Consider the following 72089-nt stretch of genomic DNA (forward strand, 5'->3'; position numbering starts at 1 on the left):
ACTATGTAGCATCCTTGTGCTTACACTTTCCCGCATTCATTGTTCATCAACAATTTCTTATTTATAAACAATTTGCTAACCGCTGAATCTCCTTGATCACATTTCCCATGATCAATCTTAGCCATCAAATCTTCAATCTTGACTAGGTTCAATGCATCCTTCAATCTGAAAATGTTTTACCTCACCTTGGGACTTGCATTCCTTTCTTGGAACTTGCACAAGGTTATTGTGGTTCCATCTAAGTTGTAGATCTTCCTACCGATCTTCCATTTCCATAGATCCTTAACAAACTTCATGCATGGCATACCAATCATTTATACATCTCTAGCTCATCAACATCCTTCATTAAATAATGCTTTTATCCATCCAATGCGATCTATCATAACTCGGTTGCAACTCAGTAAATACTAAACTTTACTCTGTAGGCATTCCGCCTTCATTAATCGATATCGATAACCTTAGGGTTTACCGACTAGGTTCCTTAAGGTTTACCAACTAGGTTCTTTACTCGGTGACATAGTATAGTATTAACCTTACAATCAACAACATATGTAGGATATCAAAACAATCTAAACATCATGATCTCATCATTATCTATCTTGGTAATAGCTGCCCATTGAATAACTTATTTCTCCCCTTTCTTATCACATTCTTTCTGTGTCTTTTATCGACATCTTAATTTTCTTCAAATCAATCTTCTCAAGATATGGCAACATCAAACTGAATCAGAAAATCAATTTCTTGACATCAATGACAAAATAATGTTATAAAGATAGTTATTATCCTTTTTCAATTATATCAATAATCTTCAACAAACTTCTCAATATCCTTAATGAATATCAACAATCTCCTTCTATTGAAATGCCAACAATCTCTCTTTCTACTGAAATGCCAACAATCTCCCCCTTTGGCATTGATGGAAAAACCAACTTTTAAATGGTAATACCAACAAGATATTCAAATTGATTCGGATTCAGATTGCTATTAGACTTCTCTTGTTATCCTTGAGCTATTAAAATCTCCTGAAGTCTTCTCCCTTTTTCATTAGGCTTCTGAGCTGTTGTCTTGCATTTAGTCTGCTCCCCTTTGTAGTCTTCCCCCCTATCATTAGTCCTCTGTTATCTTCTTCATTTAGGATTTTACCATTTAGTCTTCTCCCCCTTTGACAACAATGCCAAAAAGTAAAAGAACTAAATCATGATTTCTTCCTCTGTGAAGTGATTTGCCTTGCTGTGTATCATCTCAGTCTCGGTCAGAGCAACTTATCTCTATTCACTATTTCCTACACACCTTTAGAAAACCTTCTAAAGTGCATAAATCAGCATCAATCCACACATAATATTTTGTAGATTCATCAAATTGATGCTTTCACCGAGCTCTGTCAGTGAGTAGAAGATAGGGGTAGGACCCTAACTTGCTTCTGAGATACTCAAAAGTGTCCCTTGGTAGTGGATTTGTGAAGATGTCTGCTATTTACTCCTTTGAACTGATATATTCCAGCACAACTTTCTTCTCTTGAACTTCTTCTCTGAGATAATGATACTTTATAGAGATATGCTTTGTCTTAGAGTGCATTACCAGATTCTTTGAAATGTTAATGGCACTAGTATTATCACAGAATATAGTTACTGGCTTGGTAACTTTCTCATTTATACCTTCCAACAGTTGCTTGATCCATGCTATATTGGTACAATTCAATGTTGCAGCAACATATTCAGCTTCTGTTGTTGACTGTGAGATACATCCTTGTTTCTTACTAAGCCAACTCACTAGTCTTTCTCCTAAAAAGAAAGCTCCACCACTTGTGCTTTTCCTGTCATCTATGTTGCCTGCCCAATCAGCATCAGTATAAACTTTTAAATCAAAATCATTTCTCTTTTCATATACTAAGCCATAATCTTCAGTGCCTCTCAAGTAACTGAAAATTCTCTTGATTGTTGTCATATGGGTTTCCTTGGGATCTGCAGAGAATCTTGCAACAATACCTACTGCATGTGCTATATCTAGTCTACTATGCACAACATATTGCAAATTCCCAATCATAGATCGGTAAAGTGTCTCATCAATAGATGCAGATTCATCATTCTTTGATAGTTTATAGTTAGCAATCATAGGAGTACTTACTGGTTTAGAATCCTCCATTCCAAATTTCTTCAAGATTTCCTTTATGTACTTGGATTGAGTAATGAAAATCTCATCTTTCATTTGTAGTATATGTAAACCTATAAATTATTTTATCTCACCGATTAATGACATCTCAAATTCTTTGCACATTTCATTTCCAAAATTCTTACATAAGGAGTCATTACCACAAAAAATAATATCATCAACAAATATGGCTGAGATCAGTATTTCATTGTCCTCATAACTCTTCATGTACATGTTGTTTTCACTTGTCCTTATAAAACCAGTTTTGATCAAATAAGAGTGGAGTCTCTCATACCATGCTCTAGGTGCTTGTTTCAGACCATATAAAGCTTTGTTTAATTTGCATACCTGATCTTTACTCTTGTCTTCAATAAATCCTTCAGGTTGTTCAATATAAACTTCTTCTTCTAGTATACCATTCAAAATTACAGATTTAACATCCATTTGATATACCTTGAAATTTTTGAAAGCAGCATATGCCAACAATGTTCTTACTCCCTCAAGTCTAGCCACAAGTGCAAAAGTCTCACCATAATCTATTCCTTCTTCTTGAGCATAACCTTTGCAAACTAGTCTTGCTTTGTTCCGAATGACCTCACCTTAATCATTTAGCTTGTTTCTGAAAATCCACTTTGTACCAATTACATTTTTGTCCTTCAGTCTTGGGATCAGTGTCCATGTGTCATTCTTCTTGATTTGATCAATCTCTTCTGTCATAGCATTTACCCAATCTTCACTGTTAAATGCCTCTTTTACTATTCTCGGTTCAAATTCAGATATCAAACATGTGTTATGTCTCAGTTTGTTCCTTGTCATCACTGGATCATCCTTATCTCCTATAATCTGACTTGATGCATGATGTCTTCTGACATATTTGGCTAATATAGGCTTGGTAGGTTCTGTATGATCTTCTTCATCACTCGGTAACTGGACATTATCTACATTTTCTTCAGCAGCTTTCTCGGTAGGACTTCTCGGTTGAACATAAACAAATTCTTCATAATCTTCTGGTTCTTTGGAATTTCCTTCATCATTTCTTTTTGCAAATTCATCAATTTTCACATTTGCACTTTCTACTATTTTGTTAGATGATTTGATCAAACATTTAAATGCTTTACTTCTAGAAGAATAACCAAGAAATGTTCCTTCTTCACTTTTCTGATCAAACTTTCCATTTTTGTCATCTTTGTGAACATAACATCTACTTCCAAAGATTTTAAAATAACTTACATTAGGTTTCTTGTCATACCAGATCTCATATAATGTCTTCATAGTTCCTTTCTTCAGTTGAACTCGATTCAGGGTGTAAACTACAGTGTTGATTGCTTCTCTCCAAAATGTTTGAGGTACCCTCTTTTCTATCATTAGGTTTCTTGCACAATCTATAATTGATCCATTTCTTCTCTCGGTTATCCCATTTTGTTGAGGTGCTCTCAGTGTAGACACTTGCCTTTTTATACCATGATCATTGCAGAATAAGTTAAATTCATCAGAAGTGAACTCTCCTCCTCTATCAGATCTAAGACATTTCAGTTGTCTTCCTGTTTCATTTTCAACTCTTGCCTTGTACCATTTAAACATTTGAAAAGCTTCTGATTTTTCTTTAAAAAACATAACTGACATCATCCTTGAGTAATCATCCACAAATAATATGAAATATTTATCACCAGAATAACTTTGAACTTTAATGGGACCACAAACATCAGTGTGTACTAGATCTAAAATTCCTTTAGAAGTGTAGGACTTACTTGTAAAGCTTGATCTTGTCATCTTACCCATCTGGCATCCTCGACATATAGCATTCTCAGGTTTTTCCAAGCTCGGTAGACCTCTTACTCGATGCTTCTTGCTTATTTTGATCAGATTATCAAAATTTACATGACAAAACCTTTTATGCCATAACCAGGTATCATCTATCTTAGCATAAAGACACTGTGGCATAGAAATTAGGATTCATCACAAGACAAGTAGATCAATCAAAACATTAAACATGATAGCTCAATCAAAGAAATACTCATTGCAATGAACCTAATCACAATGCACATTCAATAGAGGTATGAAAATGAAGCATTCAAAAGAAAACATTATGCAAACCAGATTCAAGATTGAATACTCCTTCCATGCGGCTCCATTGTTGTTCTTTCCTCTTCAATAGTTTTGTGGATCTCACCTACAAGTGCTCTCACAATTGAAAGCAAAAAGCTCAAGAGTACTAGAACTAAAATTTGATAGTTTGACAGCAATTCGGATTTCAAGAAGTAATTGAAGGGGTCAAGGGATTCGAAGGGTTATTAGCTTTGATTCAAGAAAATCATCCAATTTATAGAAGAATTGGATAAGTGACAAGATTGGCATGATGCAATTCAAATAGAAATTGCAAATCAATATGACAAATTATGACAAATTATGCATTTCCATGCACAATTTGATTGATTGATTATGACACATTTCATGTCAAAATTGATTGATTAATCAATTATGACAATTTCATGACAAATTGAAATGCCACTCCCATAGAATTAGGAGATGAATTAGGAGGGAAAAGGAATTAGAAATTTGAAAAATAGGAAATTGAAATTGATGACAAATAGGATTTAGGAATTGATAGAAAAATAGGATTTAGGAATTAGTGAATTAATTAATAATTTTTCATTTATTAATCAATTCACAAAGAGGAATAATTAGCCAATTAAATAAAGATTTAATTGTAATAAGAAGACTTAGGATTAATAAATAATTTAGTAATCCTAGAGGAAGAAATGACAAATTAGGTTAAATGAATAAATCATAAAACCCTAAAGAGATGAATTAGGTCTTGATCAAAGATAATTGACTTGATCATGATTTGATTTTGGATTGATAAATGACCAATGCGACAAAATGATTTGATTGATAAATGCGCCAATTGACGAGGAACAATGACAAATTGATCCAAATTGACATAATTGAGACAGACAATGATCGATAGCAAATCGGTCGCCAAATGACAAGATTGACAAAGGGACAAGGATCGATAACAAAATAGATTGCAAGATGACAAGATTGAAAATGACCATGATCGATGACAAATCGATCACAAAATGACAAGATCGAACATGACAACGATCGATGACAAATCGATCGTTAAAATGACAAGATTGAAGGATTGATGATACGATTGATAAGATTGATAGAAGGACAAAACCCTAATTAGGATTGACGATGTCCAAAATGATGACAAATGAATACGCACATTGATGCGATAGGGTAAAATCGATCAAAATCATGATTGGATAATGTTGTCGACAAGACCAAATTCGAAGGCGAGATGAATGAAGAATGTAGAAGAATGACTTGATGTTCGCAAATGATAAAGACCAAGTGCGTGACATAGGAGAAATATTAATGCGATGCAAAAACCTAAAATGAGGCAATGCGCAATTGTTAAAGTATGACTTCGCAAGCATTGACCATTTTTGGGTGTCTACAGACACTTGTTTCGAGTTGAGTCAAGATGAAATGTATTACCTTTTGTTTGTGTCCCAGTAGCAGCTAACTTTCCATGCTTGTCATGAACTTTGACAATTCCTTTCTGAAATTCTATTCGGTATCCTGTATTGTTTAGTTGTGCTACACTCAACAAATTGTATTTCAATCCTTCAACCCAGTATACATCATCATATTTAGTGTTGTCAAGAAGTGTTATAGATCCTTTACCTTTCACTGGACATGGTGCATCATTACCAAATCTTATATAGCTCCATCATAGTCTTCTAATTTAACAAACTTGTGTTTATCACCTGTCATGTGATGTGAGCATCCACTATCTATGATCCAAGAATCATTGTTATTTATGTGAGATATTAGGGATTTTTCTTCATACCTTTCTTCATCTGATTCATCTTTAATAGCCACATAAACAACTTCCTCAGTATCAGTTTCATTAGATTTATCATCATTGGATTCCTCATCAGCTACTAGGCATGTCTTTCTATCTCTCCTTCTGAAGTCTCGGTGTCCTCTATATTGGTTGTCTTTCTACCTATTATCTTGGTATTCTCTCTTTTCACTAGATTCTTTGTCAAGACAGTTAGAAGCCATATGTCCTATTTTATCACAATTGAAACATTTTAAAGGTAGCTTTCCTTTATACTTACCTTTTCCTCTCGGTAACCTTCTGGCTAATAATGCTTCAAACTCTTCTTGCTTCTTGATTTCCTCATACAGTTTGTGCACTTCTTCCATGATCTTACGAAACCTTTCACTTGCTCCACTGTGATTCCCTTTAGAGTACTTACTCATTCTATCATTGTAATCATCAGATTCACCAATATGAAAAGAACTGAATGCAAATTCTACTTTATTTACCAAAGACCCACTGTTATCAAAATTACTTAACTCAAATGCATGTAACTTACCAATAGTAGCATCCAAAGAAACTAGCATGTTAGGTACAGACCTCAATTCATTGATTGCAGAGACTCGAATGGCATAAGCAGGTAGAAGGGTTCTCAACAACTTACTTGTTACATCCTTTTCTTCAATAGTTCCTCCTGCTCGTTTAATTTGATTGACAGCCTCCCTTAACCTTGTACTGTATTGGGTTATGTTCTCACCTTCATTCATTCTCATGGATTCAATTTGTCCTCTTAGACTATCTACTTTTTCTCTTTGGACATGTTCATCACCACCATATACAGATATGCGCTTGGTCCACATTGCTTTTGCATCATTACAGCCTTCTAGGTCATTAAACTCTGAGTCGGTCAATGCTGATGTTATTTCAATCATAGCTTGAATATGTTCTTGCTTTGCCTTTATCTCTTCCAAGGTCATCGGGTTGGTGCTTGGTGGTATGTAATCATTCTCCAAGTAATATGTTGCATATTCTCCAATTCTTGATAAATGCGGCTTCATCCTTTTCTGCCATGTGGAGAAACTTGACTTGTTTAGCTTTGGTGCATCCCTTTTATACATCTTTGGATCTTTGCCTCAAGTACCATTAAACTTTTCTTTCGGAGTCCAAATCTCTGATACCAATTGTAAAGTTTTGATGCCAATAGCTAACAAGATAAGAGGGGGGGGTGAATCGTACAACCTTAATCTTCCATCAACCTCGGTAACTTATACTTCAGCAATATAACCAAAACCTGCTAAACATGCAAACTCATAAACACATAATCATCATAACACATATAACACTAGATTTAATGTGGAAACCCAAATAGGGAAAAACCACTGTGGGATTTCAGACCCACTAAGAAATATGCTCTTCTAGAGTATGCTCAGTTAAAAGAAAATCATGTTAAAGATTACAAACACATTGCTAGATGTGACCCGGTTAAGGGATTTCCCTTAAATCTGTTAGGATCTTCACTTTGTTAGAAGTGACCTTGTTAAAGGATTTCAAACACTCATTTAGAATGTTACCTTGCTAGAGGGTTTATAAATAAGACTGTTAAGTCCACTCGATTAAGAGATTTTTTGTCACTTAAAAAATAACAGTAATAAAAATATATCTGCAACTTCACATCTAAAATGCTAAAGCAGATTCTTATTTGCTCAAAACAATCTTGTCATAGGACTTATCTTGTCCCTCCGCTGGGCTCCCTACTCTATTATTCAAATAGGTCTTTAAGCTTCTGTGCTCGGTAATCACTATGTAGCATCCCTATGCTTACACTTGCCCGCATTCATTGTTCATCAACAATTTCTTATTTATAAACAATTTGCTAACCGCTGAATCTCCTTGATCACATCTCCCATGATCAATCTTAGCCATCAGATCTTCAATCTTGACTAGGTTCAATGCATCCTTCAATCTGAAAAATGTTTTACCTCGCCTTGGGACTTGCATTCCTTTCTTGGAACTTACACAAGGTTATTGCGGTTCAATCTGAGCTGTAGATCTTCCTGTCGATCTTCCATTGTCATAGATCCTTAACAAACTTCATGTGCGACATACCAATCATTTATACATCTCTAGTTCATCAGCATCCTTCATTAAATAATGCTTTTATCCATCCAGTACGATCTGTCATAACTCAGTTGCAACTCAGTAAATACTAAACTTGACTCGATAGACATTCCGCCTTCATTAACCGATATTGATAACCTTAGGGTTTATCGACTAGGTTCCTTAGGGTTTACCGACTAGGTTCTTTACTCGGTGACATAGTATAGTATTAACCTTACAATCAACAACATATGTAGGATATCAAAACAATCTAAACATCATGATCTCATCATTTTCTAACTCGGTAATAGTTGCCCATTGAATAACTTATTTCTCCCCTTTCTTATCACATTCTTTCTGTGTCTTTTATCGACATCTTAATTCTCATCAAATCAATCTTCTCAAGATATGGCAACATCATACTGAATCAGAAAATCAATTTCTTGACATCAATGACAAAATAATGTTATAAAGATACTTATCATCCTTTTTTAGTTATATCAATAATCTTCAACAACCTTCTCAATACCCTTAATGAATATCAACAATCTCCTTCTATTGAAATGCCAACAATCTCTCTTTCTACTGAAATGCCAACAGAAGAACAATGAGTATCTAGATTGCAAGAGTTAGAATTGATCCATGAACAAAGACAAAATGTCTTTGATCATTTAAAGGTATATCAGCAAAGAATGTGTCGGAGTTATAATCACAAGGTCAAACTGACAACATTTCAAGTTGGAGAATTAGTACTAAAGGAAAATCCATGAAACCAATCAGATCGAGAAAAGAAACAAAACTTTGAACCATACTGGTTAGGTCCATTTGTGATCACAACAGTATTTGGATTAGGAGCATATCATCTATCAACATAGGACGAAGATCAGCTCAAAGAACCTATCAATAGCATGCATCTAAAGAAGTTTTATATCTGAAAAAGCAAAAAAAAAAGTGAAAAAAAATAGTAATCCAAAAATAGTGAAAAAGCAGAAAAATCCCAAAAAAGTGAAAAATAAGAAAATCAAAAACAAAAACAAAAAAATCAAATATGAGAAAAAGTGCAATAAAAATAGATAGTGAAAACCTGACAAATAGGCGCTATCTTTTAGCTAGCTCTTCCATCTATTAGTTCATGCATCCTTTCACTTGCATTCATTCAGCGTTGATCATATTCATCATAAAGCCTTGTACATATGCAGACATCCCGGGTGGCTTCTTTCCATGGTTTGGATCATTGGGTATATCATACTGAATTTGTTTCTAGGCTTGGGGCAAAATCCTGCACCTAGCTGGGGGCAAATTTTTTTATCATTTTGAGCTTAATCAAATAGGTAGAACAACAATTAGACAACTCTTATCAAGCGAAAACTAAGACATATCCAACATTGAACACGAGATCAAATTATCAACCATCAAACTATCACAAAGTCAGTCTAAGCACATTCATGCACATTTCAATAGATGATATCTTTTGGATAGTGATTTTAACATGATCATTCAATTTTTCTATCTTATTTTCGCTATCATGATTTCTGAGTGACTCCGGGATGTCTCTGACTAGAGGAACAAGGAAGAAACATTATATTTTTCTTGTCTGTTATTTGTAAATTAATCATTAATATGTGCAAATTTGTCTCGGGACATGATCATTGGAGTATCATCGAAGACATTTCTGATTTGTGGATTGAAATGGTTAATACTGCCTGTTTTACGCAAGCAACACTCAGGTCATCTTGGTTCAATTATACCTCGATGCTTGTGCTAACTTGCCATATCAAAATCCAGGAAAGCAGTGCTCAGGTCATCATGGTTCAATTATACCATTGATGTTTTCACTCACCACATTTTAAAAAGCTCAATGATGACAAAATGCAATAACCCAGTGACTGGTCTAGTCGTAGCTTTGCATTTAGCTTGCATTTCATTCTTGCATGGGATCCCGCATGCTCATTTTATCCAAGGTTAAATCTATAGTAGGAATCATCACAAGTGTATATGCAATCAGGCTGATGACTCATCTCTCTCCAAATATTGCTGACCCAGCGAAAATCTTATGCTGCCCTCTCAACAAAACTAACATCAGCATATCTGAATCTTCCTGCAGCTTGATATCAACAAATTGTTAGTTCTTTATCTAATCAACCTTATCAATTATATCAATTGATCACATCTAAATCAATCTTATCATATCTTATATAGGATGTATCTTTCCTAAAACCAGACGTTCTGATCATGTCTTATACAAGATATATCATTCCTAAAACCAGATGCTTTGATCATCTTTGTCTTATACAAGAGATGTCATTCCTGAAACCAGACCGAATCTCGATCTTATTGTTGGTATTTTGGATGTGTTGCATTGGTTTTGTCATTGATGTCAACACTTGTTAACACTTGTCAACATTTATCAGCACTTGGAGATCTTTGATTATGTTCACCAGCAAGTCAGTGACTTATGCACAGACACCAATATTTGGTTCACCGACAAGTTATATTGTTCACTGACACTTGGAATGACTTGAAGACTACTTGATTATGTCGAAGACATTATTTGATCACTTGGTTTTATCGATTTGGTTATTGATTTATTTAGGTTTGCATATTTGTTGTTATTGGCAAATAGGTCCAGGTTATGCACTGACAAGAATATCTATTCCAGATCAGCATGACATGTTATGAAGATGATTTGTTATTATTGTAAATGAATTGAGCCGACATGATACCTCAGATATTGATCTATTTGTAAATGATTTTATTGTAATATCTTTAGTGAGCCGACCTATTCAATTGGTCTTAGGTTATAGTATAAATGTAAGAGCTCATTGGAGAGATTGATATGGGAATGTAAGTAAGTGTGAATAAGGTATATGCGAAAATAAGCAGAGCTATACACGCAGACATCATTTGAAGATTGAAGGAAGGTATTAAGAAGGCATATCAGAGCTAAACCAGTACAGAATCTAGCATATGAAGATACTATTTTGTGCAATACCTTATCATTGGATTTAACCATCCAATTGTAGTCAGTGTGACTCCCATTTTGTGATTGAGCAGTGAGCTCTAGGCAGTTGGCCTTTTTGCATGTGCAGACTCCATATTGTACACACATACTATCTGCAGTAGTATCATCTGATTATGGGTAAGGCTTCCCACTATGGTTTTTCCCCTCATAGGGTTTCCACATACAAATATATGTGTTATGTATTGTGGATGTTATTGTATTTCTATTTCATGCATTAATCTTTACTGGTACTACAATTAACTGATAAAACTGTCTACCAGCATAAAGTTTGGTTTACCAACATTAAGCATTAAGTTTTGGTTAAGTTGATTTTGGTTTGAAGTTATTGGACAACTGATTCACACCCCCCCCTTCTCACTTTTCTTCGGGACCTAACAATTGGTATCAGAGCGTAGTCCTCTTTTTGCAGAAGTTTAACAGCTTGAGGAGATCCAATGTCTTCTAACTATTTCAGGAAGGACAGTTCGAAACTTGATGGAACCAACTATGGCATATGGAAGATCAAGATGGAGACACATTTAAATTTCATTAGAAAGGAAATATGGGATGTTACAAAGAATGGTTATACTGCTCCTACTCAAGGTCAACCTAATCCACCAACCTTGGCTAAAGATGAAGAAAATGATTGCAAAGCAAGAGAAGCACATTTGAGCGCATTGTCAGATCAGCAAATCATGGGATTATCAGATAGATCTACTGCTAAAACTATTTGGGACAAATTGGAAACATTGAATGAAGGAGATTCCATAGTCAAAATTGCAAAACTTGAATGCTTCCAGGTCAGGTATGAAAATCTGAAAAATGGAAGAAGATGAAAGGATTTCAACTTTTATGGAAAGAGTAAATGAAATTGTTTTTGGTATACAATGTTGTGGAGGAACCTTAAGTGATGATGAAATTATTTCTAAAGTTTTAAGAGCATTGCCACCAGCATATAAAATGAAATTTACTGCTATAAATGAATTAAGAACAATACCTAATGCATCAGTATCTAGAGACACTTTGGTTGGAAAACTTTCAGCTTTTGAACTTGAGGAATTTGGTCCTGTTGCTACAATAAAGACAAATCTAGCTTTTAAAGCATCAACATCATTTGAAGCATCATCATCATCTGAGAAATCTGATTGGAAAGCCTTTTATACAAGAGAACTTGAAGAAATTGGAAAGGAGAATGAAGAACTGGAAGAGCTTGAAGCACTTTTTGTAAGGAAAATGCCTAAAGGTCCAGTTGGAAGTAAGTATGAGGGTAAAGCACCATTTAAATGTTTTAACTGCAATAAAATTGGTCACAGAGCTTCTAGGTGTCCTGATAGATATGCAAGATTGAAAGAAGAAGATAAAAGAACATATAAGCCTAACCCTGATTATCAGATATACAAATTCAAGAAGAATAGAGACAAATCTTGTTATTATGCTGATGAAGGAGTTACTGATGATTCTGATGAGGAACCAGCAGATAATGGATGGGCTTTTGTTTCTATAATAGAAGATCAACCAACACCTACTGTTCAACCGATAGAGTAGGCCCTAGAAGCTAAAATTAAAGATAAGGATGAATGGATCATTGATTCAGGATGTTCACATCATATGACTAGGGATAAGAGTAAAATCTTAACCTTTCAGGAATACAATGGAGGTCTAGTGAGATTTGGAGATGATAAAGCCTGTATGATCAAAGGAAAAGGCACTATATCTTTTGATGGTAAGCACAATATTGATAATGTTTACTATGCTGAAGGTTTGAAGCATAATCTTTTGAGTGTTGGTCAATTAGTTGAAAAAGGATTTCAGTTACAATTCAATAATGGTAAATGCAAAATCTTAAACAAAACTGGTTTGGAAATTGCAACCAGTAATCAGACTATAGGTAATATCTTTCATTTGAATAATAATAAGAAAGCATGTTTGATTGCACATATTGATGAAAGTTGGTTATGGCATAAGAGACTTTGTCATGTAAATTTTGATTGCATTGTGAAAATCATTACAACTAAGGCAGTAAGAGATTTACCTAAGATTGTTAAACCTCACAATCTGGTATGTAAGGAATGTCAATTTGGAAAGAAAGTTAGAGAATCTTGTAAGAGTATACCAGATAAATCTAGTAATGCTCTTGATTTAATTCATACTGACTTATGTGGTTCAGCAAGAACTAGAAGTATACAAGGAGATATATACTTTATGCTAATCATGATGACTATTCTAGAATGTGTTGGGTTACTTTTCTCAGGGAGAAATCTGAAGCTTTTGGGAAATTCAAATTATTCAAGATAATGGTAGAGAATGAAACCGATAAGAAAATCAAATGCTTGAGATTTGATCAAGGAGGTGAATTCACATCTAAGGAATTTAATACATTTTGTGAAGTGAATGGGATTAGAAGACAGTTATCAGCACCTCAGACACCCCAACAGAATGGAGTTGTGGAAAGGAAAAACAGAACTATCTTGGATGCAGCTAGAAGCATGATATCAAAAGAAAATCTACCTCATACATATTGGAGAGAAGTAGTGAATACAACAGTTTACACATTCAACAAAGTTCACATCAAAGGTGAAACCGGTAAGACCCCTCATGAACTATGGTTTGGTAATACTCCTACTCTTAAATATTTTAGAATATTTGGAAGTAAATTCTATATTAGAAGAAATGAGTATATTGGAAAATTTGATCCTAGAAGTGATGAAGGAATATTTCTTGGTTATTCATCTAAGAGAAAGGCATATAGATGTTTTAACAAAAGATTGCAGAAAATTGTTGAGAGTGCAAATCTGAAGATTGATGAACAGTTTAGAGGAAATTCAAGGTCAATGGACTCTAAACTGGCAATAGAGATAATCACAAATGAACCTACAATGAGTACACCGGTATAGAATGTTGATCCAGTCATACCGGCATCATCTGAAAATTCAATAGTCACTGGAGAATAGCAGCAAGTAAAAACACCCCGGTATGTAAGATTGAACCACTCTAAAAGTCAAATAATTGGAAATAAATATCAAGGAGTTATGACTAGAGAAAGATTGGCAAATGAAGAGGTATGTCATATTTCTCAAATTGAACCTACATCAATTAATCAGGCATGTGAAGATAAATATTGGATTAAAGCTATGGAAGATGAATTAGAACAAATTGAAAGGAATTACACTTGGTCATTAGTTCCCCAACCTAAAGACAAAAATGTAATTGGAACTAAATGGGTATTCAAAAATAAACTTAATGAAGATGGCAAGGTAATCAGAAACAAAGCAAGATTAGTGTGTAAGGGATATTCACATAAAGAAGGAATTGATTACAATGAAACCTTTGCACTGATAGCTAGAATTGAGGCAGTTAGACTATTATTGGCTTTTGCAGCTCACAAGAACTATAAAGTATATCAAATGGATGTTAAATGTGCATTTCTGAATGGAGATCTTGAAGAAGAAGTTTATATTGAATAACTTGATGAATTTTCTTTGATAGATGACAAAGATATGGTTTGTAGGTTAAGGAAAGCTCTGTATGGACTAAAGCAAGCTCCTAGAGCTTGGTATGCTAGATTGGACAAATATCTTTTGAAGCTTGGTTACACTAAAGGTAATGTTGATAGCAATCTATATTACAAAGTGACTAATGATGACATCTTGGTTATTGAAGTTTTTGTTGATGATATAATCTTTGGAGGAGAAGATGGATTGTGTAAAGACTTTTCTAATAAGATGCAGCAAGAATTTGAAATGTCTATGATTGGAGAGATAAAAAGTTTTTGAGGATTGCATATTTCACAGGCTGATACAGGTATATTCTTATGTCAATCTAAGTACTTGAAGGAATTACTAAAGAAATTTGGCATGGAAAACTCTAAACCGATAAGTACACCTATGACTACAACTGATAAATTATCATTGAAGGATGAATCAGCACCTGTTAATCCGACAAGATACAAATCTATGATAGGAGGTTTACTGTATTTAACACAAACAAGAACTGATATTATGAATGTAGTATGTATTGTCTCAAGATTTCAGAGTAATCCTAAAGAAAATCATGAATCAGCAGTGAAAAGGATTTTCTGGTATCTACAAGGCACTACAAATCTTGTCTTATGGTATCCTAGAGATGAAAACTTTGATTTATGTGCATACATAGATGCAAATTGGGCAAGAGATGTAGATGACAGAAAAAGCACCATCGGCGGAGCATTATTTCTTGGTAGTAGATTAATTTCATGGTTGAGCAAGAAACAAAGTTGTACATCACTATCAACAGCTGAATCAGAATATGTTGCAGTAGCAACTAATTGCACACAGGTATTATGGATCAAGCAAATGTTGAAGGACATAAAAGTAAATTGCAAAGAACCTATAACTATTTACTGTGATATTATGGTAGAAATTGATATATCTAAGAATCCGGTATTTCACTCTAAGACTAAACATGTTTCTATCAAATTCAATTTTCTAAAAGAGAATGTTGAAGCAAAAGAAGTGAAATTGGTTTATGTGAATACTAAAGAGCAGATTGCAGATATTTTTACTAAGCCTTTGCCTAAGGAGACTTTTGAATATCTCAGAGAGCAGCTTGAAGTTCTACCCCCACCAGTAGAGACTTAGACAGTTGATGTTTGTCATCAACCAGTAGAATTAACAGAGAAATCTTTTATTTCGGCTTTGATGAGGAGAGCTACTTCTCAGGGGGAGTAGTTGGATAAATTGGTTAGTTGGTATTCTGTAATAAGTTCTATGAACTATTTTGTATTTGGTTTTTATATTGCTTTGGCATTTGATGTCAAAGGGGGAGAGATATTATGGAAAAATAGATTATCTTTTGGGAGAGATTATTCCTAGGGGAGAGATATTATGTATTTTTTATTTCTGGTTAATGATCTCTTTGGGAGATTGTTGGTTTTTGGTTTTTGGCATTTCTATTTTGGCACTTTGATGGTTTTTCCATCTTGTGTTGTCATCAATGCCAAAGGGGGAGATTGTTGGTATTTTGGATGTGTTGCATTGTCAACATTTATCAGCACTTGGAGATCTTTGGTTATGTTCACCGGCAAGTTAGTGACTTATGTACAGTCACCGATATTTGGTTCATTGACACTTGGAATGACTTGAAGACTACTTGGTTATGTCGAAGACATTATTTGATCACTTGGTTTTGGCAATTTGGTTATTGATTTATTCAGGTTTGCATATTTGTTGTTACTAGCAAATAGGTCTAGGTTATGCACCGGCAAGAATATCTATTTCAGATCAGCACGACACGTTATGAAGATGATTTGTTATTATTGTAAATGCATTGAGGTGACATGATGCATCGAATATTGATCTATTTGTAAATGATTTTATTGTAATATATTTAGTGAGCCGACCTATTCAATTGGTCTTAGGTTATGGTATAAATGTAAGATCTCATTTGTGAGATCGATATGGGAATGTAAGTAAGTGCAAATAAGGTATATGTGAAAATAAGCAGAGCTATATGTTAGTTAATAGATTGGATTTCCCAAAATTTATTAACAAATACTCATGTTCGCCCTGTAGGAAACCAATGAAAACCAACAACTGGGTAAATAATGTTAATTTACCCTCTACATAAGGGTACAGCTCCCCATATGATATTCAATGAATTTTGACCAAATTTTATCATATAATTCACTTTTAACCAGAAAGCAAAGAAAGGCTTTAACATTCACTTGTCAACACAAAATGAATGCCTCACAAAGATTATCGAAATGCATAACAAAACATTAAACTTCAAATAATGATTAACCTATATGAAGCGATCAAAATATTTGAACTCTGATTGATACTCGCTCATGCCTCATAGGACAAAGGGAATCAGAATATTCAAATGCTTTCAGCTAATTTCATTCATCAGATTGATTCACAGACTTGATATTAGATAAAAATCAGAGAAAGGAATCCAATACATGAACATATAAATATCCCAACATAAATCTTTTATATATTCAAACTCACAGGTTTCAAAAGTTGTATTAGACATTCCATTCCATTCAAAGATGGAGTATTTCACTGAATTTAACAAGTAAAACGGTCTGCTATCTTAATTTTTACAAAATTTTATGGATCCGCGCCAAAACATCCATTCCTAATATTTATAGCCACCAGGCTAACCTAATAGCTAAACACAAAGCTTCAAGAAACAACCGTTTGTAACTAAAATTAACTAAAATGGCCAAGAGCCGTAAACAGAGCTATAATTGCAGAACATGGAATGGTTCTTGATTTGTCTTATTGGTGCATTGTGCCATGTATATTTCGCCACTCCATATGAGCTGCTGAAAAGTTGTGAACAACCTGATAATGTGGGAGCCCAATGTGCAAGATGTGTTGCTTCCAAACCTCTTTGTCCATACTCACTTCCATAACTTTAGTTTTGTCTGTTTCCAAGTGATTAGAACAGACAACCAACATAGATTCAATTCTGGCAACTCTGGAGAAGTCATCTTTGGTTAAAGATTTTGATTCTTTAACCAGGTTCATCTTTCCTTTGAAATTCTCCACCATATCCACTGTCTGCTCGATGGTTTGTCCATCTTCCTTGAGAAGTTGTACATCAATGCACTTCAAATCTTTCTGCATTATAGCAATAAGTTCTTTCAATTCTTTCAACAACTTAATGGATTCTTCGTGGCCTTTCTTAATGATTGAATTTCTCCATTCAATATTTTCTTTTGCCACATACAATATCTTGTCATCCAAATCTTTAACCGCCTTTTCAGCGAGAAATTTCATGACACCATATTTTTGCACATCTTTCATCTGAATCAACACTGCTGCCCATTTGTTCCTTTCTTTTTCCCACACTATCACCTTTGTTTCAAGCTCATGAGTTACAATTACAGCATCCTCGTATACCCTGATCAGATTAGCAATATATCCTGCTCCCTGTTGAATTATGGATTCAAGCCACTCATCGAAGGTTTCTGCCATCATACGATTCCTCTGAACCTTATCTAACAAATTTTGGTTCATTGGCGATTTAGGATCAAAACACAGAGAAATTTACAATAGGGGTTGCAGGCTGGGATGATGTATGGCATTGATGCATTCTGCCATCTATTTAACAACTTGTTTCAGTTCCTGCTTGTCCTTCTCATCCTTCCATGTTCTAGATAACATCCTTTTAGTGGAAGACTCTAAATGTTTTGCGTCAACAGCCCTGGAAGCAGTTCCTAAATCAATCTTTTCAATGGAAAAGTCCTTCTCAGTAGCATTTTCTAGATCTTTTTCCGAAATTGGTTTGGCCATTTCAGCTACCCAATGCCCTGTATTCTCATCCACCTCTAGCATGGCCTCTGCTTTTAGCCTCTTAGACTTAGACATTTTTCTAAGGCATCTACTCACCATATCTTCTATTGGAACGCTGATAGGAACCACATTTCATTTCTTGTTGATTGAGGCTCCCAACCATCTGGAAACATTTGGAGATTCCTTCGCTGGTGGCGTCTGATACTCTGATGAATCCATGATAGCCAAAGTGGTCGCCTGATTAGGGTTATCCTCAGGTTGTTCTTTTTGTTTATCTGCATCTTGAGTTGCAGGGATATTTGCTACTGGTTCACCCATAATTACTTGTGCTTCTTCACTATCAAGAATTATGATAGCTTCTTCTCTTGTAGGTTCTACTTTTCTTCTTATTTCTGGAATGGGTGACTCGAACTGATGAGGAGCCAAATAGTGATTCCTTGAACCTCTTAGTTTGAACCTTCTCACTCTTTGTATCAGTAGCACCTACAATATCAACAACTATGTCAAAGGAAGAAATGAGTGTTTGTGCAGCAGTATGGGGTTGCTCAACTAATTTCTCAACTGAGGTAGTGGTTAGTCTCATTCCAGATTTACGGTTTCTTAACCACTTTTCGGTTCTCCTTATAACATTAAAGGTTTTGGATTGGATATTTTCTTCTTCTCTCCTATCCCAGTCAATTTCAGGAATAGGTTGCTTATGAATTCTTTTATTGAACTCCGGGTCCAATACATCTTTACCTTCCTCTTCATGTACTCCTGCTATGTTCATTGATAATTTCATAGTAATGATTTGCCATAAAGTGAACCTTGACCACAATCTTCTTCGGACTTCAAATTCATCACAGCAATCTTCCCAGTAGTCTTCTAACTGGGGTATATGTGAAAAGTTCACATCAACATTCAGATGTTCTATTGCATATCCTTTACTGTCAAACCCCTGCCAAGCAACATAAGGCTGCAGATTCATTTTCTTGAGTTCCACTTCTAAATTCAATGCATCAGAGGTAGTTTTGCAGCTATAATATCCAAGTTCAATCGGGAAAATTGCTCCAGACTCACTTTTCATCCCTAATTTCTTGTCAACGTGAGCTAACTGTCGGTAGACTTCTAGGAGTACATAACTATCAAGAGTATATCAGGGCAATTTGAAAGGTTCATCTTCAAAGCCTCCAATTCTAATATAAGTGAACCTAGGAAATTGAATAAAACAACTCCCATAAGTACTAATCAATTTTAATGCTTCAGATGACATTCTCTTATTCACATTTCCCTGCAGTTCAAAAGTTAATCTTCCTACAAAGACATCATTCCATCTCAAGAAGTTTTCTGTATACCTCTGTCTCTGCAAGTGTGGATAGAACTCATAGACTTTCATTCCATCAACCCAAGGTTCTTGATATAATCCTAGCCATTCTCTGATGTAGGCTAAAATATAAAATAGGTAGGAAGACATATGAAAATTGGCTATTCCAACAGAATTACTCAAACCCTCATGCAATCTCTCTGCAATTACTTGTGCCCAATCAAGTTATTTCTCGCCAGATAATAATACCTGAATGTAAAAATACATCCAGTCTTCCCAATAGAAGGCATGTGAATTCCCCTTAAGCCTGTTCAAAAGAATTACAATATCCCTCACTTCTATAATAAAATGCTCCCTCGTCAAGGGTTTAGGTAACCTAGAACCTCCCTTCTACATTTTAAGGAGCCAATTTCTAGCAATGACACTCCGATAAACACTTTTCTTCTCAAAGAAAAATGCATATGAGGTTCCTATGGACCAATCTTCATACGACTCTTTGTGAGGGATCCCAATTGCATCCATTATTGTTTCTCTATCAATCCGCACTAAAATTTCTCCATCACTACCCCTAATACACCTGTTACTAGCATCATATTTGCTCATGCATGCATACACTAATTCTAGGCAAGGAGCAGTGATTGGGAAAGCAACGGCTTCAACCAGACCACTGTGAACTATCTTTTCCATCATGGAATTGGCCTCTGGATTCTTAGCCCTTCCTAGAAAATTCTCTAACTCATCCTGAACTAAAGATATATCATCTAATTCTGGAAGGGTACTAATTAAGCATGATGTTCGACCCAAGTTCGGAAGAATTGGTCTCATGTTTGCTTAAAATTGCATCAATCAGACAACATTCAACCCCGAGGAAAAGAATTGCACTAACCAATTTCAAAGCTAAAATAGAGCAGGGGAGGTTAGTGATTAAACTCACCTGTCTTCACCATCAAACTGTGTAACCCTCGGAAAAACTGAGCTAAATTACCTTCCGTGTCCTTACTCTTCACCAGTAGCAACAATAATTTTCTTACCTAAGAAGCATCATATTTAAGGACGGAAAACACTGAAAAAGTACGAAAGCATGCTTTGCCCCAGCTCATTTATCCATGTAAAACTTCCCATGATTTGATATAGTTCTGACATGCTCATTAATTAAAAATTAATTCCACACAGTCGACATGCTTTCTCATGATTGCTTTCCATAATTATAGTTTGAAAACACAGAAAACAAGGAATATTTTGTTCCCATCATGCCACCTTTATCTCCTAAACACCATCCGGCTGATTTGAAACAACACTTTGAACCTTGAACTATTTCAAAAGAAGTTCATTGGTTCAAAGTTCAAAGACAACAGATCAACACTTGTGGCAAAGAAGAAGGAAACAAAAGAAAATTTCAATGATACGAAAATGAACCTTGAACCTTGAACAATTCCAAGAGTGGTTCAATGGTTCAAGTTCAAGATGACCACAAGGGCTGGTGTTAAAGGGACAACCGCAATACATAAGACAAAAGACCAATTGAACCTTGAACCTTGAACTGGAAAGGTTCAAAGTTCAAGTTCAACGACTATGCTAGTGAAGACTTAGAACTTAATAGACCACATTTCCTTTGAACCAGAATTTTGAACTTTATAAAGGGTTCAACAGATGAGTACAAAACTCAAATTGATGAAGACTTAAGCTTTGCAATACTTAATAAAATAATGACCCCTAATTAATAAGCTATAAGCGGATAAATAAGGGGTAACACTATACACGCAGACATCATTTGAAGATTGAAGGAAGGTATTTAGAAGGCATATCAGAGCTAAACTGGTATTGAATCTAGCATATGAAGATGTTATTTTATGCAGTACATTATCATTGGATTTAACCATCCAATTGTAGTTAGTGTGACTCTCATTTTGTGATTGAGCAATGAGCTTTGGGCAATTGGCCTTTCTGCATGTGCAGACTCCATATTGTACACACATACTATCTGCAGTAGTATCATCTGATTGTGGGTAAGGCCTCCCACCATGGTTTTTCCCCTTATAGGGTTTCCACCTACAAATATATGTGTTATGTATTGATGTTATTGTCTTTCTGTTTCATGCATTAATCTTTACTGGTACTGCAATTAACTGATAAAACTATCTACTTGTAAAGCGAAAAACCGCGATCGAACCCTAGTTGCTCTCCCCTCTTCCAACTCCAAGGAGAGAGAAGGGAGGTTCACTAGGGTTGATGGTTTTCACTTAAGGGAGAGACTTTACATTCAAAAGAGGGGTTGAAACCCACAAGATCCAATCCCACACAATGCAAGATTGGATGCTAAATGTGTTTCAAGGGTTAAGAAAGCAAGGCTACCCTCTTTTGTAAAGAATGTTGATAGAAGAATTAAGCTAGGAATGCATAGAAAGTGACAAAGATTCGCTTATAAACTGAGATAGGGATATAGGATGAAGCTGCAGACCTGGAATTAGCAGTAAAATGTCAATACGGCGCTGTCCTGCAAATTTGAGCAAAAGTTGACGGGACGATGGCGCCCGGCGTGCACACGGTCCTCCGAAAAATCTGCGAAACGAAGGAGGATCTGTTCGTCTCTGCACAAGGATTCCAGATCTTCAATTTCAGCCGCGTACCTGCAACCTACACACAGAAAAGCGAAGATGATTGGGGGGTTAGGGATTAGGGGTTTGCCTTTAGGTCAAACCCCGGTTTTGGAATTAACCAAGAAATGAGAAATTGCTGTAAATGTAAATGTATGTAATGTAAAACAAGTACTAATACCTTGTTGTAAGGATGTTTGTATCCTTATGTGCGAAGGTATAGATGTTGTTGTTTGTTGTATGTTGTATGTTGTAGCATGTAATGTGTTGTAAGTGATCTCCTCTTCAATGGTTGAATCCTTGTCTTGAATGCAACACTTAGCCTTGAATGGAGACTTGGAATGAATGCTTGAATGCTTGAATGCTTGAGTATAGTTTCCACGCTTGTACCATCATATATCCTTCTTACCCAATGGGAGAGGCAAATGTAGTTTATATACTTGCCAATTAGGGTTAATAGACTGATTTTCCCAACCTTAGGCCGACCAGGAAAGTTAATTTTCCTATTTGCAAACATAAAGACCCGAAGTCCAAAAGAGACTGGGCCCAAAATAGGACCCAGGGACCAGGGTGCTGGGCGCCCTGGTCCTGAAGGACCAGGGCGCTGGGCGCTCTGGTCCCACCTCCCGGGATAGCAGGGTACAAAGGAGGTTCAGGCTAGGGTGCAAGAAAATGCAGTTTTTGGTGTCATAATCAGGTTTCGGGGTCTCCATTCAGGTTGCGTGTTGCGTCGCCATCGTGAAGACCAAAATACAATCGAAATTGCAAGTGTCACAATTTTAGGATGCTACATTTAGCCCCCACTTTAGCGGGAGTATAAGCATACGCTCATACTTCCGGTAAAGTACAAGGAAACAACATTGAAAGACTTTCACCACGTCAAGGAGGCAAGATACACCAAGCCCCCAGTGGACTAAGGATCTTACGACTTCGATTGACACAGTAAAAGGGAAGATCACGAGGGAGAACCATGACTGTCAGTAGTAAGGTTCCCTCACTATGAGTCATGCAAGAAAGATATCAAAAATTTTCAAGGCAAAGCTAAATTTGTCAAGAAATTTTCAAGTATCTTGAAAAGATATGAACGGGATGTATGCCCCCCTACGTTAAAGCAATCGCACACGCCTCACCAGGGGTGATTGCTTTAAGGTAGTGATACATATAAGAATGAGAAGGGAAAGGAGCACGTTATCACAAAGATTTATCCCCCAAGTGTGAGATAAGCCCAAGGATAATAGACACAAAACACAAACCACAAGGTGACTTCGCTTTCCTCGGGGTCAGTATGCTGTATGATAATTCATGTATATCATATGTATGTATGCATAATTCTTCTTCATTCCCCAATCAAGGAAGGTCACCTAGAAGAAGGGAACACATGTGTCTTTTGAGTCAACATGAGAGAGATCGAGAGATCTCAATGCTTTGCATCGTCCTCAAGTAGACAACACTAAGGACAACAAATAGAAGAATGAGAATAACATATAGAAGAAGTAACAAAAGAGAGGGGGAGAGAATCTGCTATGCTAATGAAACTAGTATAGCATGTCATCTACCCCCCGATCTTGCTGATCAATGTTTCAGGAAGGTAGGGAACACGCTAGAGGAGGAACATCCAACATAGCAGATGGAGCTATCACAAGATCCAAACAAGGGCTATGTTCATGTTCCGAGCCACATTGTTCTTGTCTAGGAGCTAGGATAAGTGCTTTAGAAAATTCATTAGATAAATGGTTATCAATATCAACAAGTTCATATTCACTATCAGAATGAACAGGAGAAACATTTGCATCATGAATAACATTTTCATCTAGATCATCATCAAGATTTATAAAAATAGGATCTTTAACTCGCACAGGATCAAGACCATCATGCATCTTATGTTTAGGAGATTTAGGCTCAATTTCCGGCTGAGGAGAAAATGGAATAATGCTTGTTGAAGGTGTTTTTGGAGATTGCAAAGTTTGAGAAGCAGCTGCTTGAGCCCTAAGATGACGCTTTCGTCGGCGTTCACGTGCAGAACGATTTCGTCTAGTCTTAGTAGGAAGTTGAGAAGATTGAGGAGGAGGAATGTTCTCATCCTTATCACTTGGGTGTTTAGGTTGTGGTCTCTTAGGCTGAATAATAGGAGAAGAGGAAGGTCTCTTCTCTCTATAGAAGGAAGGAGGAGGAACTACTCCATATAAAGGAGGAATTTTTGGTTTTGGAAGGAGACCAAGTCCATCATGACGAGGAGGGATAGGTCTACTTTTAGGAGGTTTATTAGATATAGGCATAGTCACATCCATGGGGACGGGTTGGGAATCATCTTGAGGAAAGACATTAGTTTTATCTTTCAAAGGAAGAACTTCCTTCTCAAGAATGATAGGAATGTCAAGTTTGGATGTTCTAGGTTCACTTAGAGATAGGATCATATCTTTTTTCCACTTTTGATAAGACTTGAAAAGATGATCACTTCGCGGAGGAAGAGATTGGAATTGTTTAGGCCAAAAGTAATCAATAGGAACACTAGAAGTTCTTTCAGCTGGTTTAAAGAGACTATGATTGACAGTAACAACTTCACCATTATGGGGAAATTTCAAACACTTGTGAATAGGAGAAGCAATAGCTTTCATGGAAGATAGCCAAGGATAGCCAAGCTTCACACGAAATTGTTCGGATGATGGAATAATAGCAAAGTCCACATCAAGGGATTTGTTACGGACCTCAATAGGTAATGTAATAGAACCAATTGCAGGAGAAGAAAATGCATCAAATAATTTCACAATCACATCTGTTTTGTCATAAACCACTTGATTCAATTGCAAAGTAAAAAGAAATTCTTCAGTAATGATATTAACCATGCAAGAAGGATAAATAAGCACTCCACGGCAAGGTGTATTTTTGACTTTTGCAACTATATATAAAGGACCATCAAGTGCTCTGATAGTTTCACTAGAATCAAATGTGATGGAAGGTTCTTTAGGGATTTTCTGCTGCTCAACAAAGTTAATCACATTCGGAGTCATAGACACGAGATCATCAGGTGAGACAAAGGAATCAGTAGTGTCAATCGCATTAGAGGTATGAGAAGGTAATGGATCCGTAAAAATCTAAAGATTTTGGTTAGGAGGAGCTACAGATGTGTTGCCTTTATCATTCACTCCAGAAACAGAGATAGTATTATTATCAATCAAATCTTGAATTTTACCCTTTAAAGAAAAACATTTTTCAGTATCATGCCCAGGTTGACGATGAAATTGACAAAAAGATTTGTTATCAAAATAAGGTGAAGTAATCTTTGCAGGATCAATTTGCCTTATAGGAGGAAGAGTAAGCACATTTTGTTCCAATAACTTATTCATGATACTATGCAATGATTCATTCAAAGGAGTATACTTTCTTTCTTTCTTGAAAAACTTAGAAATAGGAGGCACACCTGATGCTGCATTCACATTGTTGTTGATGATGTTTTCATTGAATTTGATGGAATCTCTGTTTGGTTTAAACTTTCCAAACGGTTGTTGACTACTGTCACCCTTATCACTCGGAGCCATGGGATGTGATTGTTCCATTTGACTCACAGTCAGTTGATAATTGTGAAGAGTTGCACACAACTGTTGGAAAGAAGTAAACTCAGAAAATAGAAGTTTGTCTCGAATGTTTTTTTGTAAATTAGAAATAAAGATTCTTTGAATATCATTGTCAGGCACTGGAAAAGAAATTTGAGCATACAAATGCTTATATCTACCAATGAAATCAGTCACTTTTTCTTTAACACCTTGTTTACAATGCATTAAATCAATCAAAGTAACTTTAGGACTTATATTGTTTTGAAATTGTTGAATGAAAGCATTTGCAAGTTGTTCGAAAGAAGTAATAGAATAGGAAGGCAACGAGCAATACCATTGTAGGGCTTTGTCTCTTAATGTTCTAGTAAACAGTTTTGCAAGCAACCTTTGGTCATACGCAAAATCAGTACATATTGTTTGAAAGGTCTTAACATGTGTTAGAGGATCACCCTTACCATTATAAAGTTCCAAATGCGGAATTTCAACATGTTTAGGGGGAATAGCTCAGACAATGTCAAGAGAAAGTGGGCTCGCAACATCAAATGTGGGCACACTAAACTTGGATTGATTCATAGAGGCAATTTGTTGCTGTAAAGAAGAGACAGTTTGTGCAAGATTATTAATGGTCGCTTCAGTCGAAGAGTTCATATTAGACGTGTTAGATTGTGATGGAGGTGTTATGTTATTGAAAGAAGGTAGAGAGTAAGGTGGTGGGACACTATGATAGTTAGTCATAGGAGATGATTGAACAGGAGGAACACTACAAGGAGGAATGGAATGGTTGGATGAATTGCCCCCTTGTGTCATGTTCGTTTGTGAAGATATAATAGGAACACTCATTGAAGGAATGAATGAAGAAGTTGGATTGAATGAAGGAAGAGGGTTAATTGAAGAAGAGGGATTGCCCCCATGACTAGTGATCATAGGAGGAATGTCTTGTATAGAAGTAGTCATTATGTTTGATGTAAAGGTAGGTATGCTAGCAATAGGAGTCGTCAGAGGAATAGAATGATTGTCTTGAGTAGGAGGTTGTGTATAACCTAAGGTTTCGGCACAACTTTTCATAGGCATCACATTTGAATCCACAATGTGTGCAATACCATGCAAAATATCAATTCCATTCTTATCACTTTGAAGCATACGTTTTAGACCCTCAATTAAAGGAAGAGCTTGACTATCAGGGTATTCTTGAGACATCCATTGTCGAAAATCGTCAAATTGGTTGTCCAATTTTGAAAGTTGTTCTACAGAAACCTCATGGAGAGCTTCTTCATCATTAAGAGGATTAGAGGAATTACCCATGTCCTCGTTAAAAAGACCATTCAAATTAGGTTCCATCTCCTCAGTAATTAAAACTTGGAAGGACTTAATTCTAAGGCTTCGTCTAATGGGAATAGTGTAAGTAGGGCTTATTGTTGTAAAACTCATGCACTAAAGAAAGAGAGAAGATTTTGAATTTTAGAGGTAGCAAATTTCAATAAAATCAGCCAATCTCCTAGATTTAAGCTGTTAAATGCAATCAGGACAATCTCCCGAAATTTCAGAAAAAATGTCCGGGACCGTGGCGATCGGAGTGCACACGGTCCTCGCAAATTTTTTTGAAATTTGCAGGGATGAAAGTTATGATGATTTTACAGCTAACCTGAAAAAATTGAGTGATTTTACGATCTGTAGATAGGCCAAATTAAAGTTGCAATTTCAAAATTGAACCCTACCAAGATTGTCGAAAAATGCAAAATTTGAATTTTGAAAAAGAGAGGGAAACTGAAATTTTGAATTTTATGATTTTAGAGGGAATACCAAAAGCAATGCAAGTTTTGAAATTTGAAAATTGACTCAATTTCACGCAAAATTCAATTTTGAAAGCAGAAATCAAAGTTGTTGTAATTAAGCACTTAATTTCAAAAGTCACAAATTGCAAAAATTTGAATAAAGCATTGAAATTTCGAATGAATGATAACACACTTTTCAGATTTAGGACTGTAAGAAACACAATTTTGACACAAATTTCAATTTCAACAATTTTTGAATGATTAGAAGCCTCAATCAAAGCAATTGCTAGACCAACTTTGACTGTAATTTTGAAGGTGTTAGAATTGATAAAATTAGCCAAAATTCTGGATTTTAGTAGGAAAATACAGTAAGATCTCGCTCCCGAAATTTCGGAAAAAATGTCAGGGACGATGGTGCTCGGAGTGCACACGGTCCTCGCAACTTTTTTTCAAATTTTTAGGGATGAAAGATATTATGATTTTATTGCGGAATCCAAAGTTACAGCTGATTTGGAGATGTTTTGATCAGTGAAATTATCAATCAAAGGTTGAATCAAGAGGGTTTCAAAAATTAGGGTTTTGACACTTAACCACTTAATTTTCAAAATTAAAGCACAAATATGAATTGATAATTTGTAATAGAAGGGCAGATCTGAAACAAGCATTAACAATTAAACATTTCACAAGTTTAATTACTTAAAAAGAAAATTTAGGGTTTTTATGCAATTAACCTCTAAAATTTTGCAAAAGATCAAACATGGAAATGTAATCAAAGAATCCAATTTTCAGATCTAACTATGAATAATCAGAAAGGATGTTCACGTCAGGTTCACCAAAATGTAAAGCGGAAAATCGCGATCGAACCCTAGTTGCTCTCCCCTCTTCCAACTCCAAGGAGAGAGAAGGGAGGTTCACTAGGGTTGATGGTTTTCACTTAAGGGAGAGACTTTACATTCAAAAGAGGGGTTGAAACCCACAAGATCCAATCCCACACAATGCAAGATTGGATGCTAAATGTGTTTCAAGGGTTAAGAAAGCAAGGCTACCCTCTTTTGTAAAGAATGTTGATAGAAGAATTAAGCTAGGAATGCATAGAAAGTGACAAAGATTCGCTTATAAACTGAGATAGGGATATAGGATGAAGCTACGGACCTGGAATTAGCAGTAAAATGTTGATACGGCGCTGTCCTGCAAATTTGAGCAAAATTTGACGGGACGATGGTGCCCGACGTGCACACGGTCCTTCGAAAAATCCGCGAAACGAAGGAGGATCTGTTCCTCTCTGCACAAGGATTCTAGATCTTCAATTTCAACCGCGTACCTGCAACCTACACACAGAAAAGCGAAGACGATTGGGGGGTTAGGGATTAGGGGTTTGCCTTTAGGTCAAACCCTGGTTTTGGAATTAACCAAGAAATGAGAAATTGTTGTAAATGTAAATGTATGTAATGTAAAACAAGTACTAATACCTTGTTGTAAGGATGTTTGTATCCTTATGTGCGAAGGTATAGATGTTGTTGTTTGTTGTATGTTGTATGTTGTAGCATGTAATGTGTTGTAAGTGATCTCCTCTTCAATGGTTGAATCCTTGTCTTGAATGCAACACTTAGCCTTGAATGGAGACTTGGAATGAATGCTTGAATGCTTGAGTATAGTTTCCACGCTTGTACCATCATATATCCTTCTTACCCAATGGGAGAGGCAAATGTAGTTTATATACTTGCCAATTAGGGTTAATAGACTGATTTTCCCGACCTTAGGCCGACCAGGAAAGTTAATTTTCCAATTTGCAAACATAAAGACCCGAAGTCCAAAAGAGACCGGGCCCAAAACAGGACCCAGGGACCAGGGCGCTGGGCGCTCTGGTCCCACCTCCCGGGACAGCAGGGTGCAAAGGAGGTTCAGGCTAGGGTGCAAGAAAATGCAGTTTTTGGTGTCATAATCAGGTTTCGGGGTCTCCATTCAGGTTGCATGTTGCGTCACCATCGTGAAGACCGAAATGCAGTCGAAATTGCAAGTGTCACAATTTTAGGACGCTACACTACCGACATAAAGTTTGGTTTACTGGCATTAAGCATTAAGTTTTGGTTAAGTTAATTTTGGTTTGAATTTATTGGACAACTGATTCACCCCCACCCCTCCTCAATTATCTCTAGGACCTGACACTTATTAATCTAACCAATCAAGCCTTATCAATAATCAAGAACCACCACAGTTGCAAAAATCAAATCATTTCTAATTAGGATATCAATTTCATAAAAAATCACAAAACTCCAAAGGTCAATTATCTCAATTGATCTCCCGAGGGGGCATCATCATACCACATTTTGTCAATCAATAGCTGGGGCATCCTATCAAACCAATATCATCATCAAAATAAGATTATTCTTTGAATCAATGCCTCATCACACCTTGTTTCAAAGAGGGGCAAAATGCATACACCTAAAAAATGGTCTGAAGATAATTAATTAAATAAGCAATTATTTAATTAATCCCCCTCCCTAATTTAATTAAATTCATTATCAATTTGATTAAATCCTCCCTTTCATCTACTTATTAATAAATATAAGGATGTATTTAATAGGTTCATTTCAATTGTCCCTTTGATTAATTAATCCCTCCCCATTTAAATTCAATTATTCTAATCCTCTAATTAATTAAAACAAATCAATTTTGAGTTGTTGAGAATTAATTAGTCTTTTCCTATTATTTGAATTTTTAAATTCAAATTACCCACATGCCTCCTAACTTCTAACCACCTAACCTAACCATCCCTCTAACCTAACCCATTCCACCTAACCTTGGGTTTAACTAACTCTATCCTATCTTGCATATTCTAACCTCCTTATCCTAACCTCCCATGGTGTGGATATTTTTTTCTTGAGACACATGGCACTTTGGCCACATGTCTCCTCTCTTGGACACTTGCCCTTTTATGAGAAAATCTCCTTGACACTTGTCACCACAGAGATGACAAGTGTCTCTTCCTCCAGCCTCTTCTCCAACCTCCTCCAATTTCACCCTTGATATCTTCAAACTCAATCTTGATCGTTGATTCCTGCCACCTCACCCCTGGCCTTGGAAATGCTATAAATATCCCCCATTTTAGAGCAATAAGGATCCCATCTCATTTTCATCTTATGCATTGTTACTATAGGCATATCCATTCTAGCATATCATTTGAGCATTGTTATTATAGTAAATTGCATCTTAGACCTAGTTTAATTTGATCATTTTCTAGCATAATTGTTGAATCATGTAGCTTAATCTTGCATATCATTAGCTCAATTAATCTCTTGGATCAATCTAGCATAATCAATCTCATCTTTGCATATCATTCTCATTTCAAATCCTCCATCTAGGTATAGTCAAGTCACTAGGATTGCTTATCCAGATCTGAGAGTAAATCCATACTTGAATCTCTTAGGAGGCAATATTGTTAGAGTATTCGGGTATTTACTTGATTAATTAAACATTCTTTGTTTAATTATTTAAGTTCCCTTTATCTCTTTTACACTTAAGCTAACTTTAGGTGCATATAATTAATTGTTTTAATTAATTATTATGTGCAAACCTAGGTTTTCCCTTTTTAGGGTTTCTTGACCTATTAAAGGTTGAGTTCTTTCTTTTCATTGTAAGAATCACATTACATAGTTTTGTGAATATTGAGCTCTCTCTTTTTGAGCATATTCTCTGTGTTTTGTATGTTCTTTAGATTTTGCTTCATTGCTTCTCCTTGTAATAGGTTATTCGTCTTGCAAAAGATCTTCAGGCTCCTGTGGTGTTGTATTTTCTCAACTCCTATAGATATGTCGCTTTGTCATAGTTCATCTTTGTTTGCTTGTTATTTTCTAACCATGCTTGTAATGATCTATTGAGTGGTTTGTGTTGCAGCTGCAGGTATCACACTTCACAGAGCACGACAGTATCAATCTGATGATGCCAATACAAAATGTTACCCAATGCCCTATGTCTAACTCCAATAGTGTATCTGTAAGCATATGGTTGCTTTGTCTCTAAATCAACATGTATCATATGATGAAATATAGCCATGTGCTCCCATGCCCATATCTGGAGCAAGGTAACACCACATCCAATGGATTTTTGCTGCAAATATACAATCCCATGCATCTGATGATATAAAGTGGCAAGAAGATAGGGACCCCAAGAAAACACTCATCTATCAATAACCATATCATGAATCACTTGTCCCCATCCAACAGGGAAACCATGGGTATGTTTATCATGGATCAATAATCCAACAACAGTGAAACCAAGAACAACGGTGAGATCATCATAATCAAAATCATCCCAATGAATCTCATAACAACCTTGGATGTGAAGATCATCCTCGAAACACTCAAATAGAACACACAAAGCAGATACCTCATCACTGCGGTCAAAAGTAACTCGGGCACCAAATATGGGAATGTGCAGAATACGACACACATCCTCAAGTGTGATAGATGCCTCACTTATCGGAAGATGAAATGAACAAGTCTCTGAATGCCACCGCTCAATCAAAGCAGTAATCATGGCCCTATTAGCCATAACCTCAGGCAAGTGCACTATATGATACAATCCAACCTATCGAAGAAAAACAATATCCTCTGCATCTAACTCATGACATCGATCAAGACCATCTAGCCTAGTCTATCTCGCAATCAAGGCTGGATAATTCTCCTACATTTGAGAAAAAAGAACAATGAATAAGATATATCATTCGCATCATGAGAAAACACAAAAATAAATTCATATTAAGTCAAATGCGAAGTGATATAAGCAAATGCAAACTAATGTTTTCAATTACAGATCAATTAAGGCAATTGCGAACCAAAATTAGCAAGTGCAAACTAAAAATTTCAATTGCGGATCAATTAAGGCAATTGCAAATCAACAATAGCAATTGCGGGCAATTTAAGCAAGTGCAAATTTATTATATCAATTACGAATTATTATTATCAAATACGAATAAATTGATCATCAATTGCGAATTAGATAATTTTGACTCTTCCAGGCAATGATGAAAAATTTGGAAAAACAAACAAAAAAGGGCATAATTTTTGAAAACCCACCATACCGCCAGTGCTGGGAGGTCTTTGATACAATCGCACTCGCTTGAACAAATGCAACCTCTCTCTATGACCTACCATCTTGCTCCACAGACACAGAAAGCACTATAATCTCGAGGAATTCTTACAAAGCAAATGAGTGCAAATGAGCTCAAATCAATACCAATTTTCAATATAAAGCTCAAAATTAGGGTTTTTGTCACCCTAAGGGCTATGGACCCCTCCAACTTCAACACAATTGTATCCAAACCAAACAAGATTCAATTTTTACCAAACTTCACATTATCGAGTACTAGCACAATTTCAAAAATGGTCTTCGTTCCACAAATTTTTGACCACTTTTTCCGAAGGGGCATATTTATACCCTAAATGTTGTCAGAGCATACTAGGGTAGAAAATTTTTTGTTTTCTTTGAAACAACATCTTTCCGACATTGTGTCAAAAGGGGGGCAAATGTAGACACCTAAAACTGTCTCATTAATTCTACACTAATTATTCATCTATTTAATTAAGTAATTCTTTAATTATTTGATTAAATTAAATATTTCTTCTAATCATCACATTTAACATTTCTAATCATCAAATTCCTATCATTTCATCATCTAATCAATTAATCCTATCTCAATTATTTAATTAATTGCAACATTTTCCTTAGTTAAATAATCTTTATTATTTAATTAATTCAATTTCCTATGATTAAATAATTTTATTTAAATTATTTAATTAATTAATCTAATTCTTCCAGATCCCCCAATTATAATTCCATCTAATTTCATTTCATTTTTCCCCAAATTCGAATTTCACTTCATTTCAATTAATTTCATTTCTTCCAAATTCATATTTCATCAAATCTGAATTTCAGTTAATTTCATGTGCATTTCAGCATTCGAAAGTCCAAATTCAAATCCAAATTGAAAATGAAAATCAAATTCAATTTCAAAATCCTACATCACATGCTAAAATCGGTTATCTAATTAGTTAACTCTATTAACTCATCAATCTCCCATTTTCACTCAAAATCAACTTTTTATGACTAATAAATCATTTCATTCTTCTAATCCATCTATTTAGTCTACTGATCAATCAATCCACTTATCTCTCCAATCAATTCAATCATCTAATTCATCAACTTAGTCAACTGACTAGTCTATTTAGTTCACTAGCCAATCTATCTAGTTGACTCCTCGATCAACCATGTTAATAGATCAATCAAAATGAGTTAACAGATCAATAAATTTTAGTTGTCTATCAATCAACACTTGAGTTCAAATTATCACCCCTTTCGTGTTGAAAATCTATGTAAACAACATCATTTTCTCAAATCAATCTAGAATCATAGTCTTCAAAATTGTTGTCCATCTTATGCAGGAAATCAAGTGCAATACCTGAGAGCCACCTACACCAACAACAATGGAGAAGAGAAATGGAAGCTTCAATCACATCAATTGAGGGAGTTTAAATTAGATTTAATTTCATTATGCAATTGATTTGATGTTATTTCAGTATAATTTAGGAGTAATTTGATTAGATTAGAGTTGGTGATTCGCTTTGATAATCTAATTATGTTATTTATGCTTAATTTACCCCTAGATACACATTGGTCTCATCTTCTTGAGTTGTCTCGGGATCATCCATTATCTAATATCTTTTCATTTTTGTTGGTAGGAGTAGGAATATGATTAGCAATAGTTTAGAACCTGTCCCAATAGCTGATTGAAAATGTAAAACCGAGATAGTAGCCAAAGTCTAGAGTATTGAAGCTTTCCTTGGCATATTTTCATTGGGACATCTACTTTAAAATAACAATGCCCATGTATGTATCAAAATATTTTGTCAAGGCATTATTGAGGTATACCTGTCTTGGTCCTACAAAGCCAAAAGTGCAGAAGATTTCAAAACTAAAATTAAATCTTGTCCATTGGCCAAGTCCTGTCATAAGCCTGTTGATGAGAAAGTTGATAACCCTCTAGAGTATATGATCTATTGATTTGGGAACCAACATGGTACTTTCACTACAAAGAATGTTCATATAAAACTATATTGACAGTGGGTTTGGGATCTGATTAAGAGTTTTGAGGCATTCAATATTTGAGTCATTTCCTGCAAGCAAAACATGATGGCCAACCACTTAGCATTGATTAGATCACAATTCAGCCTAGTGACAGATATGTCAAATAATGTGCATTTTGTACAAATGGTAGTTAGGCTGGCCATCCTAGATAATGAGCAGAACTAGAAAGTTTTTGAGAGCGATGCTCAAGTGGCCTTGTTTCTACAACAATCCGAAGAATTCGTGAATGTATTGCAGTCAAGGATTGAGGAAGCTTATGGAGATCAAATCATCTAGCTAAAAGGGAGCAAGCTCCTGAAAGGCTTAATCACTCTTGAGAACCCGTTTGACTGCGATGATGCAAGGAATGAAAAGAGAAAATTTGTTGCAGACGAGGGTGACTATGCTAACCTAGAGGTCGGAAGAGATAAAAAACTTAAAGTTGGGAAGGGTCTTTAACAAAAGGATAAATAATGCTTGACCTTCCTCTATTAAAGATATGAAGGGGCCATAGCTTGGAGTTATGACAACCTGAAAGGATATGACCTAGAAGTCATCCAACATACAATTGAGTTGTTAGCTGAAGCCAAGACTATCTACCAAAAGTAAAGACTGGTGAATCCTAAGATTGAGTCTCTCATGGCCTATGAATTAAAAAAGTTAATATACTCTCTGATTGTATACCTAATCAAGAACAACACTTGGGTGTCAAATCTAGTACCTATTTGAAAAAAGAATGGTGACATTTGACTATGTGTAGATATTTGAGATTTGAACCGAGCATCCCTCAAAGACCATTATCCACTCCCTTCGGTGGAATAGATCTTGTAGACAATTGCCAACTCCAAAATGTTTTCCTTGCTAGATGGATTCTCGAGATGCAACCAGATCTGGGTGAAGGCCAAAGATCAACATAAAACAATATTTACTACCAGATGTGGCATGCATGCATATGCTAAGATATCATTCTAGTTCTCCAACGCTGGGGCCACTTTTTAGCAGGTAATGGATATAGCTTTCAGGGAACTCATAAACAAGACTATCCTTATCTATTTAGATGATCTTACTATTTTCTCCAAGAGGAAAGAAGACCATTTTGATCAAATGGAAGAATTTTTTTAGAGGTGCCAGGAATTTGGGGTATCCCTGAATCCCAAGAACTATGTATTTAGAGTTCCTTAAGGCAAGCTCCTTGATCACATCATCTCAAAGGAGGGTATCACAATTGACCCTAACTAGATCAAAGAAATCAAGGAACTGCCTCTACTAGTCAATAAAAAGGGAGTTCAGTCCTTCCTAGGGAAAGTCAATTTTGTAAGCAAATTTATATCCGACTTTGTTGGCTTGGTGAGACCAATCACCCTTATGATACAAAGGGACCAGAGCTTCAAGTGGACTCTAGAAGAGAGAATGACCCCTGAAAGAATAAAAGAAGTTGTGGTGTCTGACCTTGTGGTTGTAAATCCCAATTTTTGAAAATATTTTATTATGTATGTTTAGGGAAGTGAACATAGCATAGCAACCATCCCAACTTAGAATGGTGAGAAAAACTCAAGAGAGCACCTAGTTTCTTTCTATTCAAGAATTTTGCATGGGTATGAGGCTAAGTGTAACTTTATCAAAACAAGCTTTCGTGATAGTTAAGGGGCATACAAAATTCTAACATCTAATCAAATCCAATAAGGTATTGGTGTATGTTGCTCACTTGAGTGTACGTGAATACATTATTAAGGGTGAGATCACAAAATAAATAGTGAATTAGATTACCAAGATCCTCGAATATGACATTGAGTTTTTCCCCACAAAGGTCATCTGTAGATGAGGACTTTGTGAATACCTAGCCACCGAGAAGGAACCCAAAGGATATGATGACAAATTTGGAGAATCAGTGTTAGTAAACTAGATATCCTACATATATGATTGGCTTCATGACCGTATTGATTTCATGAAGTATGGCAAATACCCTTCATAGCTTCCTTCTTCCAAAAGAATATTTTTAAGACTCCAAGGAACTAGGTATATCCTAATTAAAGGGGTCCTATTTAGAATGACTTTAGATAGAGTCCTCTTCTGGTGTGTTGATTTATCCCAAGCAAGGAAGATCTTTGACGGAGATGCACGATGGTGCTTCATGAGGATACTTTTCTACCAAAACAACAACCCTAAATATTATGAGAGCTGGTTATTTCTAGCCAAAAATGTTCATAGACTATCATCAATGGGCTCAAAAATGCTAAAAGTGCTAATTCTTTGTTGGAAAGAGGAAAAACTCAGCCATGCCCCTTAAGACGATAGTTATAGACAAGGCCTTTTGAAGCAGTCACCGACTAGGAGGGACCTCAAAGAGATCAGTCCAGACTGATAGAAACACATGAACATGTTAGAGGGAATGCATAACAGATTGAATTATAACATGAAAACTAATTACAACCAACCAGTAACAACCAGGTTACAAAAATCGACTCATGGGCCTGCTAAAACATGCTCAAAATACAAAACAGATCACAACCAGGACCTCAAATCTTAAGATCTATCTTCTATGCTCAGTCTAACTTCTTGATTACATTCTAATGCTCTATTACAATGATTTATATGATCCAAGGGGATTTGGTCGGCCGAAAAAGGGGATAAAAACTCGAAGACCAAGACCTAACATGCAAAACCAACAAGGTCGGCCTCTGCCAAAGAAATTCCTCTGGAAAATCCAAAGGATAAAGTGGATCATGAGAAAAGGTTGGCCACACACTAAGGAACATTAGAATCAATGCTCAGGGCTCCGCAAGATACATAAGGGATTCAGTAGATCACCAATGCAAATAGATCCAGGCAACCGGTAATAGAAAACTGTCTCAGAAACCAGTAGCAATAACTTGTCGAAAAATGATCCAAATGCTCCATGGTTTGGGAATAAGGAAGGTGATCAGGTATTCAAGCAAAATCCAACTCCATAGGTTCCAGTGAGCCAAATCTAGGACACAGAGAAAGAAATGTTGAAACAACAAACAGAAAGAAAAACAGAAAGGAAATATTTTTGGTTGATGCAAGATTGCTGTGAAACGGGGATGCTCCTACATCAGACATCCGGGGTTGTTGAAAAAGTGAGTCTCTCACTTTGCTAGAGTCAGAGGAAAACCAAGGTGGTCTACCTCTACCTGAGAAATCCAAGATGAATCTTCAACCAGTTTGTCCTTCCACTTCACAAGATACTCCTTATATTGACTGCTCTGGGTACTACGCCCAATCCTACTATCCAAAATGTCTTCAATCTGATCCAGTTCCTTCTAGGGTAACTGTTCCTCCAAGTCTGCAATATTGTCCTCACTGAATTCTAGTTCATGATACTGATGAAGATCTGCAATGTTAAACACAAGTGAAATACTCAGACTATTCGGTAACTCCACTTCATATGCATTCCCATAACTTAAATTTCTCAAGATCCTTCAAGGTCCAAACTTTCTCATCTGCAACTTGTTATAAGTTCCAACTAGGAATCTTTCTTTTCTCAAATACACCATCACTTCATCCCCAACTTCAAATTCCTTATGTCTCCTCTTCTCATCTTCCTTCTCCTTATACTTGTTGTTCATGTCCTTCAGATGTTGCTTAGCTTGAATATGTAGGTCCTTCATGTGATTTGCAAATTCTTTTGCTTTTGAACTTCTTCGATCTTCAATGCTAATATCTCTTAATTCTAATATACCTCTAGGATATACTCTGGTAACAATATCAAAAGGTGTTCTTTTGGTACTCCTGTTTATTGAATTATTGTAGGCAAACTCTGCTTGTGCAAGAATCAAATCCCAACTTCCGGTTTTATCTCCAACTAAACATCTCAACAAATTTCCCAAGCTTCGGTTAACTATTTCTATATGTCCATCAGTTTGTGGATGAAAAGTAGATTTGAACTTCAAATCTGTCTTCATATTCTTCCAAAGCATTCTCCAAAAATAGCCAACAAACTTAGTGTCTCTGTTTGAAACTATGCTCTTAATCCATGCAATCTCACTAATTCCTTGAAAAATAGGTTTGCTACATGTAATGCATCTAATGTATTCTTACAAGGTATGAAATGAGCCATCTTCGAGAATCTATCCACTACCACAAATATAGAATCATTCCCTCTCGGTATTTTAGGCAATCCAAGTGTGAAATCCATGCTTATATCCTCCCAAGGTCTTACGGAGACTGCCAAAGGTTTATACAATCCCACATTTCTAACTACTACCCTTTGCAACTTGACAAACTCTACAACTTTGCACATATTTCCTAACATCCTTATGAATCTAGGGCCAAAAGTAATGCTCACTCACCAATGCTACTATTTTGTCAATATCAAAATGTCCTTCTAATCCTCCACCATTTTTCTCCTTTATCAGATTCTCCCTCATAGAACTCTTAGGTATGAAAAGTTGAACTCCTTTGAATAACATTGCATCTTGAATGAAGTAATCCAACCATTTGCTTCTATCTACCGTAACCAGATCTCTACATGCTCTCTAAGGTTTTGCAAAATCCAGGTCATCATCATACAAGGTCTTCAATTCCTCAAATCCTAATATTGTCACTCTCATCTCTGTCAACAAATTCCTTCTCCTACTCAATGCATCAACAACTTTGTTTGATTTCCCACTTCTATGCTTCAACACAAAGGTGTAACTCTGCAAAAATTCTACCCATCTCATGTCTCTGATTCAAGTTACTTTGACTGTTCAAATGCTGCAAGACTTGATGATCTGTATACAACACAAACTCCTTAGGCAATAGGTAATGTCTCCACTTCTTCAAGGCTTGAACTGTGGCATAAAATTCTTGATCATACACTAAATATCTCCTTCAGACATCATTCAATTTCTCACTGAAATAAGCTACTACTCTCCCTTCCCGACTCAAGACTTCTCCTATTGTTGTTCCACTTGCATCACAATCCACTTGAAATACTTTATTGAAAAGCCAACACAGGCTGCTCAGTCACTTTCCATTTCAATAGTTCAAAACTTTTGTTTTCTCTGGTGGTCCACTTGAATTCCTTCTGATCTCCCCTCATGGTCTCATTCATAGGGTTACAAATTGAATTGGAATTTATGATGAACTTCCGGTAGAAACTAGCCAATCCATGAAATGATCTTACCTCTTCAAAGCTTTCTGGTGTAGGCCACAACAATTGCTTTTACTTTCTCAAGGTCAATCTTCAAACCGTCCTAAGATATCACAAATCCCAAATAGACTAATTCTTCCTTCATGAAAGTACACTTCTTAAGATTTATCATCAACTTTTCTTCCCTCAACCTCTGCAAAACTTGTCTCAAATGCAACAAATGCTCCTCTTTTGTCTTACTGAAAATCAGAATGTCATCCAAATATACAATAACAAATTTACCCAAGAATTTCTTCAATACCTCATTCATCGACCTCATGAAAGTACTTGGTGCATTAGTTAACCCAAAAGGCATCACTAACCATTCATACAGTCCTTCATTTGTCTTGAATAATGTCTTCCACTCATCTCCTTCTCTAATCCTGATCTGATGATACCCACTCTTCAAGTCTATCTTTTTAAAGTATATCGCTCCGCTCAAATAGTCCATTATGTCATCCATCCTAGGCAAAGGAAACCAGTATTTCACTGTGATCTTGTTTATTGCTTTGGAATCGGTACATATTCTCCACTCTTCATTCTTCTTAGGTGCTAATACTGTTGGCACTTCACAAGGGCTTAGACTTTCTCTGATCAAACCTTTCTTCAACAATTCCTGCACTTGTCTATCCAGCTCTTCATTCTCTGTCGGTGTCATCCGGTGTTAGCTTTGTTAGGCAAACTAGCTCTGGGAACTAGGTCCATGCAATGACTAATACTTCTCACAGGTGGCAATCCATCAGGAACATTATCTGAAATGATGTCTTCATATTCTGTCAGCAAATCTTTTATCTCTTCTGGTTGTTCCTCTTCATGCTCCAGATTCTCAGTCTTCTTAAGAGCTAAGGAAAAACACACATTCTCATGTCTCAATCCATCCATGAATTTCCTTCCATCCACCAAATAGATTCTCGCATTCATACATACTTCACTCTTCAAAGGTTCCTCCAAAGGCAACAAGGTTTACTTCATCCCATTGGCCACAATAGTGTATCTATTCTTCCACCCATCATGTATTGCCTGTCTATCAAACTGCCAAGGTCTACCCAACAAAAGATGACAAACATCCATAGGCATAATATCACACAAGACTTCATCATGATAATTCCCAAATTTCAATTTCACTAAGCATTTCTCACTTAATAACAACTTATGTTCAGCCAGAATCCATGCTATCTGATAAGGCTTAGGGTGCTTCAATCTTTCCAAATTCAACTTATTCACCCTTTCTTCTGAAACAAGACTATCTAAACTACCACTATCAATAACAACTTTACAACACTTACCGGATACCTTACATCTGGTCTTGAACAAATTCTTTCTTTGCAAGGGCTCTTCATCTCTCCCGGTATGACACAAAGCTCTCCTCATCATCAACAGTTCTCCATCTTTTGGTTTATTATCTGATCCGACGGGGTTTTCTTCCACCACTGTTGTTCTTCCGGTATTCTTTGTCTTCTTACAAAGCATGATGTCCTTCTCCTCCACACTTATAGCAAGTTCCTCTAAACACTCTCCTGTCTTGTCTTCCAAAATTTTCATTCTGGTAGCATTTGATTCTCTTATCCAGTAGAAATTTCTATCATCTTTCCAGTATGAATTACCTTCTTTGCTCACTTCTTTGTCCTTATTTTGATCTACATGGGTTCCTCTACCTCCGGTATATCCTCTTCCTCCTTGAAATCTTCCTTTGGAAAACCTTCCACCTCTGCCTCTCTGCCTCTGCTCATGTCTTTTGTTTAGCTTCTCTTTTGCCTTTAGGGCATACTAGTAAGCCTCTTCAACACTCTGTAATTTGATCAAACCGAGTTCATCTTGTATAGACACCTGCAATCCATTCAAATATCTTGTAACTTGTTCAACTTCATCATCAACATGTCTGGATCTGATATTCAACTTGTAAAATGCTTCGGTGTATTCCTTCACACTAGATTCCTTCTGTCTCAAATTATGCAACTTCTGGAACAAATTCACTTGATAATCAGCTGGCATAAATTTTGATTTCAACTTAGCAACCATTTGATCCCATGTATTGATCTTCTCTTTACCTCTTCTTTGTCTATCAACTTGCAAATGCTCCCACCAAAGTGATGCATGACCTTTCAACTGGGTACAAGCATATTTCACCTTCCTTTCTTCTGCAGTGTTTTCAAAATTAAAATATTTCTCCATCTCCAAGATCCAATCCATCAATTCATCGGAATTCAACTTTCCATCATATTCTGGTGGGGTAAAATGAGGTTTAGTATTTGCCCTACTCAAAACCCTCAAAAACCTTTCCTCATTCGGATCAACCGTCGGTGGGTTTACTTGTTCTATTGGGGCTTCTTCTCCTTCATCTTCACTTACATCTTCAATGTGTCGACCTCTTATCTAGGTTGTCTCCATGACTTCCAACCAAGCTGCTATTCCTCGCAACATTTCCATCACAACAGGGTCTACATTCCCACATGCTCCACCATTCCTAGTTCCTCTTTGCGCCATCTTTACGCCAGTCCTCTACAGCTACAGGTCGGATCCACAGTCTACCACCCTACAACAAAATTCTCAAGACAACACAATCTTCGGAATGAAAGCTCACTCTGATACCACTTGAAGTAGTCATCGACTAGGAGGGACCTCAAAGAGATCAGTCCAGACCGGTCAGCAAGAGTAAACACAATGAAAACATAGGGACATGATGGAGGCAATGCAGATTAGAGTGAATTATATCATGAAAACTGATTACAACCAATCGGTAACAACCGGGTTACAGAAATTGGCTCACAGGCATGCTAAACAATGCTCAAAATATAGAACAGGTCACAACCGAGACCTCAAATCTTAGATCTATCTTCTATGCTCAGTCTAACTTCTTGATTACATTCTAATGCTCTATTACAATGATTTATACAATCCAAGGGGATTCGGTCGACCCAAAAAGGGATCAAAACCCGAAGAACAAGACCTAACATGCAAAACCATCAAGGTCGGCCTTTGCCAAAGAAATTCATCTGGAAAATCCAAAGGATGAAGTGTAGATCATAGGAAAAGGTCAGCCACACACTAAGGAACATCAAAATCAATTCTCAGGGCTCCGCAAGCTACGTAAGAGATCCGGTAGATCACTAATGCAAATAGACCAAAATACAAAGGCAAATATAGTAGTGATTCCGATACCAATTCTATAGTCAGACCAGGCCTTTGATAGAGATAGAGTTGACCTGGTTCCAGGCAGGGCCCGTGGCATTATACCTTCTGGTTATAGTGCTAGTCGGAGAACCCATTGATCCAGATCCAAAGCAAGTAGCTTCACTCGTAGCAAGGGTAGGGGCACCATCTTTTTCAAAAACATAAAGGAAATATTTTTGGTTGATGCAAGATTGCTATGAACTGGGGATGCTCCTGCATCACCATTGCTCAATGGGGTTTAGACTTCATTAGGATGATCAACCCCCCTTCAAATGTTGGTCATAAATGGATTCTAACCGCTATAGTCTATTTTAGCCATTGGTCTAAAAATACAACCTTGAAGAATGCCACTGAGTCCAAAATAGTTAATTTTCTAGAAGAATTGGTAACCAGGTTCGGTCCACCAAAAATCATCATATCAAATAATGCAAGGGATTTCTTGGGATCCAAGGTGTCTAAATTTGCTCTGACATATAGAATTTTTCTAAAGACATCTTCAAATTACTATCTGCAAGGGAACAAACTTGCAAAATCAACCAACTATAACCTAATTAGATTGATAAAATGAATAGGAGCACCAAAGGGAGTGACACAGACACTTAAGGATCGCCCTATGGGATGATCGTATTACCCCTAAACAGATATTGAAGACTTCCCCTTACGAGTTGGTCTATGGGAAGGAGGTGGTACTACTGATTATAACTGAGATCCCTTCACTCCAATTGTTGAAATCTTTGGAAGTAGAGGAAAATACGCCCCTAAATTCTAGGATGGCTGAACTATTAAGAGTAGGAAAAAAAAGAGAAAAAGATTTTAACACCTTAACCAGTCATTAAGAAGTGGTTCGACGAGAAGGCTTCGGACCCGAAATTCAAGGAAGGTGATCTCGTACTAAAGCACGATGAACGAGCCACCAAGCTAGGACAACATGCAAAGTTTGATTCACTATGGGCATGCATGTTCTAAATTATAAATTGCAAAGAAAGTAACTCATTTGAGTTAGAGGACGAAAATGGTAACCCTCTTGGGATTCTAATGGGATCCACCTTAAACATTTTCATTAAATACTTCTTTTGCCATTTGTACATAATTAGAGTAGTTGATTACATCTTTCTTTAAATAAATGCCCACAGGTACATTGTATAGGTGTTAATCTTGGGCCGGTTGGCCACCTCTTTTACCGAGGTAATTATTTTGGAAAGCTTTCCTGTACCTATTATTAATTTTCCCGGGTTGCCTTTATCGTTGCCATTTTAGTATCTTGCCTCACGAGTTTAAAATATGTAACACCCTAAGGAATGTGAATTTAATGTGTGCGTTTTCCCAAAAAGAAATAGTTGCATGGAAAATATACAAGGCAAGAAGTTTCATTCTTAGCATGCAATATCATCTTCTAAAATCATAAATTGTAGAAAAGTTATTAGCAGGTTGTAGAGAAAGAAGTAAAGGGTTCGTTGTAGATAAATTTGAAAAAAAAAACCTCTAAAAATATAATTTATATAGAAAGTTTTAAGATTTAAAATTATGAAATAAAAAAATATTATATATATATATATAAAATATAATTATCTTATATAAAAATAATATATGTAAAATTTTTTAAAAAATAATATATAAAAATATGAAATTGAAAACTTATTGTAAAAATAGAAGCATGTATTTTTTAATACTTAAATTTTAGAAATTACCTACCAAATAGGATTAAAAATTCTCCTTGCAAAGAAATTTCCAGCAGTACCTAAACTCTACCTAAACTCTACCTATACTTTTAACTATTTATTATTCCTATAAAATTCAAAATTCATTTGTAGGGAGCGCCGCTTAAAAAAATTAGATGCTAGCCGTCCATGAAACCATGGCCTAACTTTCAAATGACTAAACCTAGCCGTTGGACACGCATCCTATTTAATTTCAAATAGGAGAAGAGGGAGAGTGATTCTAGGCAACGGATGAATTCTATCATCTCAAGGGTTTGATCGATCAGGAAGGCTTAAAAGCAAGCACAATGTTGGCTAGAAATATACTGACAGAGGAAGAAACAAGAGTGGATCCTGAATTGGGTTACCCCAGAGGATATGCCAAGCTCTGCAGGAATGCCCATCTTCATATGCAGGGCCTCATCACACCATACACTGAGGGGCCTCCTCAGAGATTTTTACCATATGCATTACAACCTGAAGATGTAAGACACTCTTTTTCTTATTCTTTCCCAAATTTTTAGCACCCTGTTTTCTCTATTCAGATGTAAGGGTCAAATGCAAAACACCTGTGTTTGTGACACCTAGTTTGAACTAGCTGCTGGAGAAGATCTCCAATAGAGGCTTGGATTCCGGGCAATGTGACTCGAGGATTGTATGTGCTTGCTTGAAGCAGGAATCACACAGCCCAGCGAACAATAAAATCCCAATAGTCTCATCTCTGGGTGCCCAACAACAAAGTTTGGGTTACCGAATTGAACATTGGTTAGATGGGTTATCTTCTACAATAAGTTTGCAAATTTTGGCGGAGATTAGGTTAATTTCTAGAAACAGGGTTTATAGGTTATTCCGAGCAATGTGACCTCAGGATTGTCTTTACTTGCTTGGAGCAGGAATCACCACAGCCCAGCGAATAGTAAAATCCCAATAGTCTCATCTCTTGGTGCCCAACAACAAAGTTTGGGTTACCCAATCGAGCACTAATTAGATGTGTTATCTTCTACAACAAGCTTGCGAAGCTTGGTGGAGCTTAGGTTAATTTGTAGAAAGAGCGTTTGTAGGTTATTTGTGGGATTTGTAAGCACAAGGGTTTTTGTTGATGTGATGAGGCAGAGGGAATAACTCAATCAATTTTGTTATTTGTGTAGATTGCCAAGGTGAAGGAGTTCAATGAGCTATTCCCAATCATTGAATCAGAAGAAAGAGACCCATCGAGCGCTAGAAGATTTGCAGATTCTCTTTGGCAGCAACTTGATCATTTGGGGTTAGCTACATCATACTCATTTTTGCATATATTATATGTTTGACACCATGCTTCCTATTCGATGTCATAAGAGACATCTTGTTTTTTATTGGAGATGTCCATATAATATGTATTCGATACTGTTCATCATCTTCAAAGTCCTAAGAGACCTCTTTATCATTGGAGATTCCAAGATGTTTTCTGCAGGATTTGAACTGTCGGCAATCATTTAAATTTCAGTTCTGTATATCACTTAAAATGTGGCTCTTAGGGTGTATTTTTATTTTGTTTTCTTGTACGCATACGTTTGCTTTAAATAAAGAGGGTTTGTTAAAAGAACTTTTCTTTTTGGTTTTGCAGAAATGCAGGATTTGATCCTGCTATGTTCAGAATAGATCCTTATGGAAATGTTCTGTACAAAAATGCAGACCCTGCTTCCCCACTTGCTTGGGAGGTTGATCACTGGTTTCCTCATTCAAGTATGTACTGTGAGATACAAGGATTTGAAGGAGATTTCAAGCACACTTGGTAAACACTCTTATGATTTGATACACTGCCTTGTTGGATTGCAGGAGGAGGCAAAACAGTTATCAGCAATCTGAGGTTGGTCCAATGGCAAGTGAATCAAAGGAAGCAAAATAAACTGGAATTCCTCGTGCCATGGTGGGATCTGCAGCTTGGAGTCTCAGTTAATCAGTTTTTATTGATATTTCTGTCAAAAAATTCAGACTTCAGGTAGAGAATCTAAAATCTAAAACATAAATCTGGAAGTTCTTTAAAAAAAATAGCTGTCGAGGGAGTGAAAAAGTAACTTCAACGATTAAAATCAATTGTAGCTTTGTTAATTTGTTTTTAATGATGATTTAACCTCTTTTTGAGGTTGATGAGAGGATGCATTAAACAATTTATTTGTTATGGCAGGCAGAGAGCATTTTCTTTGCTCTTTTTTGCAGGAGAGAATGAACCATTCACTGAACTTCTGGTGGCAGATTGTCATTCCTGGCCTCAGCATTTTCGTGAGAGGAAGAGTCAAATTGGACTTGCTCCAGCTGCTATAGTTAGGATACACAAACAGACAAATGATACCTTGAAGCCTCAAAATGGTCTATCTCTATATCCTTTCTGGCCTATAGCTTCTAGCATTTGAATTTCAACACACCTTAAGAGCATTTTGCACTGAGCTTAAGTCATTTTGGTAAGTATCATGTGAGTCTTGTCTCTGAATAGAAGTCAACATTGTGAAAAAAAAAGGTACCCCGGGTAGAAGAAGATGGACAGTAGAAGAAGAGGATGCTCTTCGTCAAGCAGTTCGAAGATTTGGACCTGGTAACTGGAAAGAAATAAAAGAAAATGAACCCTTGTTTAGGAACAGATCTACAGTACAAATCAAAGACAAGGTCAGTCTTCTATTACAAACTTCACAAATCATATTCATATCTTAAGGGTAATAAAAAAGGAATTCGTTAGATTTGGTTATTGAAATGCATTAGACTAATGTTGTTCAGGTGTATGACAACTTCTGATGTGGAAATATGCAGTATCGACTAGTAAAAGAAGACTGGGAGCTAGAGAAGGAGAACAAAAGAGGATATTTGTCTGGTAAGGAATTGATTTTGTCCACAGCAATTCAGAAAGAATCCAGGTTGAAGAAGCTGAGAGAGGACGAGATTCAAAGAAAAGCAGAAGAAATATCAGAACTGAACAAAGAGCTGAAAGAATTGCAACAGCAAAATGAGGCAGAAGGTCTTGTCTTGGAAGATCTTGAATCCATATTGATAAAGCACAGGAGAAGATTGGAGAAACAGAGAAGATGGTCTGAAGCACAATCCTCGTATAGAATTTGTTTGGAGAATATGATAAGAGATACTATGCACCAGTAAGTTTATTTATTTCTTCTCTAAATTCATTGCTTTTTAATGAATAACTTACAATCAAGGTCATTGTAGCTTAATGATGTTTTAAACAGGAGTATTGTGTATAAAGAACAAGGAAGGTTGAACCAAGCAGCCTGCAATGCACTCATGGCAAGACTGGAAACACAGAAGGCTGCCTGTGATGCTTCTGAGATGGACCTTTTGAAGAGATTGAAGCTGAGAGAAGATCTGGAGAGACTCCTCCCTCATTCAGAACAGGTTGGGATAAAGCTTCATGAGGATGGCACTGCAAATTGCCCCCCAAAAGATATCAGCCTGAGGTTGGAGGAATCACAGACATGCTTGCACCTAGATACTCAATGTTCTGATTCTGTCATCATAGCTGCAGAGGGCATGAAGGAGGATTCTGATAAATATGGGACCACAGAAACATCACTCCCTCATTTTGAGAGTAAGGAAGAATGTCCCAAAATCTTGCAGGACTTGAGATTATCTCCAGAAGAAAAACAATTAGAGGATAAATCTAATATGTCTTTAACTACTCAAAAAGACCAGTATAAGACAGATATGGATACACCTAAGGTAGAAGTACTACCAACTATATCCTTAAGAAACCCTGCCATGACAGGAGCAACAAAGGAGAAACAGAGGCTTTCAGAAGCAGAGCAGAGTGACTTAGATGTTTTGTTTGTTGGATATGAGTATGAAGGAACTAAAGCTAGAGGGAGAGAAGAAGAATCTGTGGGAGAGAATATGACCTTTGTCACATCATCGGAATTCAAGCACTCCAATTTTGAAGGTTGGTCAAAAGGGGACTGTGCATCAAGAATAGGAGAGAATGATGACTTGAATAAACATTACATGTTAGCAGAAGAAGATCGAGAATGTAAACCTGTGGAAGATAGCAAACTAGATGCCATGTTGGATGATGGATTAGAAATGCAAGGACAAACAAAGACAGCCATACCAGATGCAGTTGCAGAAAAAGGAAAGGAAGAAGATGAAGCTATTATAATGAATGGCAAATCCAATGTAGACAAATGGCTGCAAATGTTGCTTTTGAATCCTCAGTCAAAAGAGAACTTACAGACAGAGAATAACAACCTTCCACAAATACAATCAAACTCCAATGCAACGCAAGTTTGTGAGACCAACAATATTTTGGAAGGACAAACGATGAATCTCAGGTTTAGAGAACAACCACCCATTAACAGAAAGACTCCCATCTCTGGAGGATCGGAGAAGAAAGAATATGAAATACATCAAAATCCAAGATTAGCTAGTGCAAGTGGTCTTATGGTAACAGGAACTTCACAGCTTTCATGCAGTGAAAATCAAGTAAATGAGAGTTTAGACCTTATAGAAAAGTTTAAGTTCCTCCAATTGGATTGTGATGATCAGAAAAAACCACGAAGTAATCTAGATAATGCACCTAGTGCAGGTTTGGAGTTACCGCTGCAAGGAAATGGCAAATCCAATATAGAAAATTCAACGGCTTTTGTACAACCACTAGCAGTGAGAGATAGTGAAGGTGCAATTTTAGATAGTGGAACAGAAGTTCAGTATGAGAAGATGAAGCATAATAATTTTAATCAACTGAAAGATGTTCAAATTGGAACCGAAATGCCTCTGAAGGACAATCCTGGATACACATCAGAAATTAGAGAACCAGAAGGAATGATTACAAGAAGCGACGATAATGAAAATTCAATGAACTTCAAAGGCCAAGAATCCAGATTAAAGAGAAGTGAGAGCATTGGATATTTGTCCAATGCATATTCTACTACTTCATTGGGGGGTACGCAGTGCAAAGAAGGACAATCCAAAGGAAGGAATGAAGAAGAGGGTAAATTTAAAGCAGCCAAATTTACAGAGGAAGATGGTCAGCAGGGACTGGCACTACTAAAGAATGGATTGACTGCATCCATAAAGACTTGTACACACATGTGGAAAAAAGCTGTTAAAAGATTAGAGGGCACAGCAGTTGGAACAGGTCAGAACAGAAGTGATTAATTCCACCTAGGCATTCTGCATTCTACTTAATTCTGTAGGAATAAGACTGATCAGCTCAACTGATCAAGAATTTCCTTTTGCTTGTTTTCTTTCAACTCGTAGTTCATTCATCAATGAAAAATCCTTTATGGTTCTAAAGTATATAAGGTTATTTGCAGAGGAGTCTCAGCATTAATCAGCCTACAACTGATTAACTCATTTCAACTATTTTGCAATGTAATCATATTTCGTATATACTTGTAAAAATATGTATATTATTTAACAGTATATTGATTATAAAAAAACTTTAATTTTCCATTGCATATGTGCATTTCCAATATTCATCTCTTATTAGAATATGTTCAAATTGTAGAAAAAATATATTAATTGAATTTTACCTGAATTCTAGTTATGATTACCTGAAGAGAATACTATTCAGACATTAAGAGATTAGGAAAATTGTGAAAAGTTGGACCTATAGTGAAGATGAAGTTGTGTTTTAATGTAATTCTTACTTCTTTGGAGAGATCAATGTTTTGTTGGACTATTAATAACTTAGTACTTCACACAATAAATAGAGAACCAATCACTCTTGGCATAGCGAGAATCTACGAAGATGAGGGAGTGGTCTGATCTCCCGACTTTGTCTGGTGAAGATTCTGGTATATCTTTGTCTATTGCAAGTGCAGGGATCGTTATTAGTGCTACCTGTATTCTAAAGTTGGATGTCACGTGGAGATCATTGATCTATTAGTCAATGAGCCCAAATATTTCTGGATTTGATTCTGTAGAGTTTTTATTACCAATTTCGGATCAAATACCATGGCCCATCATCAGGGTAAGAACCATCATCAGGGTAAGAAAACAAGATAAGTGATAAACCAATGTGTTATTAGCCCAAATATTTCTATTTGGCTGTGTAGAGTTTTTATTACCAACATATAGGATCAAACACCATGATCACTTCTGTCTTCTCTTGCTTTCTTAGTCTGATGATGGATCATGGTGTTTGATCTGAAACATTGGTAATAAAAATTCTACATGGTCAAATCCAGAAATATTTGGGCTAATAAGCAACATGGACTGTGGAAATTACATGATTTCAATGTGTTGTTCTTTCAGATGCAAAAGATTATTATTGGGATTGGATAGATTCTTACTCATTAAGAAAAAAAAATCTTCTACCAGATTTACTCGAGTGGATAATATTTAAAAAAATAACTAAAAATTTAAAATATCAATTGCAAGACATTATTTGGGTTTTCAAAACCCCAGCCATTTCAGGACAGAACTGATGTTACCAGTCAGAATTCTTTGCTTAATTCAGTGATTATAATCAGTAGCCCAATCTAGGCCATTTACTAGACCTATTGATGATGATAGTTAATTCTATGTATCTTCATTACTCAAATAGATGGAATAGGTAGCTTATTAGAAGGCTCTTCTCTTTGAAAAATAATTGTGTTGTTCTTTCAGATGCAAAGGATTATTATTGGGATTGGATGGATTCTTACTCATTAAGAAAAAAAAAAATCTTCTATCAGATTTACTCGAGTGGATAATATTTAAAAAAACAACTAAAAATTTAAAATATCAATTACAAGACATTATTTGGGTTTTCAAAACCCCCAGCCATTTCAGGACAGAACTGATGGTACCAATCAGAATTCTTTGCTTAATTCAGTGATTATAATCAGTAGGCCATTTGCTTGACCTATTGATGATGATAGTTAATTCTATGTATCTTCATTACTCAAATAGATGGAATAGGTAGCTTATTAGAAGGCTCTTTGAAAAATAATTGTGTTTGCGATCGTCAGATTGATTTTTTCCAACCTTTTGTTATTGGGATCACAAATCTAAGCTAATAAGAGATCTATTCTGCTAAAGTTACTTGGGCACAATCTCAGTCTCATCCCTTTTTTAAGTCTTTAATGGTGTTGGGAGACTTGCACTCATCAAGACTTGATCCTTGGTGGGCTCCTTTAGAAGCCATTCAACTTCACCAAGAGATCAAAAGATCCCTTGAATAAGAAGATAGTTCCCCCAACTATTTGAGGGCAAGATCAAAATTCTATGCTTGATCCAGTCATCATTCATTATTAGGATGCTTGAAAGAAAATAGTCTTTTGATTATACTTAAAAAAATAAGGATAAAGATAGATAACATATTTTGAGGTGCTCATCTTCTACCAGATTTCCTAAATACAATGTAATAAAACTTACTTCAAAAGAAAATCTTAGAAATCTAAAATCGTTAAGTCAAATGGCAAGATACGTGGGCTTTCAAAGCCCAAGCAAATTTTAATGCATTCAGTAACCTATAATAATAGTGCATGAAAACTTCCTAATTTCACTAAAAGAATGGCTGAATTTTAACACCATGTCGCCCTAACAACATATCATAAGGAACAAACTGCAAATTTCTGTTTATGATGCATTCATTTGAGATTCTAATAAAAACATTGCTTTCATTGCAACTCAGTGTATTGTCACCTGCTTAATCTTTACTGCTAGAATGTGTTCAGAATAATCCAAAATTTTGTGGGAAGGCTGATGAGTGCGACTTTACACCTAATCTCCAAGGATTTTCTAACAAAAAGCCAGTTTCCTATATATTTAGAAATGGAGACCACATTTTTTAAGGCATTTGCTGGAGACAGAGTCCAACATGTTACAAAAGACACTCCTCTTTTTCAACATCCTACTCTTGTCGTTTTCATTCAAGGAAGATGCTAATTTGGCAAATAGGATCCTACTTGCAGGAACACACTAGTCATTTTTTTTAATTGTTCTCAACCCTATAAAGCTTACTTTTTTAGGAGTTTTTATTTTATTTGAATTGGTGAGAAAGATTTTATATCAACAGATCCAAAACCATACTACTCTAATCTAATAGTCTAGCTCTACCTTGTAGCAAATAACAATAAATAAACAAAGAACAGAGATGAAAATGCATGTTTGTAGGAAAGCCCGGACATGAAAGAAAGTATACCAAAATAACACACTAAAAGCTACTGATATAACAATGAAGCAAAAAATTGCTCCACAATAGTAGTGATGTCCTGCTTGAAATCATCCACAGCAGACACAGGCTTAAGGTGCATGGGGTCGTTGGGAGGACTCACATCCTTACCTCCAAAATTGGGAGATAGCTCTCTTATATACTCTTGCTATTTAAAAACTAATTCTTTTAGATACAACAATTTTTTCAAGCTTAGTTCTGGTCAAAAGTTTTGTTTGCATGGTTTAGTTTTCTTGATTTCATTGTTTCTGAGATTTATCCTTCTTGTCTTGATGGCTGTTTCTGTAATGGGTTTGAACCTTTTCCACTTTATCTAATTAAAAAATTTCTTCAAGCTATAATAATATTGAATAGAGATGTTTAATAGGATCCAGGATTGTTTCTGTTTATTATTTTCTTATTTCATAGACATTTTTCTAGACATTTCTATCTGATACTTAGATTTAATATTAATATTTGAAGTAAAAATACTAGAAATGATGTATAATGTTTTGATAAATGATTGTGTTAGATAATTGTTTTCAAAATATGATAGTATATTATGTTGCTTATAGTGATCTTAGAATAAAAATATTTTGGAAAAGCTAACTCCCCAAATAGCCAGAAGGTAGACAACTTGTGGTCAAAGCTGTCAAGTGCATGCATTAGAAGGAGAGAGCGCTTACAGTTGTCAAGTGCCCACATTAAAAGTAAGTAAAAAAAGTGACTTTTGTCTATGCAGCATGCAGAATGTACCTTTGATCATATTAATTAATTAATTAAAAATTAAAATACATTGAATTTTATTTTTTATTAATTAATAATTACAATCAAAGATATATCCTATATGCTACATAAACATTGCCAAAAAAGCGAATACCTGCAACTAAATGAAAATCAAACAATTCTAATTTCTTTCACGTGATATAAGAATCCACCAGGCAACAGAAAATGGCAGACATTACAGCAATTCATAAGTTATGTCATTTGTCTTCACGTTTCCATTAAATCCATTCCTACCATTTATAGTTGGAATGTTATATTAGAAATTTAGAACTACATTTCCTGAAGTCTGATTGCATTTAGTTTCCCATTTCTATTTTTATTAGAATAAAGCAGTCCTCTTTCAATGTTGTAGGAATGAGTTGGCAAGTGTAGCTTATATTTTTAAGAGTTCAATTAATTCGAGATACTTAAAGTTGATCTAAGTATATTTTGAAGACTGTATCAAATAACTAAGATATTTTTTCAGCAGTCTGCATTGTTTTTGAGCAAGTAATTAGAGACAGTTCTTTGATTTAGTTGTTATGGTGCGAATGAATGTTAGAGAGACTTGATTAATATTTTATGAGTAAAAGAGTACAATTACCCTAAGCAAGGGTCCACTTGAGGCAAAACTGTCTTATTAGATTTATTCTATGCAGATAATTTACTATCATTAGTGAAGTAGATGTTACCTTTTAACAGTCTTAATTAGATTTATTCTATGCAAATAATTTGCTATCATTAGTGAAGTAGATGTTACCCATAACATTAACAGCATTAAAAAATAGCCCATAATAACTGTTGTAGAATTCTTGTTTAGTTAAAATTCATAGTATAGGTTTCTTTTTTATTTTCAAGTTTATTTTCTTATACACAATTACCTAGGATAATTCCTAGAAATTCTTAAGTTGTACATTCAGTATCAATATTATCCAAAAAAATTACATTTTTAATTTGACATTTTTAATCGGATACATTATCATCAATACATCGCTTGATAGCCAAGAATAACTTTGAGAATGCCCTGCCTGCCGATCCCCAAAAATATATGTGGGTAAGTGCACAAAGATGGGGGACCCAAAAAGTGACAAAACTTTTTGACCCCCATTAGGCCTTATGGCGCATGCCAAATAAGGCGTGCACCCTATTTGGTGCGCGCCAAATAGGGTTGGCATGCCGAACCTAAGGTTTGGTCATGACATTTCTGTTTGGTGCACACAAAATAAGGCAAGTGCCAAACAGGGCGAGCGCCAAATTTGGTGTGCACCAAATGGATTTGCATAATGAAAAGTGCATTTTCTTGTTGGAAACTGCAAATTTGTCTCTCTTTCTCCCTCCCTCTCTTCAAATATATACATAAAATATAACATTTAAGTATAAGTCACATTTCTATTTGTTTCTTATACTTTAAGTTATATTTTATGTATATATTGTTAGGATGTTTGAGAGTGGTTTCAAATCTCGAAGAGTTATAATGCAAATTCTAGTTTTTAGAGTACTCACATAAATTTCTGACTTAGTCAAATTTCAGTAATTTCAGCATGCTCATATCATCTCTCTCTCTCTCTCTCTCTCTCTCTCTTCGACATCTCCCTTTCTTTTCCTCCTCTTGCACTTAGGCTTTCTCTCCCTCTAGTCTCTCCCTCAATCCCCATCTCTCTCTCTCTCTCTCTCTCTCTCTCTCTCTCTCTCTCTCTCTCTCTCTCTCTCTCTCTCTCTCTCGCTCTGTGGTTGATGGAAAGAAAGGCAAATACTAGGGAAAGAGAGAGCAAGTGAGAGATATGGAGGGAGTGGTTGATAGAAAGAAAAGAAAATACCAATGATAGAGAGATCCCAAGGGGAAGAGGGAGAGAGGGAGAGAGAGACCAGATTGAGAGAGAGAGAGAGAGAGAGAGAGAGAGAGAGAGAGAGAGAGAGAGAGAGAGAGAGAGAGCAAATGGAGGAAGGAAGGGAGGGGTTGATGGAAAGAGAGGAGTATATTAGGGAGATAGGGAGGAAGGGATGAAAAAAGAGGGAGAGATCAAAGGGAGAGAGAGATTAAGTGAAAGAGGGAGGGAGGGTTGTGGCAAAGAGAGAACCCAAGTGAGAGAGATGGAGGGAGGGAGGTAGGGGTTGATAAAAAGAGGGAGAGATCTGATAGAGGGGAGGGGAGGGAAAGAATGCAAGGGAGAGGGAAGAGATAGGATGGGGGGGAGGGGAGAAAGAGAGAGGGGGGAGGGAAACAATGGGAGGGAGAGAGGGAGAGGGAAGAGATAGGATGGGGGAGGGAGAGAGAGCAAGAGAGGGTGTGAAATAGAGGGAGAGGGAAGAGATAGGATGGGGGAGGGAGAAAGAGAGAGGGAGGAGGGAAACAATGTGGGGGAGAGAGGGAGAGGGAAGAGATAGGATGGGGGAGGGAGAGAGGGAGGGAGAAGAGATAGGATGGGGGAGAGAGAAAGAGAGAGGGGGGAGGGAGAAAGAGAGAGGGTGTGTGAGAGAGGGAGAGGTAAGAGATAGGATGGGGGAGGGAGAAATGGAGAGGGGGAGGGAAACAATGGGAGGGATAGAGGGAGAGGGAAGAGATAGGATGGGGGAGAGAGAGAAAGAGGGTGAGAGAGAGAGGGAGAGGGAAGAGATAGGATAGGGGAGGGAAAGAGAGAGAGAGAGGGTGAGAGAGAGAGAGGGAGAGGGAAGAGATAGGATGTGGAAGGGAGAAAGAGAGAGGGGGGAGGGAGAAAGAGAGGGTGAGAGAGAGAGAGGGAGAGGTAAGAGATAGGATGGGGGAGGGAGAAAGAGAGAGGGGGGAGGGAAACAATGGGAAGGAGAGAGGGAGAGGGAAGAGATGGGATGGGGGAGGGAGAAAGAGAGAGGGGAGAGGGAAATAATGGGAGGGAGAGAGGGAGAGGGAAGAGATAGGATGGGGGAGGGAGAAAGAGAGAGGGGGGAGGGAAACAATAAGAGGGAGAGAGGGAGAGGGATACCATATGACCTCTAACGACACCATGTGACCCCTCATGACACCATATGACCCCTTGGGACAATATGATGTCCTAATGGATCATATGGTGTCCTAAGGGTTCATATGGTCTTCTAACACATGTTTGGCCCCTTAGGAGCCCATATGACCCCTTAGGACAATATGTGTCCTAATGGTGTCCTAAGGGGTCATAAGGTTTTCTAACACATGTGTGGCCCCATAGGGCCCCTTATGACCCCTAACGACATTGTGTGACCCCTCATGACACCATATGACCCCTTGGACAATATGATGTCCTAATGGGTCATATGGTGTCTTAAGGGGTCATATGGTGTCCTAAGGGGTCATATGGTCTTCTAACACATGTCTGGTCCCTTAGGACCCCATATGACCCCTTTTAACATCCTAGTACATGACATGACCCCTTATGACACCATATGACCCCTTAGGACAATATGATGTCCCAATGGATCATATGGTGTCCTAAGGGGTCATATGGTGTTCTGACACATGTGTGGCCCCTTAGGACCCCATATGACCCCTAACGACCACATATGACACCTTAGGACACTATATGATGTCTTAAGGGGTCACATGGTGTTCTAACACATGTGTGACCCCTTAAGACTCCATATGACCCCTAACGACACCATGTGCCCCCTCAGGACACCATATGACCCCTTATGACACCATATGACCCATTCAGACAATATGATGTCCTAATGTGTCATATGGTTTCATAAGGGGAAATATTGTGTCCTAAGGGGTCATATGGTATTCTAACACATGTGTGGGCCCTGAGGACACCATATGACCCCTTAGGACCATATGATGTCCATATGGTGTCCTAAGTGGTCATATGGTGTTCTAACACATACGTGGACCCTTATGACCCCTAACAACACCATGTGACCCCTTATGACACCATATGACCCCTTAGGACAATATGATGTCCTAATGGGTCATATGTTGTCTTAAGGGGTCATATGGTGTCCCAAGGGGTCATATGGTGTTCTAACACATGCATGGCCCCTTAGGACCCCATATGATCCCTAACAACACCTTTTGACCCCTTAGGACAACATATGACCCCTTAGGACAATTGGAGAGAGAGAGAGAGAGAGAGAGAGAGAGAGAGAGAGAGAGAGAGAGAGAGAGAGAGAGAGAGAGAGATGGGAGAGAGAGAGAGGGATGGGGAGGGAAATAATGGGATAGAGACACCTAAGAGAGGGGGAGAGAGATAGAGGGAGTGGGGGAGATATAGAGAGACCTGAGAGAGGAGGAGAGAGATATAGATAGATAGATAAAGGTCAACTTCAAAAATTGGTAAAAAATCATATATTCATTAAAAAATTACCCGAAAAATCTGGCATAAATTACATGGTGCTAGCTAATTTCTCACTGGAGCGATTTTAAAAATTCCAAAAAAAAGTTGACATTTTAGGGGGAGCACACTAGGTGCTATGTTATTTTTTTTCTAAAAAAACAACACCATTTTGTGTGCTCCTCCTTTTTGAAACCCTTAATCTCCACCATTTAAAAAAAAAATTAATAGTTTAGAAAGTAGACTCAGAGCACTACAAGCCTTGTTCTTACTGCATCCTCATATTTTGAGTGTAACTATCTTCATTTTCTTGTCGAAGTTTAGCCTTTGCTGATTTAAAAAAAAAAGTGGCATCTTAAGACTCCTTTTTGGCCCCCCATCTTTGTGCACTTACCCATGTCATTACATTAAGGCTTGCAATGATATATAGTTATGAGCTCCTATAATAGTCATTGACTTGTATATTAAATTATACTCATTTTAAACATAAGATTATGGTTGGAAAAGAGGCATGAGCTCTAGGTATAATGTTCATGGTAGGTTCTTTTTATGCCATTATTTTCAAAAGTGATTATACATTCTATGTACATAGTTGAAAGTATACAATCATGATTGTATAGGGGTGAAACAAAATTATACTTGTAGGGATATATATATATATATATATATATATATATATATATATATATATATATATATATATATATATATATATATATATATATATATATATATATATATATATATATATATATATATAAGTAATACTTTATATGTGTGTGTGTGTGTTTTCATTTATTGTTACAAAGTTTGTGTTATTGACAGTTTGTTGTGTAGATACTGTTTATTCTCTTGGTTGAATATATCAACAAATTTGTATATTAATATACTTGGAAGGTTAAAGAGTTATGAACAATTTTTTTGTTAATAGAATACTTTTAGGATGATTGTGAAGCTAATCAATAATAATAATTACTTGGTTCTCAGAAAAAGTTTATTTTAAAGGTATAAAAATTGGTGAACAGTATGATAACTTACTCTTTTTTTTGAATCATTTCTAATTGGACTTTATATTTTATTTTAAGTGAATAAGTCTACATTAGATTAATTGGGTGAACATTTTGATATATGGTTGTTCACTTACAATATAATTTATTTTGAGAATTATTATGTACCTAAAATGGTAAAATTATAGTATTTATTTAGTTGAAATAAAACATAGGGAAAAATATGAGATTTATTGGGACAAGTTTGAACATGTTTTAGTTCAATTAGATTGGTAATATTTTATTAATATTATGTTTATAGGTCGAGTAAAAAAGAGCAATGTGTGAACATATGGCATAAAAATATTGAAAACCTTACGAAAGTAATGCTTGTTGCATGTATTGTTAGCTCACAAGTATCCATTGGTTTACATATCAATCAAATATCATGTAGCTAGGCCATACCTAGGGATGCATGAAATGATACGCGATAGTGTACTTGTTGACCACAGTGATAGCACAATCATTGATAGGAGGTCTAGGGATAAATCTCTCTAGAAAAGTGATAAATCACTTCAAGGTTCCTTTAGGCTAGGTCATAGCCATGCATGTTTAACTCAGTTGTTATATGTGGTTGTTGTACAAAGGGAATTTGATGGTCCTCAATCTAGTTTAATTGGAATACAATGTCAACTTTGTCAAAATGATGAATTTGCAAGGAAAAGATATGGATTTTCAATAACACAACACTTTCAACGTTAATCTGAAATGAAAAGTTTCTTAACTAATAATCTAATCTAGCTTGTATTTTCAAACAAAGATCAAAATAGATAGGGTATCAAGAATTAAATTTAAATCTGCTCTATTTGGAAAATGATAACAAAGCACATTAAAAAAAATGATAACAAAGAATTATGTTACTACAATGGACAATAAGATTGAATCTCATGAAACCAATAACATGTAAATGATATTTCACACAATTCATACATTACTAGTGCAATCATTTAAGGGATGTCAAAACAACATAAAGTATTCAAGTTTCATCAAATTACTACGTCATACCCATGCATTGTAACAAGATGAAATTGTATGAAGCACAGAAAAATCAAGATTCAACCATGATATCCAATTCAAGCAAGTAATTAGGAAATTGGCAACACAAAAAATGAAGACAACAAATACTTGAATTTGATTGATTTCAAATTTCACAAGTTTCAATAGATTGACAAATTGAAATTACAACACATTTTCCTATAGCCTATACATAAAGAGTTTCCAACCCTTAAAATGTTAAAAACATCCTTAAATAGAGTTTAGAAAATAAAAAAATTGTCAACCTATAGCTAGGGTTTCTGGTGCAATAGATGAGCATTTTTTTTGGTTCAAACTGAGTGGAATTGGAATTAAACTGAACTATTTCTAACCCCTAATTGATTCTAATCTATGTCATGCATCGTGAAAGAGGCAGGCACCTTATCTTTTGTCTACGAAAAATAAAATATGGCCAAAAACTTGTGGCCAACATTGCAGTTTAATGCAGTGGAACTCAAGTGTGACTTTTAGACTAGAACTGAAAACGTCTCCCACGTGGACACATTTTCATGCAATGACATTTGAGTTTGATGGAAGCTGGGCGTTTGAAAACTCATGGCATGGAGTTGAAACTAAGTTCGAATTGTTCCGTTTTCTTCCAAGCATGTGAGCATAATGCCAAGAGCTTATATACACTTAGAAGTATTTGAAATATGATCCATAACACAAAACAACCTCTACAATTCACATCCATTTCATATCCAAAACATGAACAACACTATTCAGTTCTTCAAGGGTTGGAGGTCTTGAATACTTCATCTTTATGGTATGAGAATATTCAACTTTTTTCAACTTCATCTTTAAAGCCTTCATTTCATGCAGTAATGAATGCATCTTAATCATAATGTCAATATTTTCTTTAGTATTTCCTTATGCAAATTAGCTTTAAACTCCTATTGATGATTGTTGGTTTCTTAAATTTTTTTGGAGTTTCCTAAAATATACAAGATAATGCACTAACATTTAATCCTTTATTCTCTTAAGAACTTTAGTTTCATTCTCATGATGAAACAATATATATTTTCTTTCACCTTCTTGTATGAAGAGGACACCGACTTGTCAGCCTTCATCCATTCTTTAATCAAATGCTTTTCATTTTCCTCAGTGATGGCCCTTTTGAGTAATTCCTCTTCTAGTGTGGCTTTAAGCTTTGTCAAAATGGGAATATAATTATCACACATAAGAATGGTTTCTTCTATGTTTGCACCTTCATCTTCTCCTACCAATAGTTGCTATAGAAAGCTTATTTTGTCACTTATAGAGTGGTATATCTAAATTACCTTATTGGTGACATCTTCTCATGAGGCCTTAGGGTCCTCTCTCCATTAGATAGATGTTGCAAGAAAACCATCAACACCATGAATCCTACTATCCCTGGTTAGTGTTGCTTGTAGGCTTAATGTCAAGATAACACCATCCATAGGCCCGATGAAGTGGTTGATATATTTCTTGAGTTCTTCAACTTGAATCTTAAGCTCTTCTTTTGTCGTCTCATCATTTTGCATCCAACTAAATATTGCATCTATAACTTGTTGCAAATAATGCTTCTCACCTACTCTTATCTGTAATCCAAGGTCAATCTCTTACATTTGTTAATCCTCTTGTTACATCTATCCTTTGGGATTGTCTACTTGGGGATTGACAATCTAAGCCCTTCAATGACCTTTTTCATCAACTGTTATATGAGATACTTTCCTTGTTATTCTTTATGTTTTGGGGCACTATCTTAAAGGCTTCTTCTAACCTAGAGAAGTCCTTTTCTCCTAACTCTTTGTGTTTCCTTTTCCTCCTTTGAATTGTGTGAGTAATCCAAGTTGGTCTTTGTTTAGAAGTTGCACCAAGTATTTGATCATGTCCACCAATTTCTTCTCTAACATCTTTGTGCTCTTGGTTGATATCTTCTTCTTGGTGACCTTTAGGAACTTCATCCCTATGTTGACTCTGAAGAACTTTTTCATGAATCTCTTCATGCGTCTCTAATTCATTGAGCATTGTATGCAATGCCTTTTCATCTCCAAGATTTTCTTTTTTAGCTTCCTTATGTTCTTCTTCTTGCTAATTACCTAGAGGAAGATCTTCCTTTGCCCCTTTCCCTTCTTCTTTAACTACCAAGTTTTGATGTAGCTCTACAACTTCAACTTCTTTTACTCTTTCTTCTTTTTCTAAGTCATTTTGTAAGTCCTTTACAATATGATTTTCTTGTTCAAATGAAGCCTTTTCTTTCTCACCTTGTGTTGTTGAGAGAATGGTTTTATCATTGAATTGTGTAGAAGGTTGTCTGGAGGGGGAGCTACCTAATCAAATTGTGTAGGAGGATGGGGAACATATTTTTCTTTCTCAAGAGAAACTTCTACACTTTTTCTTTTCTTCCTATGTAATTGATGTTCTTCCACGTCTTCTTCTTTTTTAGAGGATTCAATAAACAACCTTTTAGGACCCTTTCTCAACCTTTTATAGGTTCTAGGTTGTTTAAGTGGCTCCTTACCTTTATCCTTGGCTTTATATGGTTCAACATCATCTCTAAACAGTGGGGGTAGCTGTAGTAGTATACATAGTATGATTTTTATTACTTGCATCAGTACCATTAGAAGATTATCATCCCTTGGAAACTCTCATCACCTTTATTGGGACCCTCTCCGTGATAGTCCTTGCATGATCTATTGGTTTTGCAATACTAGATGGTTCAGTGGAAGAACATGGCTTCTTCTTTCTTGAAGTTTCTACTTGTTGTTGATGAGCTTGAACTCCTACTTGTGGCATAGGATTTGTAGGATATGGCTTTCCAACCCACTCTTGAGTCCATTAGACCATGGTACTCTCCCTTGCATCCATATTCTCAACTTCTTGAATAGAATTAGGATATACATTAGATATGGGGATACTATAGACTTCCCATGAGTTATAAGAGGGGTGCAACCTCTTTCCATCATCTTCAAGTCCCTTAGGGACCCATATTCCTGAAGACAAGTTTGCTAGCTTCATATTGATTAAGCAAAAGTCCCTTATTCTTACATTACAATCATCCACACAATTAGCCCAATGATCTTCTACCTTGGGCTCATGCCTGAAGTAAATATTTGAGCTGATTTTACCAATTGGGCTGAATATGTCTCTTGCTACTAATAAATAATTCAAGGAGTAGTTTGAAATCTCAATCTCTATACCTTTAGAATTTTTAATATGTAGGAAAGCATGTGCCCCTACTCGATTTGGAAAGGTCAAAAAAGGCTTATGTTTTGTAATTATTAGCTTGTTTGCTTCACTGACTTGTCTACATGGTTCCAACACAATATCAATTTATCAAAAGGATATCTTGGCAATTTGTATGGTAATTTGTTATAGTCTGCCACCCTTATATATGTAAAGGTTTTGAAATGAAGTGGCTTTCAAATATTTGTATTTCTAATGTTGAATCAATTGATAACCTTTTGTAAAGTCATTTTCTAGTGCTCTAGTGATTGCAAATACAAAACCATAAGTAACTACCTTCTGATATGTCCCACTCTTCTCAAGATTCAATTAGGGATAATGCTTGTAAACCCTCATCTTTGGATCTCTTAATGACCCTCTTCTTGTTAGGCTTGGGAAAGTAGCCTAAGATGCAAGAAAATATACTTAGTGTGAGGTCATCTAAAAATTAGGGTTAGTTTGAACCCTTGCTAGTTGTTCATGCATACATTCACTTATAATAGTTCCCTAGTCTATGTGTTCCTTTTTGACAACAATTGTCTTGATGAATAGAAGCATCCATGGATGGAACTCCTTAAAATTTGGTAGTCCTACCACTCTGCTTAAGAGAGTGACTTGATCCTTGGTATACATGTGCAACATGCTTCTATGAATTTTCTTTGATAACTTTGTTAAAAATTTCCTTGGCCTATCTAGCAAACGGTTACTGATGTAATCCATTGGCTCTACACAATTATCATAATATTCATCTCCATAAGCTACATTCATCTTGGCATAATAATCATGCAAAGAAAGTCTAAACACCTTTTCAATGGAATCGATGATAATATCCAACACCACTTCTGCCAAGGGTCCATAAAATTTTCTCTCATCTACATTGTATTTTTTGGTAGATGCCAAAACTAGATATGGAGATCGAAGAGTCACTAAGAAGGTAGTTGCCTACATTAGTCTAGATTTGACTAAATATGTTGCCCAAGGAGTCCTATTTAGCCTGATTTGTCATCCACTTTAGGAACTCATCATAGTCAATGTAACCTAAATCTATATCTATGATCTCCTTGTTAGCATACACAAGCTTGGATGGAGGGAAGTAGCCTTTTAATTGGTATTTAATTGGTGTTTCTTTGGCAATCTTCTCTTCTAACATTAATTCCTATGTAGAATTAATAGATTAAGTTAGGAAAAAATAAGGTACAAACCAAGATTTATTAATACCATCAACATTATTCATCAAGTCCACCATAAAATGCTTTGAACTGAGTAAAAACCAAGTTCTCATGCTTGAAAATAAAACAACACTGAATTCAGGTCAAGATCGAGGATTAGGCCTGAAGTGTTCATTGGAGTGCATAGAGAACAATAACAATACACCCTCGACATATGATATTCAAAATCATATTGGCTATGTAGCAAGGGTTGGGGATCAAACTTGACTATGACTCTTATTTCATACCTTTGAACTCATGACAAGACACCCTCGACCATTGATACGCATAAGTTAATGAGACAGTGTAAGGTGGGGTTGAGGATTTGGGTTGCTAGGTAAAGTTTCCCAAAGTGAAAAGGTGAAGTGACACCCCTAAAGCTCAATGTTTGATGACAAAAGGCTAGGTTGTGAGTAGGGGTTGGGGGTTGGGTGTAGGTTTTCTTGACCTTAATGAATCATGGAGTGGTTACCCCTAATCCCTAATGTTCATAATACTTATAATTTTTTTATTTGTGGGGATCAGGGTTTAGGGTGGACACATCAATGTTTTGTCTTAGTGCAAATATTTGTTCATCGAGGCCCAAACTTCAGGATCTTAGTGTTTGTTTGTATTGATTTTTGAAGACGCAAAGCTTGAGGTTTAATCCTCAATGTCGAGAATTTCTTATATATCCCTTAGGCATTTTGGTGAATAAAATTCTTGTGTTGTCCAAGGGGTTATGTTCTATTGGTTAAAACATCGAGTTCTCATTCTAGAGATCAAAGTTCAAATCCCAAAGGGACATCTAATATGGAATTCAAAGTTGTGACTATTAGTCTTCCACAGTTGGCTTCTAAGTGGTTTCTAATAAATGGATTCTAATTTGTGACTCTTGGTCTTTCATAGGTTGATTCTAGTGTGGTTGCTCAAAATGAGCTAATGGTGATTTCTAGTAAGTGGATTCTAATTTGTGACTCTTGGTCTTCCACATGTTGATTCTAGTGTGGTTTCTCGAAATGAGCTAGTATTAGTGTCATGGTTGTGGTTGCTCGATATGAGAAAATATTAGTGTCATGTAATGTCTCAATTTGATGCTCATTTGAGAAAAATATTTGTAAACAATTTGGAATAATAATAAAAAAACTTCTTGTGTTCCAAGTTCTGCTTTCAAATTATGATTTCAATTTTAAAGCCCTATTACCTAGGTTGAATTATTTCCAATTTTAAAGGGGTTTTTCTGACAAACCCTAAGTGCATATTGTGAAGGGGATTTGAGGGAACACATGAGAGTTAGTGGTAGGTTAAGGTAAAAACAATGAAACTTAAACAACCTACCAATGAAACCCACAAAAGGATGAGGGAAAAAACCATCTAAATTTGTTGAAAAAACACTAGAGGGAAACACAAAGAAAAATGTCAAGAAATGAAAGAGAAAACCCTTAGAAAACAAAAGAAAGAAAAAGAAAAGCAAAGAAATCAACAAAGCAAGCAATGTGGTGCAGGAGCACCTAATTGAGCAAAACTCTCCTTTTTGAGTAATTTATGATTTCATGTTTGTAATGTCTTGTGAAAGGTTTTTAATGTTGTTTTAGGTTGTTGTGTGTCTTGTCTAGTGGTTTTGATCTCATTTTGGGCTCAAGAGGTCAAGTTTTGCCTTTCAGGCTTTGAGTTGACAATTTTTGGCAAAAATGTGCGAAATTGCCTTAGAGGTCTCCAAATGCTTTCCAAAGAATCGAAACATGTTTACTCAGTGGTTTTAAGCATTTATAAGGTTTTTAGATAGGTTGATGATGTTAGATTGTCAAAAATGTCTTTTGGAGCAAGAAATGTTGTCATTTGGGCTTTGAAAAGTTGTCAAAGTTGTCATTTTTGGATTTTTCAAGGACAATGCAGTTGTGGAAGCCTCATGTCCATATAGGGATTGATAACTAATTGGAAATACTATAAAAAGACCTCCCTTTTCCTTGAAGAAGGTTGGTGATTGTATGAGCAAGAGATTCCTAATAAAAATTATGAAATTTTGGCTTTTATGACTGGTTTTTCCTTCCTTGGAGTAACAGTCCGTACTGTAGCTTTCATAGTCCATACTGTACATTTGGAAAGTGTTCATAATAGTTGTACAATGCTAAGTGATTTTTGTTCTAGTTTCCTTTGGCAATTTGATTGTACAAAATTATTTTCACTTTTGTGTGCTCACTGCCCTGTTAAGGGTTTGGAGTGGAAAAATGCCACAACTTGACTAATCCAGGTCTGGGATCCCATAAAATGGATTTAGTAAAGTTGGTAATCATGTATATAGTGTACATATGCTTCTTTTTGTGCCAAAATTGTGTTTGGAAGAAGGATTTGAGAGAATACTAGGCAAGTATTGATTACTCGGCTAGTAGCATGATCAAAAACTCAAAATTTGCACCCAAAAGTAATTTGAAGTGAACAAATGTATGAGGAAGAGGTCTGGATATATGGCCAAGGGTGTTGAGAATCACCTTGGTTGGTTAGAGCAACTTTTTTCTACTAGACATACTCAGTTTGTAAGCAAAATAGTGAGTTCACTGTTTTTGTGAATTTATTGATATTGTGTGCAGCAAGTTCTTCAAATACCTTTCAAGTTTTGAAAACTCTTCAAAATCAGTGCTACAGGGAAGTTTATGAGTGTCTTGATGTTGTTCCGTGCCATGAAGTGTTTGGAGTGAAGTATTAATGTTTTAAAAGTGTAGACTTAACAATGAACTAATAGTGACAGTGTTATGACAATCATATACATGTTTTTCCAGTTGTTTACCAAGTGTTTGGTCTAATGATTGCAGGGCAGTAGCAAGGGAAGGCTTCATTTTGGTGTGGCAGAAGTTCTAAGCCAGTTTGGAGGCTTGATTAGTGGAGTTGGGAAGATTTATCTATGTTCTTTGGTCTAAACCCTAGCAAACCCTACAATTATGCCACAAATGGTGGACAGTCCTCATTTTGCACTAACAGTGGCCTAAACCATGAAAATCCACTAGCATATACGTTAAAAATACCATCCAAATCAAGGTTGTTGGAGGAGAGACCCATCATAGAGCAGGACAAGAAAAAAAGTGTCAATTACCCCTCCATGGGCTAGTACCCCTTTTGACTGCATAACACACACTTTACAAGAACCCGATTGCAAGGAGGACTTTGGGACTCATGGAACTTTGTGAGATCATCCTAAAATAGTGGAACAAGTGTCATATAGGACCTTGGATAGTGTGTAATCCCTCTTTGAGGTTTTGGCCTTTGGTTGGTGAGTTGAGTAAGCCAAAGGCTATGGGCCTTAAACTAAGTTGTGATCATCAAACCTTGAGAAGACCTTATTGCTCTACATGACCATGTTGGAATTGCCTAATGCACACTAAAAGCAATAAGTTGAATGTCCAGTAAGCTAGGGATTGAGAAATGTGTAGATGGGTGGAGTGAGAAATTAGAGAAATTTTGAGCAAGGGTGTGAGTTTCCACCAAAAAGGGAGGTTGTTGGTGAAGACTTGTAGAGAGACCTGACTATTGTAACTAAACTTGTTATTTGAAAACATAAGGAGCTGACATAAACAATACTTTTGTTTCCTATTGTAACTTCTTGACCAAAATTGGCCTTTTGAGTAATTGCCTAGCAACCTCCCTATCATAGTGGTATCAGAGCCAACAAAAGATTCAGGAAGAAAGGAACATTAGGAAAACATGGTGACTAATGCTGAGTTAGCCAAGAAGGTTGAAGACCAAGAAGAGGAAAATAGGGCACTCAGAGAAAGATTGGATCAATGAGCAATGAAACTAGCTAAAGTAGAAGTCAAAACTGAAGAAGTCCATGATAAGGTTGGAGATCAAGGTAAAATGGTGGCCATAGAAGACGAGGTTCCCATACCTGACCCTGTTATTGAGAAAGAACCATTCTTGAAAGCCTTGAGAGCTATGAGTGGTAAAACCTTAGAGGGAGTGACTCTTTTCAGTGGAAAGATGGATCCAGATGCTCTTATAGAGTGGATTGAAGGTCTAGAAAACCATTTTGAATGTGATGGAATAACTGAAGCACAAAAGGTTAAGGTAGCAAAATCAAGGTTGAGAGGGGTAGCCTTAACTTGGTGGAAGTTCATCCAAGAGGAAAGGGTGAAAGAAGGTAAGCAACCAATAGCCACTTGGAAAGCAATGGTAGCCAAAATAAAAGAAACCTACCTTCCTGAAGACTATGAAATACAACTTCACAGGAAAAGACAAAATTTGAGACAAAAAGACCTAGATGTTAGTAGCTACACTGAGGAGTTTCAAAAACTGTGCATGAGATCCAGAGTAGTAGAGGATGAGAGCATAAAAGTGGCAAGGTACTTGAATGGGTTGAGGTGGAACATCCAAGAAGAGATGAGCTTGTTATGCCCACAAATAGTACACAAGTGTTATCAACTAGCACTTAAGGTGGAAGAGAAAGGTAGGAGAAAGCAAGAACAAAACAACAGAGGTAGAGGTAGGGGAAGAGATGGTAGAGGCCAGAGAGGTAGTTTTGGGGGAAGGAGCATAGATCAACGATCCCAGGGAGAGTCTAAACTTATAGAGCAAAGTGGGGATTCTCAGAGCAAACCCAACTATAGGGGTAGGGGATCAAGCAACCCGAGTAGGGGTAGATCTAATGGACTAGGGAGAGGGTCCTACTTCTCAACCATGAAGTTCTATAACTGTCAAAAGTTGGGCCACCCTGCCTATAGATGCCTAGAGAAGCATAGTTCATCTTATGGTGGTGAAAAGAGGGTAAATTATGATCAAGAAGATGGAGGTAATACCAGAACTTCAACATTGAACCTAGCTTCAGAAGATGGTGAGAGTTTAATGATCAAGAGAGTGTTAATGAAGAAGCCACACAATTATGAGGTCTCATAGAGAAGAGAATTGTTCAGGATTAAGTGTAAAATCATGGGAAAGGTGTGTAAGGTGATCATAGATTCAAGATCCACAGATAGCATCATATCAGAGGAAGCAGTAAGTAAATTGAAACTACCTAGGATACAACACAAGGATCTATAAAAGGTCACATGGTTAAATAAGGGACAACATGTGTTAGTAAATGAGCAAGCCTGGGTAGATTTCCACATAGGTGGATATATGGATAGAATCCTATGTGACATCCTTCCTATGGATGCTTGCCACCTACTATTGGGTAGACCATGGCAGTTTGACCAAAAGGCAAAACATGATGTGGAAAGAAACTCCTACTCATTTCAGAAAGATGGAGTTACCTATCAGATTCTATCCCTCAATGAAGAAGGAGTGAGCAGAAATAAAGTGCCTAACATCTTGTTAGTGAATGAGAAAGAATAAATAAAAATGCTAGAAGGTGAAGGAGTGGGATTTGCACTCATATTTAAACCCAAGGAAGAAAAGGTAGAAAAGAAAGTTGAGATACCATATGAGGTGTAGCAAATCCTTGACAACTTCAAAGAAATAATTACTGATGGTACACCTGTAGCCTTACCACCTCCTAGAGCCATTAGCCATCAAATCAATTTCATACCTGGAGCCTCTTTACCAAATAAGGCAGCCTATAAGATGACCCCTGAACAAAATGAAGAGGTAGCAAGACAAATACAAGAACTCTTAGACCAAGGGCTGATTAGGAAGAGCATTAGTCCTTGTGTAGTACCTACAGTGATGGCACCTAAGAAGGGTGGAACATGGAGACTTTGCACAAATTCCAGAGCCATAAATACGATCACCATCAGATATAGATTTCCCATACCCAGGATAGAGGATTTGATGGATTGTTTAGGGGGTGCACAGTATTTCAGTAAGATTGACTTGAAGAGTGGTTACCATCAAATAAGGATCAAAGAGGGTGATGAATGGAAGACAAATTTCAAAATGAATGAGGGTCTTTATGAGTGGCTTGTCATGCCATTTGGACTCTCTAATGTTCCCAGCACATTCATGAGACTCATGAATGAAGTTTTACATGATTTCATTAGCAAGTTTGTTGTTGTGTATTTATATGATATTCTTATTTTCAGTAAGACTAAGGAAGAGAATTTGAAGCACTTAGATAATGTTTTGAGAAAGTTATCTGATGAACAACTAACCATTAATCTTGAAAAGTGTGATTTCTTGAAGCAAGAATTGGTCTATCTTGGTTTTGTTGTATCAGGAGGCAATCTGAAAATGGATCAATCTAAAGTTGCAGCAATACCCAGTTGGCCAACTCCTAAGGCAGCCAGTGATGTCAGAAGTTTCCATGGTTTGGCACAATTTTATAGAAAATTCATTAGGGGATTCAGTGAGATTTGTGCTCCAATGTTAGACACCATCAAAGGGGGTGTAAAGGTAAAATTTCAGTGGACAGATGCAGCCAATAAGGGGTTTGAATTATTGAAAACTAAAGTAGCTACTCAACCAGTGCTCATTTTACCTAGTTTTGATAAGCTTTTTACTATTGAATGTGATGCTAGTAATATTGTCGTAGGAGTTGTTTTAAGTCAGGAAAATAGACCAGTTGCATTCTTTAGTGAGAAGTTGAATGATGCCAAGAAAAATTACTCTTCCTATGATTTATAACTCTATGCATTAGTACAGGCACTTAGGAAATGGAGACACTATCTTCTTCCTAAAGAGTTTGTTGTATACATAGATAATCAGGCACTGAGTTTCTTGAACTCATAGGATAAACTGAATCATAGGCATGTTAAATGGGTAGAGTACTTGCAAGCTTACACTTTTACTCTTAAGAATAAGAAGGGTCAGTTGAATAAAGTAGCAGATTCTTTGAGTAGAAGGTTGTTAACTATTCATAAGATTCAAGTTCAAAGCATTGGTATTGATAGTTTTAAAGATATGTATCCTACTGATGATGATTTTGTTGAAGCTTATAAAGTTTGTCAAGATTTTGAGAATAATTTCCATGGTGCATATGCTGATTTCACTTTGCAGGATGGTTTGTTATTTAGGGGTGGACAGTTGTGTGTTCCAAAGGGTTCTATGAGAGAGAACATTATTCAGGAGAAGCACAATGGATGCTTAAGTGGACATTTCAGTCTTAACAAGACCTTAGAGTTGGTTCAAAGGTTCTATTATTGGCCTAAGATGCAGAGAGACATCAGGAGGTATGTTGAGAAATGTTTGGTATGTCAGAAAGCAAAAGGTAATTCCTCCAATGCTAGTTTATATTAGCCTCTTCCCATTCCACATAGGCCTTAGGATTGCATTAGTATGGATTTTGTGGTAGGATTACCTAGAACTCAAGCAGGATTTGATAGCATCTTTTTAGTAGTTGACAGATTTAGCAAAATGGCTCTTTTATTCCTTGTAAGACAACACATGATGCAAGTCATATTACTTACTTATTTTTCAAAGAATTTGTTAGAATACATGGTTTGCCTACTAGCATTGTTTCAGATAGGGATGTTAAGTTTCTTGGTCATTTTTGGAAAACATTGTGGAAGAGATTGGGTACTAATCTCTCTTTTGGTTCAGCTTATCATCCACAAACTGACGACCAAACTGAAGTTGTGAACAGGTCTCTTGGAAACATGCTTAGGTGCTTGACAAAGGAATATGGGTAGAGTTGGGATCAACTCATTCATCAAGTAGAATATGCCTACAATGATAGTGTCAACTGGTCTACAGGTAAAAGCCCTTTTGAAGTTGTTTATGGTATGCATCCAAGGGGTATAATGGAGTTGAGGGATATCACTAACTTGTAGCCTAAGAGTGGAACAACTGATGACATGGCTCAATCCATGAAGGAGGTTCATGAGCAAGTGAGAAAAGCTCTC

The 72089-nt window shown here is 36.3% G+C and overlaps 1 protein-coding gene across 1 annotated transcript; it reads left to right on the top strand.

Annotated features, from left to right (window-relative positions):
- Nucleotides 1–44924: 44924 nt before the first annotated feature.
- Nucleotides 44925–50140, top strand: LOC131038129 (uncharacterized). The gene is made up of 8 exons (XM_059214154.1): nucleotides 44925–45193; nucleotides 45857–45972; nucleotides 46312–46430; nucleotides 46524–46686; nucleotides 46873–47054; nucleotides 47203–47348; nucleotides 47490–47827; nucleotides 47918–50140. The coding sequence occupies exons 1-8, from the start codon at nucleotides 45017–45019 to the stop codon at nucleotides 49836–49838; spliced, it is 3162 nt and encodes a 1053-aa protein (XP_059070137.1). The 5' UTR covers nucleotides 44925–45016; the 3' UTR covers nucleotides 49839–50140.
- Nucleotides 50141–72089: the final 21949 nt, after the last annotated feature.

Source organism: Cryptomeria japonica, chromosome 11 (genome assembly GCF_030272615.1).
Source record: "Cryptomeria japonica chromosome 11, Sugi_1.0, whole genome shotgun sequence".
NCBI classification, from domain to species: domain Eukaryota; kingdom Viridiplantae; phylum Streptophyta; class Pinopsida; order Cupressales; family Cupressaceae; genus Cryptomeria; species Cryptomeria japonica.

Bases quoted from the DNA above. Each gene is read 5' to 3' on its own strand.
- LOC131038129 (XM_059214154.1), top strand. From the start codon at position 45,017: ATGTTGGCTAGAAATATACTGACAGAGGAAGAAACAAGAGTGGATCCT. The intron at 45,194-45,856 runs GTAAGACACTCT...TTATTTGTGTAG, and splicing joins ATGCATTACAACCTGAAGAT to ATTGCCAAGGTGAAGGAGTT. The intron at 46,431-46,523 runs GTATGTACTGTG...GTTGGATTGCAG, and splicing joins TCACTGGTTTCCTCATTCAA to GAGGAGGCAAAACAGTTATC.